The following is a 71425-nucleotide window of genomic DNA, read 5'->3' as shown; positions in this document are numbered from 1 at the left end:
GCCTTAGATTCTTTTCTGTCTGGGGCCTTTTGTATTGTTTTGCATAATCCTGTTGAGGAGTTCAAGAGATTAGATAAATGTGGAATAGGTTAATCACAAATACAAACACTCCATTTCCTACCATTTTTGGCTTTTATTTATAATAACAACATTATAAACATATACAAATCGGCTTTGCCGCTAGTGTATATATATCTTTATGTATATAAATCCGTCTGACGGGATAATATTCAAAGTACATATACAACTTGTTCTCCCTTATAATGGATCAATCATCTACCCTAATTCTACAGGGAATTTCATTTTCAGTTGAACAAAATATAATCTATTTTAAAAAGTTATAGTATGACGGTAAATGCTAATCACTTTTCAAAACACAATTATATCTCAAATCAATAAGTGTAATTTAAGCTCACCTGCAATACTTCAGTGCCATTCTTTTTTTTTTACATGGTATTTAATGGTATGAAATGAAATTTCAATCTACTCTTGATTAAACATACAAATACTATTATTATTACTCTGTGTATAGAACGTAACAACTGTAAGGAAACGTTAGCCTTCCATGCTATATATTAAAATTTAAAGTAACTAGGTACACTGTATAAGTCATTGGTAAGAGATTCAGAGCTACCAACAATATTAGTAAGCAGGTTTATAATTATATATTAAAAAGCTACAAGCTTTTTTGCTATTCGAGTGAGAAAAATATGGAATTCGCGTGTAGAGATAAAAGTACGTTTTTAAACTTTTTAAATCTGTTTAAGTTGGTTTCTGTTTATTTCGAAATACTTCCTCATAGCTGACCAATTGTCCCATGTCTTTAAACCCCCAGTTTTGTCAAGAAAAACGGGTCTCCTCGGATGTTGAGAATCCCATCGATTCCCGGCAGAAGGTGGTATCTTAAAGCAGCCAATGTCTATCTTATCCACAGTGACGTACTTCAGCTTCGCCACGACCCTGAGACAACCAGAAAAGGACGTGGAACTGACACTGAGGTTGTAAAATTGCAGACACACACTGGCGAGGTCCTTAAGACCCGGTATAGCGGCACACAGAGGAGGGGGGTTCCGGGCTAAACGTAGCATAAAACACAAACACTAAAGGTCAAAATGGACATCAATAGAAATTCCTTTGAAGGATATTCTTGAAAGTATAATCAAATTTATATTTATATTATGGTGAGAGATATTTATGTTGCTGTGGTTGTTGATGTTTTGTTCGTGGTTAAGATTGGAAATCCTACATTTAGCATTCATTACCCCTCCCTCCCCCACCCTCGGCTTGAAAAACGGGGGTACATGTACATGTATATAGTGATGGAGAGTCCGTACGTACATAGTTATTCTAGTGCCCATCTCTTAACCGCAACTCCTCCAATACCACTGAATTAAATTTAATGAGGCTTTTACAGAATCTTTATTACATTAATTGTACCATTGTCCTTCTCCTATTTTACATTTTGATGAAACACATACCGGGGTATTTGGGTTTCCCATGGAAAAACATGGACACTGCCATTCTTTCTATAATATGGGGATCTGCAACTCCTTCTGTATCACTGAATAAAATTTGATGAGACTTTCCCAGAATCTTTATTACAAAGTGCTATTGTGCGCCTCCTATTTGATATTTCGATCGGACAGATATTTGAGCTTTCCCATGGAAAAACATGGACTTTGCCATTATACTCATATGGGAGCGGGGGTATCATTTTGTGAGCTCCGTGTTCAAATTAAGTACCACTAGTTTTGTTTAGAAGAAACGAATTTCGATATCTTGAAGTCTACAACTAGCTTCCAAAATCGGTGATGGGATTTATTTGCTGAACCGAATAATTAACCGTTAAATACTTGTTTTTATACTTAACATGCTTAACATTCATTAAATATTGTAATTTTCTAAATCTATTTCCTTTGTCATATGGCGCCATGTTTGCGATTTACTGAAGTAAATTATAAGCTAATATATGGAAATCAGTGGCGGATTCAGGGGGGTTTGGGGGGGTTCGGGAAAACCCCCCCGCCCAATCCAAAAAAAATTTTTTAGAAGTGTCATTTTAACAATATCTTTCATAACTGAGACTCTATCCAAGCCCATTGTTTTACACAAAGACGTAAAGAGGTGAAATATACAGCCACCACAAGAAATCCCTTTCCGCTTGAGCGCACACAGTATATATACACAAGTAATCAACAGTACAGATATCATGATAGTCCGTGCAGCTAGTGATGACAGAAGGTCATGCACTAACAACCAAAACTGCACATAGTTATTACGGTATCGTATTCTTTCATGAATTTTCTTTCTTCGATAATTGAAAGTTACTTTATTGAACTACTTGAATAAACTGTGATTATTATTATTTAGAAAAAAATTAATTAATACAATCAGGGACGTACATTTTATAGTATAAACGTCCCTGATTCAATATTTTCATGACATAACTATACTGAAAATGTAGACCCTTCGAGACTTTCAAGACTTTTTTCAAACATTCGGCTAGTAAGTGGGTTAAAAAAAAAATTATAATTAAAGGGTGCATTTATGTTAAAAATTATAATTACCCCCCCCCCCCCCTCCATAAATAAGCAATAATTTCAGAATTTTCCCAAAATAATTTATATTTATTCTTCAATATGAAATATCATTATTTGTTTATATTGCAAATTATATGAATAGTATAGTCAAGTAGTTGAAAAGAGTAATTAGGGTTTCTACACAAAATCCAATTTTTCTAAGTGTTGGGAAATTGCACATCAGTTGTATTTTTATACTCAGAGCTTCACATGTGACACATTGGACGTGCATTTTAAAATAAAGAATGGGATATTATTTATCAAATGGCGATATTTTATCAGATTTTACATTTAATTTTTTTTTTAAAAAAGAAAAGTCTCATTTTTCATGTTTACATGGAAGTTAAAAATAATGCCAACATTTTAATTTTTTGTTCAAATTCTTGAACATTTGGGTAGGTCGGTCTTGAAAAACTAGAAGAAAAAAAAAGTGACCAATCACTAACTAATTCAATCTAAAATGCTGGAAAATGCACCATTTGGAGCCATTTTTCAAGAAAATTTCTCGGGGGAGGCCCCCCGAACCCCCACCTATGGGAGGGGGACACCCCCTCCTATGCCCTCCCCCTTCGGCCCTACGGGCCTCAAAACCCCCCCACATGAACTTCTGGATCCGCCACTGGGAAATAAGTATAAAATGGAAATGAAAACAATTTAACAACAGCACACCACATATTTGAATATTCATAAGGCTGTTAACTGTGCGATATAATTGTTGTATGTACCTGATACAGAAGCGTTGATGTAGACATGTCCGTCCACACTCAGTGTGACCTCCAGTCCGTAGTCCTTGTCCAGATACGTCACATTTATACACACTGTAAGCAAAACGCCATCATTAAATTTTATCAACAGAGAGTTCAATGTGTTTAAAAATGCAAGAAATTATGTAAGCTAAAGTTGGTCATATTCATGCAAGATACAGGTGATTTTCCAACATTTACTAGCACCAACCCCCCCCCCCCCCCCCCCGGTGTTTAATATGTTATTTCATGTCTCAATCGTTGAACTAGGTTTCACATCACACTTGCTTATTCTAAATTTTGATGTCCTTTTCATCTCTCAACATAAAAATCATGGTGCTTTTGTCAGAATTTGTCATTATGGCTTACAATTTGTTTTTAAAAATACTAACATCATAAGAAATTCTGTCCTACACTTTTTTTAAAAAAAATAGTTTCAGTGGATAAATATTTGAAAATTTTCATTTCACAACAAAGGGGACAGTCTAGGTCTTATTCTTCCATCCTTATGAATGCAAAAGGAGTAAAACTGATTGCATCTACCTTAGAATACTTCTCCTGACTTTAGGGAAACATATAAAACCTTTCAATAAATGATACCATTTCACCTGCTTTGTCCTTCCCCTTCCATATTTGAATAATATAGTGTCTGGTGAAAAATAATCAACAGTTCCATCCTTAATTCATACAAAAGAAAATTCCTACGAAAAACCAAACAATACAGTAGCCTATTGCATTTACAATACACATTTCATAGTTTTGAAGCAAAACCTTTTTTAAAAGAGTCAAGGCCATTTCACAATAATATTAAATATATATACCTTTTCACATACATGTATAGTCATTGGTGTATACTGACAATAAATTGAATGCTTGTAGAATCAATCCAAAGAGGGGACTTGCTGATTATTTTTATGTGGGTTTTTTTCCTTCAATATGTGGAAACATACAAACTTTAAGACACAATTTTCATGAACTTTGGGCTCTTGTTTTTTGTTTTTTTTTTCTTTTTTCTTCTTCTTCTTCAGAAAGTCATTGTAATTTACCTGTATCATTAAGGTGTATCTCATCCACTTCTAAATGCTGACAACAGCCACAGTTGTATCCTACACATTTACATCCTTCAACAGGTGTTTTCTGTGATGGCTGGGACTTTTGCTCGAACACTAAAGGAAGATGAAACAAACCAAATTAATACCCGGGTAATCAAATGAAAATGATACAATGTTCTAACTAAAATAGAATTTTTCTGTCACTAGGTTAGTTTTCTAAAAGAATGATGCAAATTTATTATATAGTTGCACTTCAGTATCTCGAACACTGATTTCTCAAATACCATATGGATATGTCGAAGAGAGTAGGACATCCCAACCAGTTTTTCTTCAAGTATATTAACTTAAAATCTCAAATCCTCAAATATCTTAAAAAATTAATGCTGTCCTATTGAAAGATAACGAAATCCAACAGTATAGCATATGGGGCAAAATTTAAGACAAATTATGTTGAAGATCAGAATCTATATATGTCAGGAAAGTCAGTTATAATATCCACATTCTGCTTTTAGACTCTATGATGATCAACTTCAGAATTACAGCTACTTGGGCCAAAGTTTTTTTTTCTTTTGGTTTACGATTCCGCCGACCCTAATTTTCACCAATCATGAAAATAAAAATAATGTCTTTTTCCGACATATTTTTCCGGATTTTTCTCAGCTGAACTGGTGGGTTTTAAATTTTAGAATGCATCTTCGTCAAATAAGCGCTTATAAATATATGAGACCTTTACAAACATTTAGGTGACCGTAAATAAACACATGTGCAAACCAAAAATGGCGGTTCTGTCATGTAACAAGGTAATTCCTCACTGAAAGCAATGACACACACTTAAAGAACTTTTTCTGCGAAAAAGTGAATAAAATCTTGGATGCATGATCCCTTTCTCTAATTGCGATGTCATAATTGGCTAAATTCATACCGTAATATTGGAGAGTGTATGCCCAACCCTGATCGACCTAGCAGACACGGATACACCTATAGATAACAGGGATTTATCAGTGCCTTCTCATGGGCCGAAATTCGGCCTTATTCCCAATTGAAAATGAGTTCAGTTTTTTCCAATTTGGCAGTATTTTTCCCAATTGGTGAACAATGCTTTTATTTTTAATTATCTCTGGAAAAAAGTAAAATTGTCAGATTGTCTGTAATTTTCATCTATTTAACTCATTTAGCAAAGCTACAGTCATAACACATGTTTAAAAACACTGAAAAAAACATCGCCAACTTTTAATCCGAATTTCCTCCGTTTTTCTAAAAATGATGATATTGTGTAATTATATAGATTTATTAAGTTATTTCCACCTACTCAATTGATCTGTGAGTGAATGGTAAGGACTTTAGGCATTATTTCAGATAGAAAAATATATTTTCATTGCATTAATATATATTTAAACAGGACTTTTAGAAAATGTGTAAACAGTATAATTTTTTGCAGGAGGTTTATAATCTCCAGAAACAGATACTATAATGACCTAAATTGAAATCTCATACACACATGTACATGTACTACCCTAACTCTAAGTTGTATAAATACTTTATATTCATTGAAGTCCATTTTACCTTTATAAGTCTATTATTCATAATTGATCTTGTATCATTGTATGATGAAGAGGGATCATATTTAATTGTCGTTTGGTTGCCCAAATTAGCGTTCATGCTGAAATGTTAAATGAATTACCCCTGAATACATGATTTAAGCAACATTTTTAAAAAATTTCCAATTTCATCAAATGGCCGATAATTTTTTCCCAATTCCCCAAAAATGGTGTTTCCCAAAATAGGCTGATAAATCCATGGATAATACTGAAGCCAATTTAGTGTTGAGAGATACATCTTAGTTGAAGTAAAGCTGACTGGTATTTCACTGGATAAATTCAAATGTGTATCAGGCCCGTAGGAAGCAATTTCAGTTGGGGGGGGGGGGGGGGCACAGCCAAACATTTTTCAGTTGACAATTGAGGGGGCACTACCAAAAAATTTTCTGACAAGCATTAAAAAAAAAAAAAAAAGGTCATCAGGCGGTTTTATTGAGGGGGCACAAGCTTATAGTATCTATGTTTACTATAGTAATCTACATATCGGCAAAATTATTGGGGGGGCACGGCCCCCCCGTGCCCCCCCGGTTCCTACGGCCATGTGTATAAAACATTTTGTTAATTTATAGAAGTAATTTTAATATACAAATCTTTGCAAATTTGATACTCAATTGAGATCAGAGCCCTCTGAATTACTAAGTAAATAATGAGCATTGCCTACTGTGCAGGTACATAACAAAATTTAAAGAAGGACTTGATTGAGAAATTATTTGAACATTAAATTTGATAGCTGCATGATCAAATTATTATAACCTTTATTTCAACGTCAATTACTTTCAATATTGTTAAACAGTTAAATTGTATTTTTCTTCAATCTAGTTTAACTTAAATTTGGATCCTTATTTTTAGTTTGTGGGGATACTGAGGTTTATAACACATCACATATCACTGAAGAGCACAAAAAGAAGTTGAACATCATGAACCAAGCACTGATTGATAAACAAAAATCAGAACTAAATGAAAATGAAAATGACATTCAGTCTAAAGTTAGAAATGAATTAAAATTAAATAAAAAGAGTTATGTGATCTAGACAATAAAACTTAAAAGTACTATTGACGTGTATTATTTTCATTAAAATAAACATTGCTGGTATTTTAAAATGAAATTGTTGAATCCTAAATTATTTTTATTTTTTATTTTTCGACCACCCAATGCATTTTTTTGAGACAGTAAATCGTAAACCAAAAAAAAATAAAAACTTTGGCCTTGGCAATAAAACATTACTTCATATCTTAATGCTATGGTTAAACTACCTATTGTCTCTAGATCATTATGTACAGTCTAAAATTAGCTCGCAATATCATGTATTACCACAATGTGCTGTGCTATAAAAAAAATTGTTCATTTACATCTTGTCAATCAAATGAGTAACAAGAGGCCCATGGGCCACAACGCTCACCTGAGTAATGTTGGACCTGCTATTCTTCATCAGATTTCCTCCCTTGTAATACTAATTGTGGCCCCACCCTACCCCTGGGGGTTATGATTTGAACAATTTAGAATCTACACTTTCTCAGGAAGCTTCTACATAAATTTCAGCTTTTCTTGTGTAGTGGTTTATGAGAAGTACTAGTAGATTTTTAAAGATTTTTCCTATACATTTCAATGTAAAACTTTGATTCCCTATTGTGGTCCCACCCTACCCCTGGGGTCATGATTTGAACAATTTAGAATCTACACTCTCTCAGAAAGCTTCTACATAAGTTTCAGCTTTTCTGGTCTGGTGATTTTTGTGAAGAAGATTTTTAAAGATTTTTTCCAATATACAGTTGAACTTCAGTATCTCGAACACTATGGATATGTCAAAGTGATTAGAAGTCCAAACAACTTATTCTTTTAAGCACAGTCAAACCTCTATTTCTCAAACTTCAAGGGACCAAGAAAATACTTCGAGATATCCACGGATTCGAGATATCCAGGGTAAAATACTTAAGAAATAAGCGCTTGGGACTTCAAAATCACTTCAACATATCCGTGGTATTCGAGATATCCGTGTTTGAGATACTGAAGTTCAACTGTATTTTACCCTCGATATCTCGAAGTTTTTTCTTGGTTCCTTCGAGTTCGAGATAACGAGGTTTGACTGTATTACAATGTAAAACTTTGATTCCCCACCCTACTCTCAAGGGCCATTATTTAAACAATTTAGAATCTACACTACCTCTGGATGCTTCTGCATAAGTTTCAGCTTTCCTGGCCCAGTGGTTCTTAAAAAGAAGATTTTTAAAGATTTTTCCTATATATTTCAAATGTAAAACTTTGATTCCCTATTGTGGCCCCATCCTACCTCCAGGGGGCCATGATTTGAACAATTATATATACAGTCGAACACTGATATCTCGAATACCATGGATATGTCGAAGTGAGTTGGAAGTCCCAACCACTTATTCTTTAAGTATTTTACCCTCGTTATCTCGAATCATCAGATACCTCGAAGTTTTTTGTTGGTCCCATTGAGTTCGAGATAACGAGGTTGGACTGTATTATATAAATAAAATCTATACTACCTCAGGATGCTTCCACATAAATTTTCAGCTTTTATAGTCCACTGGTTCTTGAGAAGAAGATTTTTTAATTACCGAATACCCACCCTATTTTTGCCTTTTCTTGATTATCTCCCCTTGGAAGAGTACTTGGCCCTTCATTTTAACAATTTAGAATCCCTTTCACCCAGAGATGCTTTGTACCAACTTTGGTTAAAATTGGCCCTGTGGTTCTTGAGAAGAAGTTGAAAATGTGAAACGTTTACAGATGGACAGACAGATAAATGGACGGATGCCAGACACCAGGTGATCAGAAAAGCTCACTTGAGCTTTCAGCTCAGGTGAGCTCAAAAAACACAAAAATTCTGTGTTTTTGAAAAGTTATCATTTTTCCTACAATAAAAAAAGTGTATCCTTGTCAAAGTACAATAACAGACATGAATAGTTCAATATATATATATTTTTTATATTGATGGAGTAAAAAATTCAAGGCTATATATTGTGGCACATTTGTTGATTTGAAATTTAGTAATAAAAATTATCATTGTATAATGATTTTTTGTCAATATTCCTTAGCTTTTTTAATTAGCAATATACAGTATTTTTACCTAGTTGCAGTGTTTACAAATACAGTATTTGGGTAAAAAAAATTAAATGTATGGGGTAGTAACAATCAGGAACCTGTATACTAACTTAGTAGTATAGGTCCCTGGTAACAATTATATTAATTATAATTACTGTATGTCGAAATCATTGTTGATTAATGACAAAAAATAAAGATAAAAATAAAAAAAATAAAGATGATGGAATCGATGACAAACTATTCATTCGCATCAAATCTGTGTTATCCAAAATCGCACTTGTGTCTTTATAACAAAAAAAATAGGGATAAACGTTGGTACTCTCTTGTTTCGGTGCGTCTGTAGTTACTTTCAATTTAGATGCAAGTGCAGCGTACACATCTTTTCATTAAACAGTTACAAAAAGGAAGTCTGTTTACCTCTCACACTTGGCACACAGGAATTGCGAACAATGCTTATTGCAAAAATTAACAGAAGTAAAATGTAGTTCTGCATTTCGAAGTAACTTTAAGATACTTTCTATGCTTCTCAAAAATTCACGATGATTATTTACATCGGATGTTATTATAAAAGGTCCATAAATAACGAGACGCACACCATGGAATAAATTTATCCGGATCTTTACTAGATGAGGTTACTGAATTCATATTAATGATGCATCGAAAAGAGTGTCTCATTCTGTTTTGTAACACTGTCTTAAAATATGCATGTTCACTCAGTACATGACCAACTCAGCCGTGGGGCCTGATCAAGACAGTGACTGGAATAAATAATGATGAATGATGATGACACTAGACACGCGGGGCGCATTCAGTAATTTTAAGATTTTGATAAAGGTGTAAGTATATACTCATTGTTATCATATAACCAGTTTGTCTACGTATTACATGCATCAATATATGACCAATATGAACGTACGAAAGAGGAACCGTGGATTTTGCTATTTTAAAGGGTGAAATACTATTGTTATCATGCAAACCATTTTCCTGCTAGATGCCCGTAAGTAAAGAAGAAGTTCCAAAAATAATACATTTCATTATATGACCAACTTAGACCCAGCCTGGGCCAGGGGGACATGAATTTTTACAATTTTGGAAGAGTTCTCAGTGTTAATCATAAACTAGTTAAACTAGTAGTTTTCTGCTATATAGTATAGATGAAGAAGATTTCAAAGATGTGATGCATAATCAACATCTGACTAATCGCCCCACTTTGGGGCCTGACCGCTGTAATTTTCAATTTTGGTAAACGGCTCATCGCTGATTATAATCATGTTTATAGTTTATCTGCTAGATGTCCATAGAGTAATATATTTTCAATATACATATGTCCACTTAGCTCACCTATGGGCCGGGGGAGGGCAAGAATTTCATATAAGTCAGTGATTATTATTATATATAATAATAATCATGTAGTATCTTCTCGGAGAAATAGACAGTTTTATGGTATTAATTTTATATAGAGTAATAAGAGGTATAATAATGGCATTTAAATCATATTTGTGATATGACTGTTGCCTAAATGGACTTGAGTATTTCTCAGAAAGATGCGAATGTTGCGTCAAGAAAGTGTATTTTGAAGGTACAGTGGGTCTTAGATCCATGTTTTTGTTAACCAAAGTATGTTTGAGGATAAACTTTCAAAAAAATATCGAAAATTTGTGTCATAGTATGAGAAAATGATCCTTTTTGCCCTCTTTAGTGTGTTTATGCTATTTCATAGGCAAATAATTTCAAACTTTGTGAGATTTTTGCAAATTATGGAGATTTTACATAAAGTATATTTTAATGTTAGATAAAATATCGAAGAGAATTTTGTTATTATTGAGATTTAATTTTTCACCTTCATTTTTTCGCAATATAGGCATTTCGCTTCCCTTGTTTGCCCATCTTCTTGGTTGAAATTGTTTCAGCCGTTCCTGAGAAGAAACTAAAGATACTCAAAATTTAAGTAACTGATAATACACTGACAAATGTTGATTATCCGACAATAACAGATTGCAGTTGGTCAGCTGAGTGATTCGATGACGTTATAATACAAAATGACTTTAGATTTCAATCAAAACAATATGAAAATCTTGTATAATCACATTTTAGAATAGCATGTCCAGGAATTATTGATCATATTACAATTTGCCACATTCGGGAGCATAAAAATGTATAAATTGCGCTTTAAATGTTTGTTCTCGTGTTACTAAAAAATCTACGCTCTAAATCTAGTTCAGTTCATCTAAAAATGAAGATATGGAAAAAAAATTCTTTCCTGACTGGAAACAATTTAATATGCTTGTAACAGGATCCAATGGATAAAAGAAAAGATTCGTGCGATTTCGGCAAATGTAACTTGTCTTGCTATAAAATGGTTTAGAAATAAACGCGACTATTTCAAAGTTTTGAAAAGATGAAAACTATACAAACACAGCCATATCAAAACTTAAAAAAACATGGAAACTATACACGAACACGGTCATTTCAAAAATATGAAAAGTTAATTTAAAAAAAAAAAGAAGAAGAAGAAACTATACGAACACGGCCACGATAGATATATTCGTATAATTTTCATCAAAACTTTAACGAACACATCCATTTTAAAAGTTTGAAAAAAACCATACGAACACAGCCAGTTTAAAAATTTGAACAGAAAAAGACTAAACGAACAAGCCACCTTGTCCAGTCTTAACACTGGTGAATGTAAAGTAAGGTACTCAAGCTATACAGTATGCAGTCAAGTGAATATTGCCTATAAGTGTATGTACCAATTAACCTGTGAATATTGTAAAGGGAAGAAAGAGAGTGAGTTTTACCTTCGCTTATTCCTCCACACGTGGACAGTTTATCTTACACCTGGAATTGTAATCTGTGACGATTGTCTCATGATTATATGGGTCATCTTCTGATCTCTATATTTAGAGCAATGACGTCATGACCTTAATTCTCCCACCACAGGTCAGTAGTTCAATTTTAATAATATAATAAATCAAAAGGAATACTTGCTAATTAATACACCACTACTGTCTTGTAAAACTGCTGCGACAAGAAATTTAATAACAAGATTTCTAGACTGAATATTTCATATGACATGTCTTTATAGAATAAAATGAATCGGTAAAGATTACAAGAAAACTGTCTGGGTTCTGTATGTATATTTACTCTTACATAATGGAATCATTTAGTTTTTGTTATGATAAAATGTTTGAATTCTGGAATTGGAATTCTTTTGTAAAAAAGCCTTATAGAGTTAAATTAATAGTACTAAGATAAAAAAAAAAGTAAGAAAGAGAGTCGTTATTACGACTTAAGATAGTCGTTCTTACCACATAAAAATCGAAATAACTACTTTTTAAAAAAATTTTGTGATTACTTTTTTTCTCAATATTAAGACTATGTCCTTGGGATTAAAGTGGGGCCACAACATGGGGTCACAATTTTTCACGTGTACAAGGACTGAAATATCTTTATACAATCTTCATCTTAAGAAAAGCACGGACAATGTTACTGAGCTGAGCTTGATGTATGGCTTTTCAGCGTTCGCTTCGCGTTCACACCAGTATTGTAATGTACTTAACGATATGTCTAAATAATTATCGCTAACAAATATTTCATAAATAGTCATATACCCGATCGTCTTTAAAAATATCTTGGTCTGTATGCAGTCCTAGATTTAAGAAGCTAATTCAGGGAAATTGAGTCCCTCGCTTAAAAAAAAGAAGAAAATGTTGGGAAACCTAAAAAAGTGCAGATGGAAAACGGGGAAAAAAGTCGACCTTGACACCTTCCAGCTTTTGGCCTTAAAGTCAACAGGGGTCTAAAAACTACATATGAATGCAATATATGAATATGAATTTCTGACCTTGTTCTTTGACCTCAAAATCGAGTCATACTGAGAACAGATATAAATTTCTTCGCAAAATCTTAAAGAAAACTAAAGTTATTATCAAGAAACCATTTTATGCAAGATATATTTTTTATCTTGACCCTTTTACCTAAAAATCAGTAGGGGTCTTCTTTAAGTCTTTAAAAGTTATGATATAAAATTTCATTTAAAATTTAAAAAGCTCAAAGAAAACTAAAGTTATTATCTTGAAACCATTTTGTAATGTATGAATTTCTGACCCTGACCTTTAACTTTTTGACTTCGAAATCTTTAGGGGTCTTCTTAAAGTCGCTGGGAGTTATGATATAAGATTTCATTGAAAAAGCTCAAAGAAAGCTAAAGCTATCATCTGAAAACCATTTTTGTAATATATTAATTTCTGACCTTGACCTTTGTCCGCAAAATCAAAAGACGTCTTCTTTAGGCCATAGGGAATAGTGATATAAATTTCATTGCAAGTTTTAATGCTTTTTTTGAGATATCGTCCGGAAACGAAAGTGTTACACACAGACAGATTGACAAACGGAAGCATTAGACCCCCACTTTCAGTGAAAGCGGGGGTCAAGAAATTTTGGGCAGTTGGGTTGATAGCCAGATAGTTTTTTTCATGCTAAGGGAAAAAGAATCCTCAGAAAAATACATAAATTGAAAAGTTTTGGTTAATGTTGATTTTTACCAATAAACCCTAACCTATTATCTGACATATTATGACTTTTTCTCTGATAAAGTTTTAAAATTGCAGGTTTAAACAAAATCCTAAATCATGTTTCAAAAAAAAAAAAAAAAATAGAAGAAAAGGTATGTATTCCATGTACGACAGTCAACCGCTTACCACAACTGCTCACTGCAGTTGGGTTTCGTGTAAAGGGGGCGTGATGCGTTGGTTGATTTATTTTTAAAGTCCATTCGGAGAAGGCATACTAAAAATATATCATTCTAGACTGCGAAGTGTGTTGTAACCCTTTTTCTTATAGATTTACGATTAGAATGCAGGAAATAGATTGGTACTACACTTACTATGAGTTCACCCTTTGCTTTCTGTTTCCTTTCGAACTCCGCTCGTTTTGCGCTCGCCATACTAGTAGCTCCATGTATGCCACGCATCCATCGTTCGCTTCGTTTAGTTTCATTCGCAATAGCATTGAAGTTGGTACGGGAACGTTCCTTAGACTATATATGTTATATACTTTTAAAATTGTATTACGTAAACAAAGCGACTATTTGTTTTATAAAAAGTTAAGGTCTATATGTATCATCAAGTTTTATTCAGATTATGCAGCGATGCAGCTTTTGTTTATCAGTATCTTATTTTCAATGTTTGATACTGCGTTTTAGTGATTACATTTTATAATTTTCTAACAGGAGCCCAGTATCAGAAATGTAACACCATGTGCGTCATTGGGGTTATCAACGGTCCTTATATAGAACAATTACCAAGACCATCCCCAGTTTAAGGAGTTGACCGACATTAAGTGAATAAGGGTTCCAACATTCAGCATCTGAAAGGTACTGTATTTTTTTTCTTCAAAATCAATCATTTGTAAATTCGTAATAGACAATTGAAATTAGAATAGTTCTTAATGTTCAATGCCTTAATTTTTTTTCAGGAAAAAAAAAATATCATTTTTGCGTTAAAACATGAACAATTTTACCTAATGATATACATCCCTTGACAAGGAACGAAACCTTTAAATTCTTTTGTATGAAAAGGAACTAAGAATTAAAATCTTTTTGCTCAAGATTTTTTTTATTCTATGTTTTTTAAAATGATTTGCCATATTTTTCATGAAGTGTTATGATACTCAAAATTTTCATATCTGCTCCTCAGACAAGACAATTGACGGTGTGCAATGTATCCTATACATGTACATGTGTGTATATATATCAATGTTTATTTAGACATTATCTGTGAGTGAGGTGCGATACATGTAAAGATGCTAAATGCATTTTACAAAACTTAATGTGAAACTCAAATTTTTGTCATTGAACTAAGCATCCAAACTGAAGAGATTTTTTTTAATTTTTTTTTTACATTGTATCTAATTATTTCTTCATTTTCAGAGCTTACACGAAACTATGAGATACACCACTCTATTGGTCTGCCTGGTGACAACCTGCTTACAGGTTCAGTCCGCGGCCATCACTAAGAAGAAGTCATTTTTATCTACACGTAGGTGTTACAAATTTTTAAGGTTTTGTGTCATCATATGTATCAGGGGGAGTCAGATGCCCGCCTACTTTTTGACAACTGTTGCTTCTAATTTAGTATGGAAATTTTCATTAGAAAGCCACCCCCTTCCCCATTCTTTTATGTTCAATCTCTATAACTTAAATTAACTTTTTAGAGTTTGAAAGATCTTCCTTTTAGCTCACCTAAGCCTAAGAGCTTTTCTGATAGAAGGGTGTCCGCCGTCCGTCTGTCGTGTGTTGTCTGTAAACTTTTCACATGTTCGACTTCTCAAGAACTACGGGACAAATTTCAACCAAACCTGCCACAAAGCATTCTTGGGATTCAAATTTGTTCTAAGAAAGGGCCACGCCCTCTTTCAAGGGGAGATAATTAAAAATTAGTGAAAATTTAAAGGCATCTTCTTCTCAAGATCTAAACTGGATCTAAAACTTTTCTGGGCCAGAAAAGTTGAAACTTAAGTGAAGGCTTCATTACGTAGTGTAAATTCAAGTTTCTTCAAATCATGACCTCCGGGGCTAGGGCGCAGCAACAATAGGCGATCACAGTTTTAGAAATGAATATATTGGAAAATTCTTTGAAAATATTCTACTCAAGAACAGAAAAGCCATGATTAGTCATATTAATAAAGACGCATCCTCAGGTATTGAGATTCAAGTTTGTTCAAATCATGACCCCCGGGGTTAGGGTGAGGCCACAAAAGGGAATCAAAGGTACAGATACGAATACATGTATATAGGAAATAGCTGTCAAAATCTTCTCAGAAACAGCAAAGCCATGATTAGTCATAATAATACAGATGCATCCACAGGTTAGTGTAGATTCAAGTTTGTTCATATCATGACCCCAGGGTAGAGTGAATCGAAGTTATACATAGGATTTTATAGGAAACATCTTTAAAAATCTTCTCAAGAACAGCAAACGCATGATTATTAGTCATATTAATATGGAAGCATTCTCAAGGTAGTGTAGATTCAAGTTTGATCATATCATGACCCCCAGGGTAGAGTGAGGCCACAACAAGGAATCGAAGTTATACATAGGATTTTATAGGAAACATCTTTAAAAATCTTCTCAAGACCAGCAAACTCATGATAATTAGTCACATTAATATGGAAGCATTCTCAAAGTAGTTTAGATTTAAGTTTGTTCAAATCATGACCCACGGGGTACGGCGGGGCCACAATAAGAGATCAAACTTTTACAAAGGAATATATAGGAAAAAAATCTTTATAAATCATCTTCTCAAGGACAGCAAAGCTACGATTAATCATATCGATATCGAAGTATTCTCGGGTAGTGTTCAAGTTTGTTCAAATCATCACTCATGGGGTAGGGCGGGACCACAATAGAATATCGAACTTTTACATAGGAATATATAGGTAATCTTCTGAAGCCATGATAAGTCTTATAAATATCAATTATCCTCAGTTAGTGTAAATTCAAGTTTGTTCAAACCATGCCCCTCCATGTTTCAATACTGACTGATTTCTGTTTTTCTCTAGCCATAGTGCTCAGGTCAGCGATGTGGCCATGAGCCTTTTGTTTATTTTGCTTGTCAGAGTTTTTTTCCGGGTATCTTGTCAATCTACTTTTCTCCCCCCCCCCCCACCTCACCTTTAAAAATGCGATGCTACATGTTGGTGCATGACGGATTCATTGAAAAGTCTAAACAAGGAATCAAGACAGATAGAAAAAACAAATTAAAGTCAGTACATAGTTCATGTTATGATTCATGAAGTACAAAATATGGACGGAAATTCTTTGCAGTTTTGAAAGACAGAGCTACAATGGAAGTCTCCCCCCCCTTTCAGAAGTGGGTCACAAAGATTTTTTTTATGCCCCCTCCCAATTTTTGACAAATGTTTTACCAAAATTACTGTGGAGTAAATAAAATCGAATGTCAGTTTAGATATATGTATATTTCAAAACTATTTCTCAACCCCCACTAAATAATTAACCCCCCCCCCCCCCCCCGGAGTCTTTATTTTGTATAGACATGAGAGAAAACGAGCCTTCCAGGATCCTCCACACAATTTTATTCTTGCCTGTCCAATTCTCTTTTGTACTTGACAAGGATATCGGCATTGGCTTTTATATTTTCTCTACATTTTACTGAGAGATGAAGGGGGTTATTTTTCTAGTCTCCGCGTGTATCATATTTTGTCGTTTTGTATTTGAATTGCGAAGGATATTGGATACTAATTTTCAATTGAGATAGAGTCTGTACTGAAGATACCCTTGCCTTCTGAACATATATACAACTTGTACATGTAATTATGTGAACCATATATAGTATGCATTTGTACTGTGTCAATACGGTGACCCATTCCAGTGGAAGAAGTACTTGTGGACAGTACCGTGCTTCTACGTTCTACGATGCAACAATCTCCCTCCACTTTAATGATTTATATGCCCCCGTATCGAATATTTGGGGGTAAGTTTTTGCCTTGTCCGTCCGTCTGTCTGTTTGTTCAGTAAAAACTTGCCCGTAACTTTTGATTGGTTGGAGCTATGTCTTTCATTTTCACATGTGTATTCCTTGTGACAAGACCTTGCTTTGGGTACCAACATATTTAACCTTGGAGTTTGACTTACTTTTGCAAAAAAAAATTACCCAACTTTAACCTTGGCCATTTGAACAATTGGTGCTAGGGCTTTCATATTTCACAAGTGTATTTAGTGTGACAAGACCTGTCCATGGGTGTAAATATTTTGATCTTATGAATTTGACCTTAGAGTTTGACCGACTTTAATAAAAAAAATTTTTAACCTTGGCCATAACTTTTGAACAGTTAGTACCAGGGCTTTCAAATTTCAGAGGTATACTCCTTTTGACAAGACTTTCGTTTGGATACAAACAATTTTGACCTTTTGACCTTGGAGTTTGACCTACTTTGGAAAAACTTTAAAGGGGCTTGGACACATACTTGAAGTTAAAATTTTCTCAAATTTTCTGTATATTATCATGACTTACATGTTGCTAAAGCACTTCACACGGAAATATAACAAAAGCGTGCTCAGAAACTTCTTTTATCTAGAAATTATTAAAACTATGAATTTCGGGACGCTTTGACAAAATTCCTTGCTCTTCACAAAGTAAACTTTATCCTTAATAAGAAAAGTAGAAATTTTGTTGTGTATTACATGTGTAATAAAAAATATTAAAACTATAATCCAGAAAATTCAGAGGAGAAATGTGAGAAAGCAAATCCAACTCACCAGTATTGTCAGTCCGTGCTCAGTGAAGTGTGCAGAGTTAAACAAATTGAACACACCCGGAAAAACGTAAACATTAACAATAACAGAGCTCGTGCCCTGTTTACAAAAACAGATGTTAATTTGACGTGATGTAAAAAAAAAAAAAAAAAAAAAAAAAAAAAAAAAAAAAAGAATGTCATTGTCATTGAATTCTAAGAATATTCATGTAAGTTCAATTCATTTGACTGGTTTTATTTTTTGAATAATCAAAGAAATTTAAAATGTAAACAATGCAAGTGTGTCAAGGCCTCTTTAACCTTCGCCATAACCTTTGAAGAGTTGTGCTAAAGCTTTTATATTTTGCATGTGTATTTCTATGACAAGGTCTTCCCCTGTGTAACATTAATATTGACCCTCTGACCTTGGAGTTTGACCTACTATTAGAAAACATTAACCTTGACCATATCTTTTGAATGGTTGGTGCTTGGGATTTCATATTTACCAAGTATATCCATTGATACAAGTTCTTTCTTTGGGTAACAACATTTTTGATCTCTTGACCTTGACCTAGACGTTGGAGTTTGACTTGCATCTGAGAAACTTTAACCTTCGCCATAAGCTGCCAAACGGGGCATCAGTGTTTCACAAACACATCTTGTTTATCATTTGTTTTTAAATGCATGTATTTTTAAATATTTTACCTCTTCATCCACATGTTCCTGTTTAAAAATCACATAAAAAAATTTATTTAAAAAATCATTAAAGGGGAGGGTGGGTTGCATCGTAGAAGCACTCTCATGTATCCAGTGGCACGTATCTCAACTCTTCCTCCAAACTTTTCAATTTCCCCACCCCATCAGATCTAGTAAGTTACTAAATTTATAAATATTTCGTTTTCAGTTGAGAACACGGTGAAATCAACATTGGAAACACAACTGCTCAATGAACTGACAAAGGAAATAACATGGAAAAATACACCACAGTAAGAATATGAAAATAAGGAAAATATGTGATGTACACATACTTTAGTCTACTGATTTTATCTTACAACTATATACAATGTATTTCCATTCTTGTAATATGTAGGTTTTATGGGGAGATTGTGGAGCTGATCAAAGAGACGGAAGATAAAATGCTGGGAGATGTAATGAGAATGGTCCTAGAAACATCTAACGGCACAGGTGTATGTATAATAATAAAACACTATTAGTATGATGATTCCTATGTATCAATATGCAAAAAAATTACATATACGTAAGGAGATCTAACAAAAGTATTATTGTTTACCTATTGACATTGATTTTGAGATTCTTCTTTATTAAGTTGTACCCAGTATACATGTATGTGAACAGTACTATTTCAGCGGCATACATATTGTTGCGCTACAAAGTGACGTACATGTATCTTGTGAGCCCCGAAAAGTACAATGAATGCACATTATCATATGATAATTATTTATGAAAATGATTTACGTTTCCTACGGCAACATTGATTATAATTACAGAGGGGTCAAGGTTACATTAAAATACGCAAAAATAAGTAGTAAAAACAAACCTAAAAATGGGGAGGGGGCTGTATGGAATTCCATGTACCATAGCCAACCGTTGTAACCTGCTTACTGCCACAGCTTATACATACGCGGATCTAGAAGGGGGGGGGGGGAGTTATTAAATGTATATACTAAAGCAACTTAAAGTGACCTTGGAACCCCCCACCTCCACCCCTAGAAAACGCGGACCCCTGTTAACTTGGTAGGAAAAGTCATACATATGAAGCTTAAGAAGTGAAGTGGAGATATTTTACCCTAGGCAAAATAAAAAAAAAAACAAACAAAATAAGCAATATCATCTAAAATCGGTGGCAGTGAGCAGTTGGTAGTAAGCATTTGGCAGAGGCTGTACTATATCGAATTCCACAGTACTGTGTTTTTCTTATATTACACATAGATTAACATTTGTCCAAACATGCTATGTTTTAGCTCATTAAAGAAAGCTTGTATTTCTAACTTCTACAGGCAATATCACTGAAGACAATTGAAGATGTAGTGTCTACCTTCCTGAAGAAAAAAGCCAACCATAAAAGAGATGAAGATGATCACATGCCGAATTATCTCAACATCAAATTCGGTGGCTTTGGTAAGTTTGAACAAAAACATTTTTATTTCAAAGAAAGCATATTAAACACACTTCCAACATATAAATAAATGTAACAAAAACTTCCTTTTTGTGTTTTGTAATGTCCACAATTTCGGTTTCTTTTCTTACAGGCAAATAACTTGCAGAAAGTGCACCACATGTTATAACTCAAATTCTGCAATAAATTACGTGGGAAAGGCAGCTACTTTTGTATATATGTACATATAATGAACTCTATTTATTGTAATAAAGTACTAATATTGGTATACATGTATTAAGATAACGGACCAAGTTAGTGTGCTGGTGTGTATTGAATTCAAAAAACATTGCAGATATGGATATTCCAATTTCTAATAAAATTATTAAAAAAATACAAAAACCTAAAAAGTCGCCCACGTGGCGCAGTGGTTAGAGCGTCTGCTCTAGAGTTGTGAAGTAAGGAGTTGATCCTTACGTCGCGGGTTCGAATCCCACTGTGGGACGTGGAGACCGGTCCTTCGGATGAGACCGTATAAACTGAGGTCCCGTGTCGCAGTAGGTGCTGGCACGAAAAAGATCCCTCAATTGCCGTAAGTGCCGAGTATAGGACAAAATTTGCAGCTCTCCACCGGCAAGTGGTGGCGTCTCCACATGAGTGAAAAATTCTCGAGAGGGACATTAAACAACATACATACAAACAAAAACCTAAAAACAAAACAAACCAAAAAAGAGAGATTTTCTAATGTTCTAGTCCTTTCTAAACAATGTGAATTCAAAATGGAACTGAAGTCAAACCTCGTTTACTCGAACTCTATGGGATCGAGAAAAAACTTCGAGATATCCGAGGATTCGAGATATCAGTGGTAAAATACTAAAAGAACAAGTGGTTGGGACTTCTAAATCACTTCCACATATCCATGGTATTCGAGATAATCAGTTTTTGAGATACCGAAGTTTAATTGTATCTTCCTTTGATTTTCTGTTATTTACCTATAAATCAGAATAATGTTCATTCATGTTAGCCGGAACCACCTATGACCTCTAAATATATTTTTTTTAAAAAATGAAGTACAGAGAATCTTGAACAAAAGTTCTTTTATTTCTTCAGGGGGCTTGTATGTGAATGTAATTACATGATTAAACATAACATACACAGCATGCAGTCACTCGTACTCTTATCCTGAAAGACATGGTGCTTTATGAACACTTCTGGGACCATCCACTGGTTAAATTGGCTGTTAATATCACAGTCAAAATATTAGCCTTTCAGTACTAACGGTACTGTTTTTCACTACACTCAGTATGAAAATACAACACCTGTCCACTCTGAAATAGAAGACAGGCTGTGAATTTTAAACCTTAGAACACATGACCTGATTCAAAGTTGGTTGAGGTATTTCTGAGGAATCAGCACCATCGGTGAATTTTAAGGTTTTTCTCTGTCAGTGCAGCTAGATATGCTTGCTGGTTGATTGTCATGGCACAAGTATCCACCACGATCCCACCAGCTGGCAACCGCTGAACAAGCTGACCAGACGATGTGTCCCAAATGTGGACCTAAAAACAGAAATCAAAAATAGTTCTTCAGAAATATACATGTACACATACACACTTTTTTTCATTTTAGATCTTATTCTAAAAATAATTAATATTTTTTTGCAATTTTCCATTGACATGTAGCAATACTACAAATAAGAGAGATGAATAACTTTGGGATTCAGCCTGAACTCAAAAACTGTGAAAAAAAATTAGACACCTCTAGAAATCACCCTTTTTACAGTATGTAGCCAGAGATCTTATCCAGGTATCAATATTTACCCCTGAGGTTGTTTCCACTCCAGCACAGATTAACATTCGACTGTCATCTGCTGGGTGAGTCATTAGAAGTGCTCGTGTCAGTACTGTCTGTGTCTGGCTGCCATGGAATGTCTGAATGACATGACAACTACAGCCGTTGTCAATAACAGCAGGGTCAGCACTTAGGTTCACACAGGTCATCTCACATAGCTACCAATAAAAAGGTCATGGTTAAAATTATTTGGAATTAAAATAAAAAGAAAAACAAAACCTACAGTAGAAAATTTTTAAATGACAACTAGTTACACAATAATGAAAAAAAATTATTTTACAAAGAACCATAGCTCCCTTCTGACAACACGGCCTACTCAAGAATTTAAAAGGAAATCACCCGTTTCTATTTATAGATCAAGATCAACCAAACTCTAATTTTGAAATAAAAGGCTTAGAAAATCAGTAAAAATATAACAAGTAGCCATGAATCTGCAAAATTACATGAAATTGTTTACAACTGTCTTTTCCCGGGATATTTTTGAAAGTGCAACATTTATATTAAAACTTTATGGAATTATGTTTATTATAAAAAAAAAAAAATGAAGAAAATGTAGAAAAGATACATAAAGAAAATTTTTAAAAAAAAAGGCATAAATGGAAAATGTTGGGCTCGAACTTGGAATAACCACATCTATGTTCCAGCAGTCATACCACTATGCCATAAGAGATCATTGATATTGGAAGGATAAATTAAAGACAGATAACCAAAACTTAGAATAATATGAGAATGAAAAGTTAATATTTATTTTCATCATTTTTCAATATGAAGACCACCTTCAACCAAAATTATCTAAATGTAATGAAGTGCAATCATACCCATATAAAGTTATTCTGGTTAAGGGTGGTCTTTGTCAACATTATGTCATTGTTTAATAGATAGATACCTCAATATTTACTATAAACTCCATATAAACTCGGTAAGTTTTATGTTTATCACATAGGGGAACAATCAACATTTATGTATCATTATTGTGTAATTACATGTGTTCAAACTAAGATTGTATGACAAACTTTTGATTATTTTGTTTAAGAAATCACTACTAGAGTAGGTGAAAATGCCTATCAAATGCACTATGGCTCTTTGATACTTATGTTTACTAATGAGCGTGTCTACAGTAAAAGCACGTCTGACTGTGGGGTGTTTCGATGTTAGTTACTTGATGTCTAATCATTGGGTGTTTGGATGCTAGTTACCTGGTGTCTAACTGTGGGGTGTTTGGATGCTAGTTACCTGGTGTCTAACTGTGGGGTGTTTGGATGCTAGTTACCTGGTGTCTAACTGTGGGGTGTTTGGATGCTAGTTACCTGGTGTCTAACTGTGGGGTGTTTGGATGCTATTTACCTGGTGTCTAACTGTGGGATGTTTGGATGTTACTTACCTGGTGTCTAACTGTGGGGTGTTTGGATGCTAGTTACCTGGTGTCTAACTGTGAGGTGTTTGGATGCTAGTTACCTGGTGTCTAACTGTGGGGTGTTTGGATGCTATTTACCTGGTGTCTAACTGTGAGGTGTTTGGATGTTACTTACCTGGTGTCTAACTGTGGGGTGTTTGGATGCTAGTTACCTGGTGTCTAACTGTGGGGTGTTTGGATGTTACTTACCTGGTGTCTAACTGTGGGGTGTTTGGATGCTAGTTACCTGGTGTCTAACTGTGAGGTATTTGGATGTTACTTACCTGGTGTCTAACTGTGGGGTGTTTGGATGTTGGTCTGAAACTGGCCAACAGGTGCCTTGTGTGATTCTCAAAACACAGACTTGTCAAGTTACCTGAAAACAAATTGCACTATAGCTTGCTACAAACAAAATTAGCAAAATTTGTTGCTTTTGTATAGTTTTCTTTAACTGAAACATATAATTTGTATTCACTTTGACTTTCCAAAATTTCCACACAATATATAAGTCCTGATTAAAGGATACAACATCAGGTACAATACATAAAAAAAAGTTAATCAATTTCATGTGAGTAAAATTTAAAACTAGCCACCCCCCTTTCCTACTATTCCTGCTCATACTGTATCTATTTTGTACTACTGGAGATATCTTACCCTCTAATGGTAGCATATGTAGTCTGTACTGGTTGTCTGGTTTCTTCTCATAGAAACTTATCTTGTTCAGCTGCCCCACCACTAAACCACCAGGTCTGAGAGAGGAATTATATATATATATATATATATATATATATATATATACATATTAGGGATGTCAACGAATAGTCGACTATTCGACCATCAGTCGAAAGGACCGACGATCGAATAACAAAACGACATTCGAATAATTAAATTCAATAAAAGAGTGATAAAGAGATGGAATTCTCAACCTCGATAAGATAATTTTCCTCATTAAAAACTGCTGACTTTACATGTAGAAAGTACAGTGATTAGAAATGCTTCACTTCCGCGAGAATTATTTGTCAATTAATGTGTTGTTTTTGTAATAAAATTATCTTGCTATACTGCGCTTTCTTTGTAAAATTATTAATTGGACTTGATCTCATACTATGGGAACAAACCATACCATGTACCCATTATAGCCGTGACATGTTTGGACACTACGATAATTATTATAAAATTAATATTCTTTTACATATGTTAAAGACATTTTGATAGTTGGTATAAAACGTATATATTCAAATATTTAACATTACAATGTATCACAAACACCGTGTGTGCCCCCCCCCCCCCCCCATCATTTTAATAAGCTTTAAAAAGATATATCGCACAGTCAATTTTTTATGCTTCCTAAAAAACCGACTTTACAGACCGATTTATGAACATGATTGACGGAGAAATCATGCATTTTGGAGAAATTAGCGGTCTATATTAAGTAAATAAAAACACGCTATCCACATTTTAGGTCCATGTGAACATCTGTGTGTAACATTTGATGTAACTTTTTAATAAATTAAAAAAAAAGGGGGGGATTTGGTGTTAAATATGTGATGTACCAGTGAAGTTTGAAATAAAATTTTAGTTTCGAATATATTCGACTATCGTTCGAATAATGCAATCGACTATTCGACTAAAGAATATAAATATTTTGACATCCCTAATATATATATATATATATATATATATATATATATATATATATATATATATATATATATATTACAAAAATGCCACACCACAATGAATGATAAAAGAACAAGCCATTTGTTGCATCATTTCAACAAAATGCTAAACCATCAGGTCTGAGAAAGAATTAATCAGTTTCTTGTGTCAATTCAAGCAGGCTATTCTATTTTAATTCATACAAAGTTTGAAGTCAGTAAATTTTGTTTAATGAGCAGTTCAGCACTGATATCAAATCCAATTGTTTACTGAAAATCACTTTTTATTCGTGAGAACTTCATTTTCATGTAAAAAAGTGAGGATATCTGCTCACAAAAATTTAAATCTCTCATAAAATAGTATTAATAAAGAATATATAAAACAGTTTAATAAAGAATATATAAAACAGTAACTAGTAACTGCGAAAATTTTGTCTCGATTATAAATACAACTTTCTCGCGAAAATAACGTGTTGCAATAATTTGGTGAATTACACTTTACAGTATCACTGATGCTAATGACTCTAATAGATTCAAACAAATCTTTCTCCTAGGAATCTTGAAGCATACAGAATTGTACACGATAATCAAATATCCAAAAGTTTGCAAACTACCTGAAGCTAGCTTGGATGTCTTTTGGAATGTACTGTAAGGAGACTACAGGTGACCTCATACCCTCAGTGTTTAGTTCCTGGACATGTTCAGAGGTGTTCCGAATGTCAAACTCCATCACATTCCCATTAGCTTGTCCAGCATAGAAAAAGTTTCTATCATCTGTGTTCCATACACAGCTCCAAACAGGATTGGGAAGATCATATCTATACAACAATGGTGTTATAAGCAGAGGTATTTTTCTCTTAATATTCTGTTCTTTATATTATAACTTTATCTTGAATTCAGTTCCTTTACATTGCTTCTATTAGAAATACATGTAAATGTACATGTTACGCTTACATATGCACACCTGTACATATTATCTATGAATGTCAAAAAAAACCAGAAAACATTCTTTAAGGTTCATAAACTCTCTGTTCACTCATACAAAATGTTACTTTAATTCTTATCATTTTCCAAAAATGTTATTTTATAAGTAAAGTACAGACAAGTTTAGTATAGCTTGTGGGGCAAAACTTGCCAAAATATTTCAATTTGACAAATTTATAAAGGAATAATCGACATTTATCTCATTAAGAATTATCTCTTTTATCAGAGTATCTGAACCTTAAAGCATATAAATAACCCTTTCTATCTCCCCCCTCCAAAAAGACTTTTTACAGATAATAATCTGGTTGATCAGTTCTTACGTCTGGACAACCGTGTTGCTGATGACACTCGTCATTTTAGCTGTCTTATCTAATCCACAGCTCAGCAAGATTCCATCATCCACAAACGGATGAAAGCAACAGTCTCGGATTGCCTTATTGTGTATAGTCAGGTACTGTGAGGTCTTAAAATCCATACTGCTGATCTGTGAATCAATTAAATACAATATAAATTTAGTACAAGCCAGCCCTCTGCATATCTTACAACTGACTGGCCAAAATAGAGAGAAATCTTGCCTTTTTGAAGCCAAATCCAGGAAATAAGGGACTGGATGATGGTTGGGAGACAACAAGTGTGGCCAGGGAGGGGGTGTATGACATCACACGGCAGTTACCAGCCTTCAAGACAGCTCAATATTTAAATTTTTTTTAAACCCATTCAACCATTATAATGACAGAATAAGACAAGCATTTTGCCAAAACAACAGAGCAAAATGTTTAACAATAGGTGTTTACATTATATGAGTATATCGTTATCTCACCTCCCAAATTTTGATGGTTTTGTCTGGCACAAAGTGGCCACTGATGTCTCTTGATTGAGACTGAGACTGTGCTGCACCTGAGGAAGAATCGGACCTACAAAATATTTATAATGTTAATCTAAAATAGTGTGTTCCTAAAATAACAAAACTAAAATATGAATACATTGTCAATCACTGTTTGATTTGATAGATACCTCAATCACTCTGAAATCAGGATTGATGAAATGGTCAAAATACATTTTACCTTTATATCATACAGCTACAATCATTGAGATTCTATCATTTTATATAACATTTCCAATATTTGATCATGTCAAACTTTATTTTACTCAAATTATCTTCTAGTATGCAATAACTGTTAATCTGTTACATTCCTCTATGACGTACCTTGTACTCTGTAACTGACGTTTGAGTTTATCTATCTCAGCCTTCAGTCTGTTACATTCCTCTATGACTTACCTTGTACTCTGTAACTGACATTTGAGTTTATCTATCTCAGCCTTCAGTCTGTTACATTCCTCTATGACGTACCTTGTACTCTGTAACTGACATCTTATCTCTCTCAGCCTTCAGTCTGTTACATTCCTCTATGACGTACCTTGTACACTGTAACTGACGTTTGAGTTTATCTATCTCAGCCTTCAGTCTGTTACATTCCTCTATGACTTACCTTGTACTCTGTAACTGACATCTGAGCTTATCTAACTCAGCCTTCAGTCTGTTACATTCCTCTATGACGTACCTTGTACACTGTAACTGACGTTTGAGTTTATCTATCTCAGCCTTCAGTCTGTTACATTCCTCTATGACTTACCTTGTACTCTGTAAATGATGTTTGAGTTTAACTATCTCGGCCTTCAGTCTGTTACATTCCTCTATGACTTACTTTGTAGACTGTAATTGACGTTTGAGTTTATCTATCTCGGCTTTCAGTCTGTTACATTCTTCAATAGCCATCTGGTACTGCAGGCGACACTGAGCAGCCTCCATTTCTACTTTCCGACGGACTTCTTTTTCTTTTTCTAGCTCTTGTAGTGCCCTGTCACGCTCTGTCGTATCTACAGCCTGCCAGGACAAAATCACAGCAACAATCATTCCACAAAGTCACACAACATAAACACATTAAATGAAATATATATACTTCAATAATAACCTTCAATAACAAGAGGCCCATGGGCCACATCGCTCACCTAAGCACACTGGCAAGGCAGAAGCACAAATCAGTTCAGTATTGAAAAGATTACGGGGGGAAGGGGGGGGGGCTTGAATTTTAAACTACCTGATGATGCTTCCATGTCAATATAACAAATGGCTTTGTTGTACTTGAGATGATTTTTAAAAAATTTTCCCATATATTCCTTTGTAAAAATTTGATCCCCCATTGTGGCTCCTCCCTATCCCAGGGGCCATCATTTGAACAAACTTGAATCTACACTACCTGAGGATGCTTCCATATCAATATGACTAAACATAGCTTTTCTGTTCTTGAGAAGAAATTTTTTTCTATATGTTCTTATGTAAAACTTTTGATCCCCCTATTGGGCCCCACCCTACCCTCGGGGGTCATCATTTGAACAAAACTGAATTTACACTACCTGAGGATGCTTCCATATCAAAATGACTAAACATGATTTTCAGTTCTTGAGAAGAAGATATTTTCCTATATGTTCCTATGCAAAATTTTCGATCCCCCATTATAGCCCATCCCTATCCCCTGGGGTCATCATTTTAACAAACTTGAATCTACACTACCTGAGGATGCTTCCATATCAAAATGACTAATCATGGCTTTGCAGTTCTTCATCAGAAGATATCTTCCTATACATTTCTATTTCAGACTTTTATCCTCCATTGTGGCCCCACCCTAACCCAGGGGGTTATGATTTGAACAAACTTGAATCTACACTACCTGAGGATACTTCCACATAAATATGATCAATCAGGGCTTTGCTGTTCCTGAGAAGAAGATTTTTAAAGATTTTTCCTATATATTTCTATGTAAAACTTTGATCCTCCATTGTGGCCCCGCCCTAACCCCAGGGGGTCAGGATTTGAACAAACTTGAATCTACACTACCTGAGGATACTTCCACATAAATATGATCAATCAGGGCTTTGCTGTTCCTGAGAAGAAGATTTTTAAAGATTTTTCCTATATATTTCTATGTAAAACTTTGATCCTCCATTGTGGCCCCGCCCTACCCCCGGGGGGTCAGGATTTGAACAAACTTGAATCTACACTACCTGAGGATGCTTTCATATAAATATGACCAATTAGGGCTTTGCTGTTATTGAGATGAAGATTTTTAAAGATTTTTCCTATATATTTCTATGTAAAACTCTGATCCACCATTGTGGCCCCGCCCTACCCCCGGGGGGTCAGGATTTGAACAAACTTGAATCTACACTACCTGAGGATGCTTCCATATAAATATGACTCATCATGGCTCTGCTGTTATTGAGAAGAAGATTTTTAAAGATTTTTCCTATATATTTCTATGTAAAACTTAGATCCTCCACTGTGGCACGCCCTACCCCCGGGGGTCATGATTTGAACAAACTTGAATCTACACTACCTGAGGATGCTTCCATATAAATATGACTCATCATGGCTTTGCTGTTCTTGAGAAGAAGATTTTTAAAGGTTTTTCCTATATATTTCTATGTAAAACTTTGATCCTCCACTGTGGCCCCGCCCTACCCCCAGGGGTTATGATTTGAACAAACTTGAATCTACACTACCTGAGGATGCTTCCATATAAATATGACTCATCATGGCTTTGCTGTTCTTGAGAAGAAGATTTTAAAGGTTTTTCCTATATATTTCTATGTAAAACTTTGATCCTCCACTGTGGCCCCGCCCTACCCCCGGGGGTCATGATTTGAACAAACTTGAATCTAAACTACCTGAGGATGCTTCCACATGAGTTTCATCTTCCCTGGCTTTGTGGTTCTTGAGAAGAAGATTTTTAAAAGATGCTATTAATTTTTCACTAATTCTTTATTATCTCCCCTTGAAAGAGGGCATGGCCCTTCATTTGAACAAACTTGAATCCCCTTCACTCAAGGATACTTTGTGGCAAGTTTGGTTGAAATTGGCCCAGTGGTTCTTGAGAAGAAGTCGAAAATGTGAAAAGTTTACAGATGGACGGACGGACAGACAGACAGACAGACAGACGGACAGACGGACTACAGACAAAATGTGATCAGAAAAGCTCACTTGAGCCTTCGGCTCAGGTGAGCTAAAAATGGTTACTGAACACACTAATTATCTTATTCTAAGAACTCTTCATTCAGTTCTTACAATGCAATGTAATATACAGAAACACAGAATATTTAGAAATACCTTTAGTGACTTGGCATAGAGGACTCTTATGTCTTGCCTTTTGGCTTTACAGTTACATTGGGGACATTTTCCACCTTGTCCTTTCAGCCATTTCTCTATGCAGCTAAAATAAACCAGAATCAAATCATCCCTTTTATATAAATATATTATACAACTGATGAGAAAAAGCATTTGCTCACAATTTTCAGTTTAAATTTTATTTGTTGAGTACCATGCTTATTTATAACATATGCACTGTTTATTTTCACTAAAAGAATTATGATATGTAGATCTTTTCTACTTTCTTTTCAGGAATTTTTGTTGGAGTTTTTTTTTTGTATCAACAGATTTCATTTCATGTGTGTGTATAAAGAAAGGGGGGAGGAGTCTAAGGGGCATGGGTTGAGTATGGTAATCTACAGAAAAGTCACCTTTGTCCAAACAAGTGACCACATTTCAAAGATGCTAGTCTGTGAGATCCTGAAGTTGACCACTCTTCAAAGCAGATAGGGCAACACTAAAATATATGAACAACTACTAGAAATATTTTCTCTTGCACCTTTCAAGACCAGAGAAAAATCAATTGTATCAGTCTCTTATAGACGAACATTTTACAGGTAAATATAATTTTTAACTTGTATGGCATTAAATGCAAATAAATAAAGGCGAGCATTTCCTTTGACTATAACATGTATAAGAAACCTGAAAATTTCTACAAAATAAGCATGCAAGTATACCGGAGTTCTTCAGACAGTGTATAAGGATCAATTTTCTACACTATATAATCCTCTCACATTTCCATCCTCGCTATCATCTTCTGGTCCACCTGTGGCTCCCCCTGGTTTTTCTGGGGTTGACATTACCCTCCTTCGTTTTGGAGTTCTGAAATCTGAAGGGGAGTTGGTGGTGACATGCACTGACAGAACATTAGCTGCTGGGACTGGAGCCAAGGTTTGTTGGCCCTGGGAAGATGGTTGTAAAGTGTCCTGGGCACCAGATGTTGCCTCTGGTTCATGATTTTCTACTGATGGAAGATTTTCTTGGGATGAATTGGAATTTTCCTCGTCAGGGTTAGAAAGAATTTCCTTAAAATTGAAAATGTATGTATATTTTTGCAAATAGATATAACAGCTTATTCTTTTCCTTTTAACAGTTTCCTTTCCTTAGAAGGATCTGTAATTGTTGTATAAATATGAAAAGAACTTCAGATCAGAACCTTGTTGCAGATTGGCAGCAAATAATTCTTTTTAAAAAATATCTCTTAAGGACATACGTAACTTACCTTACCTACTGATAATTTTTCAAGATATTCTTAATTTAAATTATAGACCCATCAGATGTTCGTAGACAAAAAATCAGCATGCATTACCAGGGGTTATGAAAAGATATCGATGAAAATTCTTGTATAATTCAAAGAAAATATACAAAAATTACTGAACATATATTCTAGATGTTTTGTTTATCCAAACTTGTTTTAGAAGAAGTGTACAAAAGCATATATAGAATTAAAATGTAGCACACAGTTCCTTTAAGTATTGGAACTCTTCAACTCCAGGGGAAAAGACAATAAAGTACAAAGTACATTGCTTATGTCCTTAAATAAAAGAAAATAACACCTCATTTCATCATTAAAATTATAACAGTCATTTGACCAGTTCCGAATTTTGATCAGTTCTGAATAATTAATAATTTAAGAGCTGATAACTAATAAATTCAAAAGTGTAAACACGAATTCATACATATGGTATGAAGGCTTATCTATGAGTGTTAGAATTATGTGAAGTTTTGATTCTTTGCCGTCAGTTTGTGTTCTCTATTGTACTTGAAACAGGTGACGTGCTTTTACAATGCAACAAATTTGAATCGCTGCGACACGTTTGTCTGCAGAAAAACATCTGTAAAGACGTCAATTTTTCACATAAAACATTTCAACTATCAAAAGTAAGTTTCATATGTATTTTAACAAATACCAAAAGTTTGCAAAAAATAATTAGACCACTGGAAGATATCAGAATATTTCGTGTTGTCATTTTACTAGTTCCGAATACCCATTATAAACACTATATAATACGTTAGTTTTCTGTTATTTCTTCATTGTAAATGTGACTGTTATTTCTCTTTATCCTTTGGAAATACCACTTTACTTACTGGTAAGCATTTTAACTTTTCCTAGGCATGTCAATTGATAATGTGTGAGATGGATATTTTTAATTTAGGGTCAAATTGCATGGGAACCGCTAAGGTATTCAGAACTCGTCAGCTTATTCTTAATTAGTTAAAATGAGTACCCATTTTAACTTGCTAAAATAATTTTTTTTTTTTGAAAGGCCGAACTTTTATGAAACAACATTTAATTCTGCAAGTCACTGAACTACTTTGACAAATGAATTAGATTTTGAAATAATGCTGTCATATATTTACAGCACCGGCTAATTGGTTCCCTATTTGCAACTGGTCAAACGACTGTAGAATAGCTCATATATGCAGGCTGAGGCATAAGTAGTTTTGTACCACATCTTGGTTCGAAGATCTTGAATCTTCCTCTTCACTAGAAATAACTTCGGGTGATCTGTCCCTAATATTGTTCACATTTTCCCCTCCAATACCAGGAACCTAAATCAATAAAAAAAAATCCTTATCGCTGGCTTTTCACTTCAGTATAATTAAAGAGTATATATATTTTTCGTCTTTTGCAATAAACTTTATCATGCAAACAAGAATCAAAATTTCTCAAATATTTTATGTATATTTTCATATATGGCCTCAATTATTTGAATTACATGTATCTAGCAATGTTTTTTTTCCCTTTTTTTATCACTTTGTGACTGTTGGTACTTTTTCTGGACAACCATTCTGCTTTATATATGTACACATAGCTGCAGATCTGTAGCTTGCTGGTCTTAAAAAATTAGGATTGACAACTGGAGGGCTACAGTACCACCCATAGCAAAAAGAAGAGTACATTTATTGCACACAAAAATGTGTGCTATTTTCTTGATTTATTTTTGTTTACATGTATATTTAAGCCGCCATATCAAAATATTACTAACGGTATATTCCTAACAAACAACAAAACATTCCACAAAACCATTGTTCATGGCCTACCTGGGCATGAAATTAAGACCATCGAAAATTTCACCTATTTATACTGCCATTTCGGGTGACATGACAATTTGTCCAAAGCACTTCGTGAATGAGTTTTACATGCAGTTTTGTTGTGGAAGTAGTAAAAAAAATATGTTAGGAACACATGGTTGGTAATATATTTTGAAATATACAGGGAAACAAATTAAGAAACAGGGTACTTTTTTGCATGTCAGAAATATACACTTTTTTTCAATGGGTAGCACTGTAGCTCTCTGGTCGTCCATCCCCATTTTTTAAAACCAGCAAGCTACAGATCTGCAGCTAATGTACACATTGCTTACCACTGCCCTTGGTAAAATTGCATCTTCAGGTATACTGAACACGGGTAAAGGAGGGGCAGAACTTAGGTTAACTGAGGGCATATCATCACCTCCTCCACTTCGTCGCCTCCCGATGAAGAAACCCTCCAGTGTCTGTTGATTTCTTGAGTGAGAGGGGGATCTGTAGACTGTATTCTGTTGTGAAACCCCGATACGAGGAGGCGAATATGGCACCAAATTCGACGTGATCTGGGGGAGTAATGGTGTGTTGGAATCTCTGTGCATATCTTGATCGCTCCCATCGCTAGCAGCAGACATGGGTGAGTTTCTGATGGTTCCTTGACGTTCACTTAACACATCATGTTCCGTTACTGCACCTTGACCTTACCTCTTTTGCTAATGCTACATTTTAACTAAACCAAAGTCAACATATATCACGATTACCTGTTGAATAGCACTTACTATTTCATGTTATTTCACTATTTTTGTATCTCTAACTAGCAATTTATCGCACAGGATTTCTTTCTTTCAAATTGTCAAATTTTGCGCCAACTTGGGCATCCATTTTGCATTTGGTAAAAGTAGACACACTATTTAACACTTTAGAGTTAAACTTATTTCACACGGATCTGCTAAATTTTTGTTTTGTTTTTGCAATTAATTAATAATGCATAAAAGAAACAGGTTGATAAAGTAAACCAAATAAGTAAAGTAAAGGTGAAATTGAGAAAATGAAAAAAAAATTAAATAAATAATAAAAAGTCGGACTAACGAGATTTTAAAAATCGTTATTACACGTAGAGAAATAACGAGACAAAATGTCGTAATAACGAGATAAAAAGTCGTTTTGTAGAAAAGTCGTTATTACGAGATAAAACTGAATGCCGATCATTAATTTGTAATGACGAGATTAAAAAAATCGTTACTACGAGTGAAGTTAAAAAAGTCGTAATTACGAGATAAAAAAAATTATTAGGACTTTTAAAAACCTGTATTACGAAACAACAAGAGGCCCATAAGGATATCAATTAACATTCCCCTTTTGAAGTTTTCGCAAGTTTTATGGTCGATACAATTAATTAATGACCTTGTCAGCAAATACAACCTATCATTGAGTCAAATGCTAACGGACGTTTTTCATACTTATTGTTAGGCCATTATTTACATACTGAATTGTCTACAGATTTTTCCATTTTTCCCGATCTTGACAAGGAGCACACGGCGCATGTGACTGGTCGGCAGGGGAAGCTCACTCCTCCATGACACCTGATCCCACCTCTCAGTGAAGTTTTAGGAGGTCCATGTTTGATCTGCTCCCGATTTGTATTCATTTGTTTAAATGGACTTTTAGTTTCGAATACTGTTAGTTATCTCCATATTTTATATATTCTTGAACGCTCACCTAAGTATCATCTGTTTCTCGAGCTATTCAGGTACTTACACCCCCCCCCCCCTTTTCCCCGAACTTGACGCATGTGACAAGCCTCACCCTGAGACCTGTCTCGTAGACCCTATGACATGAATTCTAGCATTATTTGAAAGAGATAGCTGTTCATCATAATCTTACAAACGTCATTTGCCAGATTAATGTTCAAAATTACATGTAAGTTAAGATTTTCAAAGATATATATGTACAAATTGTACATGTAATGTACTTTGAAAATATGACTGACTTAGCTCTACCCTGAGCAAGAGACAAATTTTAGAAGAGGGCAAAAATGATTGTTATCATCATGCAATCACTTTGACAGTTTTTCGTAAATTTCGGGAATTATGGTAAATGTAAACACCCCCCCCCCCCTAAATACACGTTATTTAGTACACCTCATAACTCGTCTTTCCTCGGTCAGGGATTGTTGCACAGTAGGTACACTTTAAAAGCATCTTATTAAATTGAAACTGATTTGGAGATTTCTTCTATGAAGGATAGAATCCTGAAGAAAATCTCCAAGCTCACAAAGTCTTAAAAAAAATTACCTCGGCATAAATTATAAAGTCCAAGTCAACCACTAAAGGATCAGTACCGAGGGCATGGTATATTTGTGAACAAACATAGGTAACCAGAGATTACAGAGCTCACCTCAACAAATGTTGTCTTTAAATAAGGCAAAGTCCTACACTAAACTAATAATCTAGTAGTATGCATCCCTAGATGTAACATTTATGCAATTTTGGTATGATAGGGTTTGTATAATTACTTGGGAATGGGCTTACCTAAAACTTTAAACTAGTCACTCATCCAGAAAATGTAAGTCAAATCCAGTATCTGAAGCAAGTTTGAGAGTATTCATCCCGTGATGCATCATCCATGCAAGTTTGCTTCAGATAGGCCTAGTAGTTTCTTGGTAATGGACCTTCATGCTCCAAAAACATTAACTTGGTCACTCATCTGGAAATTGTAGGTAAACTCCAGCATCCAAAGGAAGTCCAGTAGTGTGCATCCTTAGATGTATCATCCATGCAAGTGTGGTACATAGGCCATAAAGTTACTTTAGAATAAACCTGCTCCAAAAACTTTATCCTGGTCATTCATCCGAAAAATGTAGGTCAGATCCAGCATCTGAAGCAAGCCTGGAGGGTGCATCCCTAGATGCATGATCCATGCAAGTTTGGTCAATTTAGGACTTAAAGTTATTTGGAAATGAGACCTGCTCCAAAAACTTTAACCTGGTCACTCTTCTGGAAAATGTAGGTCAGATTCAGCATCTGAAGCAAGCATGGAAGTGTGCGTTCTTAGATGTATCATTCAGTCCCGTAGGAAGCAAATTCAGTTGGGGGGGGGGGGGGCACAGCCATACATTTTCAGTTGACAGTTGAGGGGGCACTACCAAAATTTTCCTGATAAGCAAAAAAAGAACATCAGACGTTTTTATTGAGGTTGAGGGGGCACAAGCATATAGTATCTATGTTTACTATAGTAATCTATATATCGACAAAATTATTGGGGGGCGGGGGGCACGAAACTTTATAAACCACATAGTTTTGGAGCTATTGTAAAAATAAATTTTTAGACATCTTGACCTTTGACAAAACCTTAAAACACACGAGTTTTGCCAATCTCCTATGCAGAGTTGTCGTTCGTTCTTCTCTCAGACACCTCTGCAATGGGCTCGCGTCAAGATTCTTGACGTAACGTAAAAAACATAACATTTCAATTAAACTAAGAATTTTATATTTATTTAGTAAATATCTATCTTTAAGGACTATCATTAGTTCAGACATTTAATTATAATGAATTAAAACAAACGCACTATTTCTCGTGCTTATCACTGTGATATACGCGAGCCAACGACAGACGTGAATGTATGAGCCGATGGTAGATTTTGCTTGTTTGTTTGTTGTTTAACGTCCCTCTCGAGAATTTTTCACTCATGTGGAGACGCCACCACTTGCCGGTGGAGAGCTGCAAATCTTGTCCTATGCTCGGCACTTACGGCCATTGAGCAGTGAGGGATCTTTTTCGTGCCAACACCTACTGCGACACGGGACCTCGGTTTATACGGTCTCATCCGAAAGACCGGTCTCCACGTCCCACAGTGGGATTCGAACCCGCGACGTAAGGATCAACTCCTTACCTCGCGACTCTAGAGCAGACGCTCTAACCACTGCGCCACGCAGGCGACGCCGATGGTAGAGAGTGGAATTTTGCATTATATATATAACGCGCGTTGGCCTAGTATAATGACACACAATACGCGTTTTTGTTTTTTGCAATGAAACATTTTTTCTTATGGAGCTCAAAGGGATTTTCTAATTTTAAGACATTTTTAAAACGCCTCTCAGAACATAGAATCGTGTACGACATAGTCCAATTTTGCAACCTGGTGTACAATTTTGTAATTTCAGCAAAGACACGCCCAATTTTGTTTTTTTTTTTTTTTTTTTTTTTTTTTTTTTTTTTTTAGTAATTAGAACATTTTTTTCCAGGTTTAACGATTATTTTTAATTGGGAGCGTTGAAAAGATGAAATGCATCCATTTTCTGAACCGAATTTTCGACAATAATTCTTTCTTAATCCCTTATATAAATTGAAAGAAAATATTACATCTGATATAATAAACTATCGTACAGAACGATATTTCGGGACCTTGAGTTTCGGCACATCTTCACTACTTTTACCCTATTCTCAAGAGTTATGGATGCCGAATCCGATTATATTGACATTGATAATTACATAAAATCTTTTTTTCTTTTCTACCTGACTGCATTTTCGAAGTAAATATTTGAAAAAAAATATTGAACAACTTCTTTTAATGGTTTTTCGAAATTTAAAACAAGATATGGCTAACAAAATAGGCATTTTAAAAGCATAATATTACAAAACACAATTGGCTCATTCAACATGTTCTCAGTCACTGCATCAACTAAATATTAAAATAATGGTGGTTGAGTGATCCTACAATCCCTGTCTTCGTTCCTAGCGTGTTCCTTCAACATGTCCATTATTTCACTTTGATATTCCTCTGGCGTGGGCTTATTTCCCGTTGCCCAATAATAAATTTCCCAGTCATTACTTGGTTTGTTTATTAGTGTGTCGTATAACTCAACCTGGCGCTCTGTCATATCACTTAGATATTTTGAAGCAAATGTACTAAGAAGAAGACCATTCTCAAGCATTCCTCTCTTTCTGCTCTGGTAAAGTAGTCGAGCTTTCCTCACTTCCATATTTTCTCCATGTCGCTCTGCATATTCTGGAACAGGTATAAATTCTGGTTGATCACCGTTTCCAGACGTTGAACTTGAATATCTTGGAAAATTTCTGTAACATCTTGCGACAGTAGATAATCTAAGGAGTCGAGGTAGATTCGACATTTTGCTCAAAATGAAGTTACGTAAAGTAAACAACTTACGAAAGACAAATCCGAGGAGTTCCGAGAATTTTACCAGTCTTGGTTTTCTCTTTTATCCTGCATACAAAGTTTCCTATTTGATTTCGACAGAAAAAATTGTTCAACATAGCAAATATCAATGTATATTGTGTGGAAATGTAAGTTTTAACTATCAATGCTTACGAGGTGTTAATATAATACCCAATTTCTATTTTAAAAAACTTTCATCACTATTAAAAAAAATACATTACAATTCTATTCAAAATGTCAATGATCACAAGTTTCAAAAAAAAAAAAAAAAAAAAAAAAAAAAAAAAAAAAAAAAAAAAAAAAAAAAACTACAAAAAAAAAACAAAAAACTTACGATCTGTCTTAAAACTTTTTTTACGATAAATCTTAAGTCAGTTTCATGAAAGTACAACCTCTACAATAAATGTGATGTTGCAGAATTGCTCTAGCTGTTAGAAAGAATATCTTTTCACAGGTGTCTTGGTTCCTTGTTGATATGTAAAAAAGAGAACTCTTTATACATATTGAAAAGGTATACATAATTACAAACCAAAACTCAAATATCTGTAGTCTTTTGTATGTCCCTATCCTTCAAGGACATTGTTAACTGTTGGAATGTCGGCATCCAAGGTTATAGTTTTAGGAGCAGATTTTCTTTCAAGTACTCATATGCCCTATATTGATCAGAGATGCATGGATGATGCTTTTAGTATGTTTCTTTGTACCAGTCCGTCTTTCAGTTGCTGCATTTTCAGCCAAAGAATGACCAGGTTAATGTTTTTGGAACAGGTTAAATATTTTGGATCAGGTCTCAATTCCAAGTAACTATAAGCCCTAGATTGACCAGACTTGCAGGGATGATACAACTAAGGATGTATACTTCCAGACTTGCTGTGGATGCTGGATCTGACCCACATTTTCTGAATGAACAAGGTTTTAGTCTTTTGAGAAGGTTAATTCTAAAGTATCTATAAACCCTATATTGACAAAACGTGCATGGATGATATATCTAAGGATGCACATTACCAAGCTTGCTCGAGATGCTGGATTTGATGTACATTTTCCAGATGCATGACCAGGTTAAAGTTTTTGCAGCAAGTTCTTTGCAGTGTAACTTCAAGTCCTCCCTAGACCAAAGTTGCATGGTTGATGCATCAAGAGATGAACATTCTCAGACTTGCTTCAGATGCTGGATCTGATCTACATTTTCTAGATGAATGACCGGGTGAAATTTTTTGGAGCAGGCTCATTCCAGTGTAACTTCAATCCCTATCTTGACCAAGCTTACATGGATTTTGCGTATAGTGATGCACACTATCATACTTTCTTCAGATGCCGGAATTGACCTACATTATCGTGGTGCATGACCAGCTTAATGTTTATGCAGCATGTTTATAATTCCAGTTTAAATTCAAGCCCTACCTTGACCAAACTTTGATGGATGATGTATTAAGACTTGCTTTGGATGCTGGATTTGACCTGTATTTCTTAATGAGTGACCAAGTTTAAGGTTTTGGAGCAGGTTCATTCCAGTTTGATTTAAAGTCCTTCATAGAGCAAACTTGCATTGATGATACATCTAGGGATGCATGCTACCAGACTTACTGGTTCTTTGGATGTTGGATGCAGGACTCGACATTAAATTTTTTTCCTACTTGTCAATTCGGACAAGTAACCAAGACATTTACTTGTCCGAATTTCAACTTCACTTGTCCGAACATTTTTCAATAAAGATCTAATGCTGTCGACTGGAAAACTAAAATAAAGTCCATTACATGTGCGTGATGTTATTTTTAAATACAACAAACACATTAAACAAAATTTTATCTAGACTTTCTGTCCTGACAACATAAATACTGCCAAACTTCGTAAATTCCATGCCTTTGTAGTAGTATGCAATTAGTGAACTTCGATCCCGATCGAGTGTGAACTGGATTACATAGCGATCCATATCGGGATCGAAGTTGGGTTTTTATGTACTGTTTCCGTCTTTAAAGTACTGGTAAACTTTCAACAGTTGTTCTTTTTATTATTTAGTGACTTCTTTACATAAAAATGCACTTGTCCAATCGGACAAGTGCCCAGCAATATTTACTTGTCCATATTTTTTTTCCACTGGTACCGGACAAGCGGACAAGCGTTAATGTCGAGCCCTGTCCAGGATGTGAAATTTGCTTTTTAGAATTGACCAGGTTAAAGCTTCTAGAGCAGGTCCATTCCCAATTGAAGCTTCTAGAGCAGGTCCATTCCCAATTGACGATAAGGCTGACCTGGACCAAACTTGTATTGATGGTGCATCAAGGGTTGCACATTAACAGACTTACTTTGTATGCTAGATCTGACCTGCATTTTCTGGATGAATGACCGGTTTAAGTTTTTTTTAGGACAAGCTCATTCCCAATTAAAGGCAAGCTGTACATGGACAAAAATTGCATAAATGTTGTATCTAGGGATGCACAGTGACACTACTATATTATTAGTTTAGTATGGGACTTTGCCTTACCTAAAGATAACATTCTTTGAGGTGAGCTCTGTAAGCTTTCAGATTACCTATGTTTAGTTTTAAAATTTTTGCTAAAAAATTGAGTAGTGCAGACGCTCAACTCCTTGAGTGATAGAAAATTGTATATTTTCAAGCATTTATATCATGCTGAGTAGTTGCCTATTTATTCAGGACATACATAAATATTGAGACTGAAATTGGCAAACATTTCTACAGGAAGTAACTCAGTACTTGGCCCAGCAACTGATTGGAAAAAAACTGTATGCCACATCAGCATTTCAAATGTTAATATATTCTTCACTTGTGTTCTGAATTTCCTTGCAAATTTGCAATCATTCTTATCAAGCATAAGTTTTTATTATGTGTATGGGGTTGCAACCACAATACATTCCCATGTAAGAGTGTATTCATAAGAATGGAATATTTTACGTTTCTTTTTTGTTCTAAATTATCTTCAGGTGTATGATTGTTTTTTATCTATTGAAAATATTTCATCTTTGTTCTCCAGGATTTGTTTAATGTACAAGTCAAAATGATGGACTTTGATGGGATATTGGCCTAAATTTTTTGCCTTTAAAGAAGACCGATTTATATTATGTCAGATGAGAGAAATTTCCGTACTTACTATTATGACAAATTTGGGATCGGTGGAGTGGAGGAGAGGAAATCATTAGAGACTCTTCTAAAAGAAAAACCAATAAGTGTGGAAAAATTAAAGCAGTTTTGTCTGCGATTTGCTATGCCAGCAATGTATCGAAATTATGTCTGGAAACTAGTCTTAGGTGAGTTCTTTACTATGATTGAATTACAAAAAATGATACTTGATGAATGATAGTAGTTGTTATATTATGTACATATACCAGAAAATTTTTCCAAAAAATGATTTATCATCACTCATCAGTTACACGTATAAACAAATATATACACTGTACTAGCCTCCTTTGTGCTTTTTCTCATTTTAGATGTTTTGTGTGCAAATTCAGACTCCCATGAATTTCTGATGCAGCAAAGGAAACAAAAATACAATGACTTAAATCATGCTGTAAAGTTGTTACGATATGTTGATGAAAACACACCCATAGGAAAAGTCTTCCTCAAAATGTACCTTGTGGAGTCTGGCCAGATCAAGTTTGAGCAATACAAGGTATATTATTATTATTTGAGCAGAGAATTTGACAGTAATTTAAAATTACTGATTGTATATGAACATGTGTATGAGCTTTTACAAGAATAATTCATTTAATATTATTAGAACAGTTGCACATAAGACTTGAATCCATTTTGTACCAGCTCCCATGTCTAATATATAGTTTCATATATCATATAGTATAACAATAATAAAATCTAGGTCATTTTCTTGTACACCTGAGATAAAGACTGTTTATATGATTGGATTTTTGTACTCTAATCAGATTTCAACATAAATTATAGGATAAGAATATGTCATTTTTTTAATGTGCAGTTTGTTTTTTTATTCAGTATGATTCGGAGTTTGAGGATTTCGTTTCAATAGCAGCAACAATGGCAAATATATGTGAGGATCTGACAGATGCCTACCTCATTTCTGTTGAATTTTACAAAATGTACAAAAAATCCAAAGATAGCAATTCAAATCTGGTAAGTTTTTTTCCCGCTATTTACATATATTAAAAAAGAGGGTGATTCTGGAAAACTGCAAGTGCATGTACATTTATTACCTTATGGATGAATTTGAACTTGATAAAAATAATCTTACGTGATTTCATAAATTCACAAAATGATTAAAATTTCAAAAAGGTTCAGAAAACAACACAGAGCCTCAAAACTGAAGATGGAGATGGAAAATTGTTTGACCATTTCCAAAAACACTCCCTATGGAATTCTCTTCCCTTAACAGTGTGGTTTGATAGCTGTTTTGCTGAAGTGCTACCTGAAACATGCCTTGAAAGGTAATAAAAACCAAGTATGACAGTCACATCTACTTACTAATATTTCCTTAATCAAATTGAGATAAACATACATTATCACTAATATAAGAGATACAGTTTATATACACATGTATTAAAAATCAACAAGTTTAAAGGAAGAATGAGAACATTTTGTATAGCGTTTCTCCTCAAACGGATGGTGTATGGTTTTAAAGCATGTAAACCAATTGATTCCTGGTCATGTCAATATTAGAGAAACTTTCTGTCTTTCTCAGCATGAAGATGCTTTTGTCATTTTTTTTCCCTTAATTATACTGTAAAAATTTGTATTTCTTCATTTTGGAATGTCAATCAAGTGCTGGCAAAATTTAAAAAATTACATAGTCAATTTAAAAATCAAAAATGCATTCTAGACTAGTATTTAGGAAATTCTATTTTGTAGAAAATGAATTTTTAACTTTTATTATCTTAGCTTTAAAATATGACTCTTGTAAGATTGCAGACCAATTTTAGTTACATGCACAATTGAATAGTGAATTCAATTCAAATTGAAGTCCATGTTCACTAACCCTAGGGTTAGTGAAAAGTGGAATAGAAAAGAAACATTTGGCTAGCAAATGGTGACTGCAGTCTTAATAAGTAAAGATTTAAGCAGTAATTGGTATCACATGGTTAACCAATTTTTTAAGAATGTAGTTATTTATTTTTTAGTAATTTAGTAAGTAATAATTTTATAACTTTAAACTTGTGTAGATAAATGCACCAACAAAAAGAGTAGAAGTATATTAAACATCAGATGGTATATGCAAGAACTATTGTGCAATGACCATTATTCTCAATTCAATTTATTCTCATATTGTGTAAAACATTATAAGCATGATTTGTTATACAGTTAAAAATTTGTACTTTTATAAATCTACATTAAAAAAAGTCTAACATTTCCAATGTTTTACTGAGTGGTCATGGAAAAATCCATGTTTGACCAGAGTGAGATATTGGACCTGTCAGTGAGAAATTGAACCACTTACGTCACACAATGGGTGGTATCATGAAAATCTTATTTGCATTCAATGGGGTTACAGTGACGTAATTGACCGAGTTTAACCTCAGTGCTGGTAAAGGAAATTTACATCTCGGAAACCAGCACAAGATACATGTATGTCAAAAAAAGGTATACAAAAAAACATTTATTGACTGTTCTCAGGCAAAATGCATTTTGTTGACCCCTAGAACCAAACTGTTTGCTGGAGGCCTAACCGGCCTCAGGCAAACAGTTCGGTTCTTGGGTGTGACAAAACGCATGCTGCCCTCAAACCCGGTCAACAAATGTATAATATTGTTGTTACATGTAAGTGTGAACTAATTTGAAGTACCCCCTGGTATTTATCACTGATTTAGTTATGGATGATTTATCTCTCTGCCAGAATCTGGGACAAAGTCATAGGAGGTGCCCATGGCATTGTAGTGTTTGTAGCAGTAGCTGTTTTTCTGACCTTCAAGCGACCACTTCTGAGCATGAAGAGCAAAACAGATATGATTCAATATTTAATGGAGGTTTGTTCCATCATATTTATCAGAGCAATTCTCTGTAAAAATCAAATGACCCAGAGCTAATATATCTGGAATTTTGATGAAAATCATGATATTTACATGCATGTATTCTGGTGTCACATTTTTTATTTATACCATTAAATGTGATTTTTTCCCCCTCAGCATCCCCCTCCCTTGAAACCCTTATTTATACCCTAGGCTTGATTATGATTAAGTTATAGGTACCCAGTAATTTAGTTTTACCTTTGATGTCTGGTGGTAGGGCAAGCATCCTACTGGTTTGATGATAACGAATGAATTTCACAGTTGGGTAGCAAATCTTATGAGAAAAATTCCTATTATTTTTTAAGGTCAGAAGTCAAGGGTACCATGACAATTTTTCCATGTTATTATTACCTGACCTCAGCCCCAAAGTGATGTATTTTGCCTTGTTTACAATGCTTTGTTATTTGCAAGTGATCTTAAACATTTTGAAAGGGATTAAATTTTCCCATATCATAAAGTACTGTGACAACATATTTGGGTATAACTGCAGAACTGTAGCTTTATGGTTTTATATTTTAGTCTTTGACCATAACGCTACAGATCCCATAATGTAAATAAAGTGGAATTTATGGTGCAAGATTTTCTGCACACTTTGGGGATGTATTTTGCCACTTTCCAGCATTGGTCAATCAACGACCTTTTATCCCCTAATTTTAGACATATTCTATAACCAGCCTGTATATTTTATCCACCTCCTAACCGTTTATAGTCGTCTCTACAGACAGTTTATTGGTCTGTAGAGATGACTATAAACGGTTAGGAGGTGGATAAAGTATACAGGCTGGTTATAGAATACATGTTTGTCTAAAATTAGGGGATGAAAGGTCATTGATTGACCAATGCTGAAAAGTGGCGAAAATGGTCAAAGACTAAAATATAAAACCATAGTGCTACAATTCTACAGCTAATTTGGGTATTATCTACACCACTATACATTTTCCATCTTTGCTTTCCTGGCTGACCCCTGGCCAGCTCAGAATGGCCAACTTGAGGAAAATGAAGAAAATTCAATTCTGAGATTCCTTCGATATCTGACACCACACACATGATAGTGGATTAAGACTAATCGTGACAATTGCAGAAGTAGATATGGTTTGTAGTAGGAATTAATCCTTATCCCATTGTGCTGTGCGAGACAATAAACTGAGGAAAATTTCAAAAGTGAGTTTTGTTCATTTTCCCTGAAGCCCATTTTAGGTGGAGGGGCTAGTCAGGGAAGTAAAGATGGAAAAATGAAGATGGCTTAGATGACACTGACACATGTTGTTACTTCAAAATATAAGAAAATTTAGCCCCTTTGAAATCTGAAGGTAGAATGCAATAGAAATTGAAGGGAAACAAGGGGTTTTCAAGATGAAAGAGGAGGACTGAAAGACAGCATCGCCTTTAATGGTAAAAAAAGAAAAAAATATTACAAACAGGGAAAAAATAATGCAATCTGTTTCCTTATATTTTATGTGTGTTAAGTTAATACATTTGTAACTCATTGTTTTGGAAAATGAATATTCTGTGGAATAAATAAAAATCATGAATTCATTGAAATTTAGGTTGTTTTCCATTACTTACTTAAGACATAGGTTGTTAAATAAATAATTTATTTACTGAACAAAATGAAAATTAACTTCCAGTATGTTTATACATTGGTTTGTACAAATTTATTCAGGAAACAAAATGATTTTTTTTTTTACATCTATGGCTGAGGGGAAATGGGAATATTGATTTTCAAAATCAAATTATGAAATGTTAAAAAAAAAATCCTGTTACATAGAAATGTACATGTAGTAGTATATAAATAATGAGCAAGAATAGAGATGCAGGAATGAGGTTCATACTTTTCACCATGTTAGAGTTATGAATTATTATTTTGATACAAGTATTATGTAGCTGATTGAGTCTAATATTTTTCAGCTCCCAGAAGATTGTGGGGATATCATTGTGACTATGGCTATAGACTTGTGGAGCAAACAACACTCTTAACAAAGAGAGAGACCAGAGAAAAGTCAATTAAGGGTTTTAGAAAGTTATTATCTCGATTTTGTTAGGTGCAGTGTTGTATAGATAAAGTAACTGAACATGGAGAAGTTAAGCTCTGTTGAATACTTGAATTGCTAATGACACTTTTTACAAGAATTAATATAGGTACACTAGACAAAATTGCTCAATGCATTACCAAAGGAAATTAATATTTTACATTTCAAAATTTGTCTATGATGTACATTGTATCTGATATAAAATTATGTTACTTAAGTAAAAATTGATAAGCATTTAAATGTCTTAACTGATAAATAACTACAATGTAAATGAAAAATCATGCACCTGCTTTTTTTGGAGGAATATATTTCTATTTTTTTTCTTTGTGTTTGTGTTCTTTATGTTTGTATCAATTAACTAGAGTGTTCCAATGAACACTTGTGTCGCCTGCTTTATAGCATCATTAAAGATGCAAATAAGATAGGAGTGCTAATAGCATTATACCGTAGTTCATGCATTTACCTTAAAAGAAAAAAAATCCATGAATAATATGACTGTGATGTAATTAGAAATATGATTCCCCACCCTCAATGCTAAAATGAATAATGAAATTGAAATGATTAGAAATAATTATTTATCATTTTAAGATAATTTAATTTTGATTGTAACGCGTCATTGATTGGATAAAAAAAAATTAGTTTATAACTTTATATCCTATAACCTGTGTTGCCTACGTCACAATGACTTACGTCAAAAACGTATCAATCCGCTTGACGTTACTTTTAAAATATGTTCAATTTGAAGGCACTTTTGAAGGATAAATTGTTTTATTTTCTACACTTAATATGGAAAATTAAATTATAAGGAATGAATTTAATAGCTACCCAAGTTATACTGGTATAACCTGGGCTAGAACAGTTTACGCCTTTTTAATTACAGCTTCGCGGTTTATAAAGCGTTAAACTGCCCCAACCCAGGTTGTATAGTATAATTTGGGTAGCTATTAAATTCATTCCTTAAACGATCCTCTAAAAGAGATTTCAGTCTGTCTTCAGACTTTCTGCATTTTGTCAGTCTAAAACCATCCATTTTTACCGATCCCGATTTATTTTCATAATATTTAAATTTCAGTTTGTGTGGTAACTGTATATTATACAGTTTCAAAGTACAGTGGCATAAGCTCATAAACATGTGATATAAATGATAATTATCAAAACCCTCTTCTAAAAATATAAAACATGTAAGTTAAATTAAACGTCTAGAGTATTTTTGCAAAGTTGGTCAAAGGCCAAGGTCAAGTGATCTGTAACGTTGGTATTTTTGGAAAGTATTTTATGATAAACTTTGCACATGCTAAATAGCTCAAACTTACCTCTAAAACGTCAAAAATATGATGTATATCGGCACTATGAACTATTTTGTAAAGTAGATCAAAGGTCAAGTTCAAAGGTCATGAGGTCGGTAACCATGGTAATTTACAAAAGCTATAGTGCCAAGCAAAATATGTACAAAATATCAAACCCATACCTCTTGCAATTCTCAAGATATAAGGTGTGACAGACGGACAGACAGACAGACGCCGGGTAAAGTGATCCCTAAGTGTCGCTCTGCTCTGCAGGCGACACAAAAAACTCGGAAAAAATTACCGTATTTGGCATTTGACCCTAGAAGAGCATGATAAAGCAGTTAATATTGTGTGTGCAGGGGGCTATGGGGAAATTTGTTTTTAAAAAATGTTTAAAACAAAAATTAAAACATTATTCATTCCTCAGTGAAAAATTGCTGCAAATAGATAAAAATGTTAACTTCAAATAGCCACGGCATTAAGTAAGCACCACACGACAATTTCAAGATTGTTCCACAAAATTGGGGTAACCGGAAGTTGGGTGGACTGGGTATGGACACCAAGGCACTGGATCAGTGGATGACTACTAGGTGATATGATGGTCAATAGCTGTATATTGTTTGATTTTTAACTGGAAGACTGCTTCTGTTGCAACCTTATGGACCACCATCTGTAATCACCGACTTCAAATCTGAGCATTGCCAAAAACTATGCACAGTGCACGTAGAGAAATTGGTTTTCGGGCAAGAAGGTCATTTCAGGGTCTTTGCGTGACACCAAGACATTTTGCAAATGTTCAATTCACAAATAAGAATAACAAGTGGTACGTTAGCAATTTTGTCTATTGTATATTAAACTAGTTTATATTTTAAAAATTTCCTGTTGGATAAGCATGCAGATTAATACTGGATATCAAAAACACCGGCCCTTGATTTAATAGTCAATTTCTCTAATGTGTCAGGAAATTATTTAGACTAAAAGTGTTGGTTTACAGATATGTAGTATAATTAATACATTATGACAAATACACTACTCAAAAAGGTGTAGAATTGGCTTAATGTAGAAAGAATTCCCTTATTCAGAACAGAATTTTATTAATTAAGGAAATGAATAACACAATTGTATTATCATTATAACAATGAAATCTAAAGTTCAGACCTCACTTTTCATCATGTAAACAACTGTTAAGTGATGGTTGGGGGGGGGGGGGTTAAGATGGATTTAACCTTTTCGAAAAAAAAGTTTTAGAAAAGGCTTCTAATTTTATATGTGATTTGTAAACAGTTACAGGGGTTTCTATCGTGTGCAGTGAAGTTTAAAGAAAACAAAGCTTAAAAAAGTAATGAACAAGGACAAAGCTGTCAATGTGATAGCAAAACAGGTTTTGTTTTGTGTGAACAGTATGCTTAGGCCATCTGTCGACCGTGAACATTTGAAATATACACATTATTTAAATCTGCAATTTTTGACATTCGGTTGAAGTTACGTGGCCTTTTTGTTTTGAATGTTCATAGAAAAAACAACAGAGATGAAGATGACAATCAAGCTCATCCCTACGCTTGTCAAGGTTGTATAATAATTGGACATATCTGGAAAAATAAGTTGGAAATTTTTAGGCAATATTAATAAATCCTATGTACATCTTAGTTCAACAACTGGTATTAAATGATCAAAAATGAAAACAAAGTAAAATGTACATCTCTGATATATGTTTATATTAATACTTCATATCTCGAAAACTGTAGCATGAGTTATTCGAACATATATTGTACCCTAAAAACAATATTTTGCATAAAAATGACTAAGCTAAGAACTGGTATTTTTCTCATTAATTTTCAACAACAAAAATCCAGGTACCATGAACATCTCTAATATACATGTATGTTTAATTAATCTGCATAATAAAAATTTCCTTTCTTGTACACTAGGAGGAGTTTTCCGGACAAATCATATACCCTATAAACAATACTTTGCATAAAAATGAATTAGTACAAGAACTGGTATATTTCTCATTAATTTTCAAGAAATTAAATCGAAGAACCATCATCCTTAATATATGTTTAATTAAACTGCAAAAAAACTTCCTATCTTGAAAACTGTAGGAAGAGTTATCCGGACAAATGTTGTATCCTATGAACAACTCGTTCGCCGCGCCGCCTCAAACCTAAGACGTAAACATAGGTAGTGACTGTTCCCTCGTCAAGCGCCCGGCACTGGAAGTGAAAGTCAAGGGTCTTTCGGATGAGATCTTAAAAATCGAGGTCCCGTGTCACGGTAGGCGTTGGCACGATAAAGAAACCTCACTGCTCAATAGCCCTAAGTGCCGAGTGTAGGTCTAAATTTGAAGCCTTTCACCGGCATACGGTGACGTCCCTATATATGAGTGAAAAATTCTCGAATGGGACGTTAAACAATATATATACAATCAAACAATCAATCCTATGAACAATATTTTGCATAAAAATGACTAAGTTCAAGATTAATTTTCCACGAAAAAAAAATCTAAGTAACATGCACATCTCTGATACATACATGTATAAATGATCTGCAAAATAAAAAAAAAATTCCTATGTTGAAAATTTAAGGAGGAGTTTTCCGGACAAATGATTTACCCTGTTAGCAGGAGCCCGCCATTTCCTATTTATCCGATGGAACCCGGTTAAAAATCTAACACACGTAACAATAGTTAAGCATTAGTAAACGACATTCATTGTCACCTACAGAAAGAGCGCGAGCAATAGGGATACTTGGAGTAGGTTCACCCACGAATAAGATAGTGGTGTGGTTCGAAGCACGATATCTAATAAAATGAGATACAGACCAATTCAGTAAATGATAGATCTAGGTCAGGACGCCCCTAAAAGACATCGACAAGACAGACTCCTTCCTTCTTGCCCTAAGGATTCTAGTTCCTCTGCAAGAATTGATGCTCTAGAGTGAGTTTAGAAATGCAGCAGAATTAAATGTCCCATCAACCAGACAACCAACTTTGAGATCATCTTGTCCACGAGTGTACTCAAGACCACTGACGTTGTGAGGATGCAGGGGGCTCAAAAGACTGGTTAGCACCGTTCTCAGTTGCTCTATACAATCTGATTTGAATACACGCCGGTTTGACTGTTAGAATTGATTTTTAAATAAATTACGATAAACTTGATCCATAAAAATTCCATCTGAAAATAAAAATTCCAAGCAAAAAATTACTCTTTTGACGTACATTGTGTCATAACACGTATACCGTACGTATACTGTGCTGATATATTGAATAACGCACGCTTTGGGTAAAATATATTTCTTACACATCTTATATCATCTTCACATTAATTGTCAAGGTTATTTCATTCATCAGTCCGTCCGTCCGATTTCATTTGTCCGGAGCATATGTTCTCTCCCTATGGGTAGAGGAGAAGCAGTGACCCTGAACCCATCAAGATAAGAAAATATCTTAGCATGAAAAATTATTTGGAGAATATTTTCTCTCCCTTTAGCTCTTTGAGGCTCAAACTTCACCCATAGAGTGCCCGTGGGTATCGGGTGTGCAGCGACCTTAAACCAATTTTCCAAAAGGTCAAGGTAGAAAAATCTCCGTGTGTAAAATCCTTGTTCGTAACATAATTATTTTCTCTACCCTTGGCTCAGTAGAACTTGTACTTCACAAATAGAGTGCCAATTGGTAGAGGGTGTGCTTTGATCTTGAACAAATATTCTAGATGAAAGGTCAAGGTCAGAAAACCTCTGTGAAAAATCCTTGTCCGGGGCATATTTTCTCTCTTCTTGGCCCTACCTGGCCCAAAGTTCACTATTAATTAACGTACCCGTAAGTAGACAGCCCGTAGGAAGCAATTTCACTTTGAGGGGGCACAACAATACATTTTCAGTGGGGGGCACTATCAACTACCAAAATTCCTTGACAAGTCAAAGAAAAAAGGTCATCAGAAGTTATTATTGAGGGGGCACAAGCATATAGTACCTATGTTTTCTAGAGTATCTTATATATCGGCAAATTTATTGGGGGGGGGGGGCACGCCCCCCCTCCCGGTTCCTACGGTTTAAGGTGGATAAAAATCAAGCTCTCAAAACCTCTCCGTGTAAAATCCTTGTCCAGAGCATACTATCACTCCCCTTGGCCTAATCAGACTCAAACTTCGCTTATAGAGTAGAGGGACTGCAGTGACCTTGAACCAATTTCCTAGATCAAAGGTCAAGTTCGAAAAAGCTCTCTGTAAAATCATTGCCCGGAGCATTTTTTCTCTCCCTTTGCCCAATTGGGTTTGGCTCATACATGTACGTCACCCATAGAAGGCCCGCATGTAGAGGGTGTCCATGACCTTGAACCAAGTTTTATAGATGAAAGGTCAAGGTCAGATGACTTCCTTATGTAAAATTCTGTCCAGAACATATTTTCTCTCCCCTTGGTCCTACCTGGCTTAAACTTCACCCATAAGAGTGCCCATGGATAGTGGGTGAGCCAAGTTTTAGTTTAGTGGTCAACCTATAGCTGTAGGGATTTTAGAAAGAATTTTACAAATTTACTATAAATCCTATAGAAAATCTGTAAAATTCTTTTCTTGAGCATTTTTTCTCTCATTGGCCTCATATATTTTAAACTTCACCCAAAGAGTGCCTTTAGGTATAGGTTCTTTTATCCTAATGCCCTTTGCTAATAGTGGGACTCTTTCAGATGGTCGCCATCTCAACGATGTCTATTACATATTTCACACTGGTTTTTACACCTAAGGCGAAACTTCGGGGATCACCTCTGTGGCTACTGAACTACTCGCTTTCATAGGGGATCTGACTGGAACAAATCAAAAGTCCGTAATTAAAATTTAAAGATTAAGTTTATTCGTAGAAAGCAGAGACAGAAAGTGCAAACAAAATCAATAAGAAATCAATATAACAAGATATGTAAATCTCATAGTTATGGATTTACGGTGGTACATTTAGGGCACGTAATTAATTTTTTTGAAGTATCTTAAAAAATTAATTACGTATCCTAAATGTACCACCGTATGAATTTCTTAAATTGCAAAACTTTAATGTAACATATATATATATAGTTTTCTCATTGCAGTTTATAAAGTTGTGATGTCTTGTTGCACTGTTACTTCCTATCGGTTATAGTAGAGATATGAAAATGTGAAATGAATTTCTTTCAAAGAATCGTGAAGAGAAGTCACATCTTTTGTAAATATGTTTCAATATTGTATCCACTGAATATGTTCTCTTTTAATTCTTATGAAAACCATATTTCTGTTAACTAGAAGAAAAAAATGATGTCTAAATTTTAACCTTTTCAAAGCCCTCTGTAACTCAAAATATTGATCGAGAAGTGTTAAAGGTAAACTCTTCATGGTTTCCGAGAAGATATAGGTAATTTAAACGATAAATTTTATTTCTGCGTTGTGTTTTACTAACAAGGTTTGTGTATTTTCTTTTTCTGTAATCTTGCAACAATATCAACAAATGAAACTTTTTTTTTTATTGTTTTAACCAATGGACCATTTCATTCAACATGCTCAGCCAGTCGAATAATTAGTAATATTTAAATATCGCATGAAAGAAAACCCACCCAAGCGAGCACCTATTACACAACTTGTCCTGATTTGCGTATTTTGTCATATCACGATTCGATAAAACTCTCGAGCTTAGCACCAAGGAAGTAAAAAAAAAATCGACGGCGAATAATGTCGTCCAACACCAACGATTCACAGTTTCTCGTGGACAAAGTTGAGTATTCACCCAAAGCTTTTTATGACAGCTTCAGTAATCACTTGCCCAGGTTAGTGCAGGTTACGCGAGGTTATTATGGCGAGGAGCAAGTGGAAACTTATGAAAGAGGACAGGTGAGTTTGGTCCGGGGAAGTACTTATTTCGTTCTGCAATGTCCATGTGACTTAAATAGTAATGCGTCGTAATTATTATTTTCTCTCAGTGCATGTAAACAAAAGAAAAGAAAGGTTTGATGTGTGTAACACTTATCTAAAAGGTCCCATGTACTCTGTTCAGAAATTTTTATTTTTTTTCTCCTTTAGAAATGACTTAGTATTCATCATCCACCTTGCACACCGCCCTTATTAAATAGCAAATTCATCAAATAATTGGTTTTTATAGTAAAATTTAATAATTTTTAATTTACCTCAAATGTATTTCGTGTTGGTCACCATATATGGTGATCCTTGATGTATATTAATAATTAGTATCAATTTATCTTTTTTTTTTATTGACAATACATGTAATGTTGTATTTTGATTTGAAAGAGTCCCAACTCGTTCTAGAGAATAGAATATTCGTCGTGGTTGTAGAGTAACATTTATCGATAAGAAATGTATAGAATTTTCAGTTTTGAAAGCAGGAAAAATATGCTTAGTTACTTGAAAAGTGAACTTTTAAAAGTGAAATACGATATTTTTGTTATATTCCATTCATTTATTTTCATTAAAATGCACAGAAATTGACAAGCTGTGTATATGTACATTTCCTCATGTTGAATAGCTTAAAATAGTGTCTTATGACTGCAATATTACTATTCATCAGTTTTAGTTCACGAGGATATAAACTATTTCCATACAAAGGAATTATATTTGAGAAATCACGTTACAAATAAAAGTACGTGTACCGTTGTAACCTTGGAGGGAGGGGTGTCCAATAATTTTGCATATATATAGCATTCTAAAGAAAATAAAGGTACTCTAAGAATGTGCCTAGTCAATATAATTTACGTCAGATGACCTGATAACTTTTCTTTCTTTCCTTTCTTTTTTTTCTTTTTTTTTTCTTTTGGCTTGGTAGTGCACCTCATCCAAACTGAAAATGTTTGGTATGTGTGTGTACACCTCACAAAAATTTAGATATCGATCTTTATCGTTATGAACACTATTGACAATTAATGCATTAACTTCTTCTATTGCTCAGAGTTTGTCAAACATCTAATCGAGTGTAGTTGATTTATGCGAGTTTGGTGATCTGACTACATGGTACACGTATTGACAGCTGTTTAATTTCTGTATATTACAAATATTTCGGTGTTTATATATATGTTTATATATTTTAACAATAAAATGTTAGTTTGTTCAATCATACAAGAATGAATGGATGCAACATTGCAGAAAACTTACATAACCCCTTAAGCGGGTTTTGTAATTTTTTGGAACAAATAATATTGTTTTACTATATATAGAGAGTTGGATAGGAATGTTTATAAAATGTTTGTATGAAGTAAATTTTCGAAATGATGATATGGATTAAATTGCAAATATGCCATAAAAAGATAATTTATTTAAAATGTTGAGAAGGTCCGCGGTGTATATTGGGGGGGGGGGGGGAGTTTCTGTCCTTGGGTACATTTATTTGTTCAGAAACATTCTGGAATCCCTCCATTTTACTGATTTTTATTTTTATTTTAATGGACAACAAGGAAAAACTACAGAGATGAGGTTGTGAAAAATGCTTTCCATAGGTACATGTAGTTCTATATAAGAAACCAATCCCTCTACAAGAAAGTATTCCCAAACATGCTCTCGCAGTCTACTGATAATTCTTTATTTGTTTTCACAAGAGAGTATATTTGTTTGATTGTCCCTTCACATGTGGAAGGAATTTACAGTAGTCTTGTCCAGAAATTATAGCGAATCAAACAAATGATTTCCATGGTAACCTATCGATCCTCGATATGTTAATGATTAAGACATATAACTTCAAAGGAATAACTAGCTTATTTTTTGGATTCATGATGTGATCAATCGAGTGGCTTGCGTGATAATTTGCATAAACGCCGAAGGCGTTTATGCATAAAATTATCACGCAAGCCAATCGACTGATCATCGTCATGAATCCAAAAAATCTGACAGTTATTCCTTATATTTACATGCTCCTGATTCTGCAAATTCCCGTGCTAATAGCCCCGCTTCTGTCTCTATTTGTCCCGCCCCGCACGTGATTTTTTTTAACCGCGCCTATAGATGAACCAGTAGATTTATGTAGAAATAAGTATTTTTACAATTTGTAATTTTATCTCGGACAAAGACATTGGAAATGTAATAAATACATGTATATGTAGTTGTGCTTATTTGGCACTCGAGTTGCTTCATACCGGATTTCAATGAGAATGTCCGATTTTTTTAAATGAGTCCCTATAAATATATTCAATATCTTCAAAGAAGCAAAATGAAACAAAGTAATTGAAATGAGAGTGATTCGATGTTCCTAAGATTCTCCAACCTTCTGGTAGGAGAAATGACTCACTGAGACAAATGATTATCATGGTTCCTTTGTCAGTTAAAAAGACACTTCCTGGCAAATTTTGCCCGGCAAGGTATGCTGAAATTGTGTGCATATATATTCAGATTTCTTTTGGGAAATCTTTAGCGTTAAAGCAAAATTTTCCACGAGTGAACAGAGGGATGTTGGACTTTAAATAATACATGTATATCCACCATAAACTGATAAAGCGACCTGTCTATGATCAGAGAAAGGTGGAGGCAATTAATGGACAAGTCAACGGTCTTATTAGTCCCCTACCGGTGAAACCGGAGGGGACTATAGGTTTCCTCTGATTCTGTCCGTCCGTCTGTCTGTCTAGCTGTCCGTCTGTCTGTCAGTCTGTCCCACTTGGTTTTCTACCTTTTTTTTCTAAACCCTTGCAGATATTGAGCTGATTTTTGGTATGTGAGTGTATCTTGATGAGTTACAGATCAAGTTTGCATTTCGTTCCGCTTCATCGATTTTGAGGGAATTACGACCTTTTCAATTTTTAACGGGAACCAGATTACACTTGCCGATAGGGGACTAGTATTGCTAATGTAATACTCTCAGAATACTTGTTTTTATTAAAGACTCTTGTAAGTTATCAGATTATGATATATTTTAAAAAAGCAGTTACAAACTTCTAAATAAAAATGGGCTCCAAAGAATCGAACATTCTCTCTAATATCCAACATCTGACAATGTCGTGTCGTCAGTTATAAAAAATGCTGCGGAACTGCCTGAACAAGTGCGACATCGGTATACCGGTTAAATATACACAGGCTGTGCACAAAAGAATAAGACAGCATTGGATCTGAAAGCCATTTTCATGATTGAGAACGCGATCATGTCAGGGCCGTCAGTGCCAGGTTTCTGGAATTGGGGGTGGGGGTTCCGTCTGGGAGGGGTACCCCTTCCCCTAAGACAGAATGTTTCTTAATAAAAGGGTGGTCGGTTTTGGTCTACTCTAAAAGTAATTTATTTCTAATATTACATTAAGTAAATATAAACAGCATTACATTAAACTGAAGAATGAACTTAATTGATATCTGGGAGTTTTTTTTAATTGTACCCAAGGCACTCCCTTCACGAAGCCTTCCATGACTTTCAAGTATGGAATACTGTACATGAATATCACAAATTATTCTTTTGTCAAGAGGACGCGGAGCTCAAAAGTCTCGTGTAATCATGCAGCTTTTCCAAGTTCAAAGTTAACGTTTTCCGTATCATAAGGCGATGTTCACCACTTTATTTATCACATTGATGAGTATATCTTAGCACTGATTATATTATTATATATAAACGAGATTTTCCTTTAGTAATTTAAGTATTGATCATTACGGAATGCGGATTGTCTAATCAGTGACTCTGGCATCTTTGTAGGGAATTATGATTAAGCCAATTTGTTTTCGCGAGAAACAGAAGTGGCTTGATTCAAGGTCGTATCTTAAAGTCTGCGCATGTCACTGTGGGATAACAGTATGAACAAAGTGTCCGAACATACCCTGGAATCCTAGAGTTTTTTCGTGGCAAAGGCTTAAAAAATATGTCAACATATTGATTAAACTAAAGGTCCTATCACGTAGGTTAAGGTCAAAGTGAGATAAGATACTGAAATCATTTCAAGGGCATTGATTGGAATAAATCAAACTTAAATTTATATGTAGTTCAAGGACTCTCAGGACGTTGAATCTAGGTTCCAACCAAGGCCATGTAGTGACGGACAGACTGAGGTATAGCTGGGAAATGAGGGAGACGGCTGATTTTGTCCAAAAAGGAACATAATTTAGTCTTGGTTTAGTTCTGATACAGATTGTGTTGATTTCAGAAACTGTTCATCCGAAGGTTCGGTTCCCAAGAGAGGATAGTGGCTACGGTGCTGAAGGGACCCCGATCTCTGACTCAAAAAAAGATCAGCATACCAGTAGACTATAACGCTACCTTCTGTCTATTTTCCAACAAGAAAGGTAAAATTTAATAAAGGCAATATTTCTCCTGCACTTTCCGTTCAAACGAAACTGTTAAAGAGTTTATATGAAATGAGAGGTCCAAGGGCCTTAACGGTCACCTGAGTATAATACAAAAATTTAGAGGATTCATAGAGTATAAAATAAACTGATAGATGAAACTTTGTTCCCAAGAGCAAGAGAAATAGGATGTTCAGGATCAACGAAATAATTAGTCTAGTATTCAGTAACAACTCGTCTCATAAATTAAGTTATAATCTGGTCGCCCTTGTGGCGCAGTGGTTAGAGCGTTTGCTCTAGAGTCGCGGTGTAAGGAGTTGATCCTTAAGTCGCGGGTTCGAATCCCACTGTGGGACGTGCAGACCGGTCCTTCGGATGAGACCGTATAAACCGAGGTCCCGTGTCGCAGTAGGCGCTGGCACGGAAAAGATCCCTCACTGCTCAATGGCCTTGAGTGCCAAGTATATAGGTCTAATTTGCAGCCCTCCACCGGCAACTGGTGACAGATTCAACACAGCCCTAACACCAGGACCCAGGGTCGTAAAATTCACAAATTTGGAAGAGGTGCCCTCATCATCATAACTATACACTTAGTTGAATTAACACATTTTCACTATATTATAAATAGAGCTCCCCCCTCGAGAAACACCAGATCCCCTGGCCCAGGGACCACAAGTTTTAAAAATTTTATAAGAAGCACCCTTGTTCATCACAACTATGCACTTTGTACTTTGTTTATCTGCTCAACACTAAGGAGCAGACAGGATTATTTACTAGAACTAATACATTTTCACTATATATTCAATAGAACCCCACCCTTACACTAGAACATCTGACCCAGGGCCATGAAACTCATAATTCTGGAAGAAGCACTGATGCTCATCATAACTATACACTTAGTTTCTTTGCTTTATAACCATGAGCAGAAAAGAATATTTTTAAAGAAATTATGCTTTTTCACTATTTAATCAAAAGATTCCCCCCCCCCCACTTTCACCGGAACCGCCGATCCTGGGGTCATAAATTTCGCAATTTTGGAAGAGGCTTCCTTGCTTATCATAACCATGCACTTAGTTTATTTAAATAATACCCAATTACCCAGAAACAGAAATGAAGATTTTCAAAGAATTAATGCATTTTCACTATATAATCAATAGAGCCCGTCATAACACCAGAAACCCTGACCCAGGGACTATGAAATTCACAATTCTAGAAGAGGCACCTTTGCCCATCATAAGTATGTACTCAGTTAGTTTGTTTAATACCAAGGAGAAGAGAAGATTTTCAAAGAAATAATGCACTTTCACTATATTATCTATACATGTATAGCCCCGCCCTAGCACCAGAACCCCTGACCCTGGGGCCATGATATTCACAATTTTGGAAGTGGCACCCTTGCCCATGATAACTATATACTCATGTAGTTTGTTTAATACCCAGGAGAATAGAAGAAGATTTTCAAAGAAATAATGCACTTTCACTATATTATCTATATAGCCCCGCCCTAGGATCCTGGTGCCATGAATTTCACAATTTCGGGAGAGGGCTCAATGCTCATTACAATCATGCCAACAGTTTGACTGCTTGATGTCCAGGAGTAAAGAAGAAGATTTTTAAGGATTGCATTACTTTATGTGGTTTTAGCCCCACCCCACCAGGTCCCACCAGGCCCAAGGGGGACAGGGACCATGAAATTTACATTTTTGTTTCCCTTCAGCCATAAATGATATATGCCAAAATTGGTTGAAATTGGTTTAGCGGTTTCAGAGAAGAAGTTGAAAATGTTCAAATGTTAACGCACGACGGACGACGCACGACGACAGACAAAAACGGGTAGTAGTATATAGGTCACCTGAATGACTCAGGTGACCTAAAAAGGGGGAGGCTATCATATGCGTGTATATACTAGTATGTACATGTCCATGCCATTATACTTTTTATCAAGACTTGACAAGTACCAATTTGTTTCAGGTGGGACATGTAAGAAATACAAATTGCACAGAGTACTGTCTAAGAATAACGATAAACTGCCCATTGACGTCCTTTTTATTCCGGATATGTCACCAGAACTTACTGGATCTAATTGGTTGACGAGCACCACGGAACAACTGGTCCTGCGTCTAACTCGACGATATCGGGATACTTTTCTGCTTGGCCATGATTTAAGAGGAGGTGCATTTAAGAATAATGGCATACGATACGACTGCACTGCAATTACATGCAATTTAAAATGAAACAGTATTTTTAGAGAGTTTTCTCTATATATTAGATTCTGTTGTCAGAGTATATATGAAACAGGTACAAAATCAGAACCTTCCATGACAAAAGTACCAAAATCAGTCCATCTTTGAACTTTTGCCCTCTCCCGACTCAGGATAAAACAAAAATTGGGTCGGTAGATTTTTTATCCAGAAATTGTTGATCCAGAAAATTTCAACATTTCTTGTTGACGAGATGAAAAAATTCTGGGGAAAAATATTATCGTTTTCTGCAGGCTTAAAAAACTTTGAGTCGGGCCATTTTTAGCCAGTCGGTCGGGAGAGGACAAGCAATCATTTTTTTTAAAGATGGCCTCAGTTAATATTCTTTTACAGATAGAGTAACGTCCATAATCCAGAAGCTCCCCCTGTACCTTACAGAAATGAGGATATCGTTGGTGGTGGGGAGAACGGGTTATGAGAAACAGGAATGGGACAGTTATATCCACAACTTAAGTGAAATTTGTGACACACAAATAAATTGCGACAGTTATTTTGGAAACCCAGGTACTTTTTGGCTTACTATATATATCAGCCTTAATTGAAACCAAATTTATGTAAAAATTAAATTTTCAAAAAAATTAAATAACAAAATGTGTTTGTGAAACACTGATGCCCCCGCATGGCAGCTTATGGCGAAGGTTAAAGTTTCTCAAATGCAAGTCAAAATCCAGGCCAAAAGATAAAAAAACGTTGGTACGCAAAGAAAGGTCTTGTCTGGAGAAATATACCTGTGAAATTTGAAAGACCTAGCTGCAAATGTTCAAAAGTTAGGGCGAAGGTTATAGTTTTTTTTAAAAGTAAGTAAAACGTCAAGGTCAAAGTGGTTGGTATCCAAAGGAAGGTCTTGTCACAAGGATAACATATGTGAAGTATGGCCAAAATTAAAGTTTTTCAAAAGTAGGTCAAACTCTTATGTCAAGGTCAAAGGGTCAAAGTGGTTGGTATCCAAAGGAAGGTTATGTAACAAGGATTACATATGTGAAGTATGAAAGCCCTAGCATCAACCATTCAAAAGTTATGGCCAAGGTTAAAGTTTTTCAAAAGTAGGTCAAACTCCTAGGTCAAGGTCAAAAGGTCAAAGTGGTTGGTATCCAAAGGAAGGTCTTGTCACAAGGATTATATATGTGAAGTATGATTGCCCTAGCTCCAACCATTCAAAAGTCATGGTCAAGGTTAAAGTTTTTCAAAAGTAGGTCAAACTCCTATGTCAAGGTCAAAGGGTCAAAGTGGTTGGTATCCGAAGGAAGGTTATGTCCCAAGGATTACATATGTGAAGTAACAAAGCCCTAGCATCAACCATTCAAAAGTTATAGCCAAGGTTAAAGTTTTTCAAAATTAGGTCAAACTCCTAGGTCAAGGTCAAAAGGTCAAAGTGGTTGGTATCCAAAGGAAGGTCTTGTCACAAGAATTACATATGTGAAGTATGATTGCCCTAGCTCCAACCATTCAAAAGTTATGGCCAAGGTTAAAGTTTTTCAAAAGTAAGTCAAACTCCAAGGCCAAGGTCAAAAGGTCAAAGTTGTTGGTATCCAAAGGAAGGCCTTGTCACAAAAAATATACATGTGAAGTTTGAAACCCCAAGCACCAACTGTTCAGAAGTTATGGCCAAAGTTAAAGTCTCATAAAATTTTGCAAAAGTGGGTCAAACTCCAAGGTCAAGGTCAAAAGGTGAAATATGATGGTACCCAAAGAAAGGTCTTGTCACAAGGAATACACATGTGAAATATGAAAGTCATAGCTCCAACTAATCAAAAGTTATGGGCAAGGTTAAAGTTGACAACAGACTGACAGACAAACAGAAAAACAGGACAAAAACAATATACCCCCGGGATCTTTCGATCCCGAGGCATAAAAATACTTACGTAATTGTGATAATGCTCATAACAGAAACTAGCAAACTAATACTTTTACTTACGTCTAGACATAGCTCTTTATGACAACGACTCAGAAGACTTCGATGCAACTGTTCGAGTACCAAACGTATATTGTACGTTATATGACTGCCTTAGTGAAACCAATGTGTACCAAACTCTTCACGGCTTAAAACCCGATTCCAGTCGAACTGAGGAAAAATGCGACACCTATGATGTTATATCTAACTGTGTCAGAGAAAAGGTACCACCAGTAATACCACCCAAACCTAACATAAAGAAACCTTTGCCAAGTTCAAAAGAGCAAACTGCTCAAAAAACAGTTGCAAACGTCTCAAATGAAGATGACGTCAAACCATTTGTTCCTCAACGAAGCGACACAGCAAGCAAGGGAAAAGTGAAACGACATACTTCTACTTCGACGAAAGTTAAAAGCACCACCCACCTTCATGACGTCATTGAAGAAGAGGTTGGAACCACTCCGAAATCAGAAGAAACTACAACTCCAAAATTACCTCCTAGAGGTGGTGACGGTATAGGAAACAATGTCCGAAGCAATCTTTGTGTAGAAAATGCAAGAAAAAATGTGAATGAGATGGACATTAAAGAAGTAGGCGATATGTTAAAGAAATTAGGACTTGAAAAATACGTTCCCATATTTAAGGAAAAGTGGATAGATGGTGCAATATTGAGTGAACTTAGTATAGATATTTTACATAAGGAATGCAGTATGAGCAAAATTGAAGCTGTAAGACTAATGTCATATGTGCAGAAAGGTCATGTACCAAGGTAGAAATGTAACGAACGTATTTTGTTTATACAGAAAAGCTAATATTTAAAATCTGCTCTAGGAAAAATTTGTATAAAATATGTTTGTTCCATAAATAAGGCAAAATTGGAATACTATGATCACTTAATGTACAATTTTGGAAAACAACTGGTTCTTCCTGGTAATTATTACATTAGGAAATGAGAACGAGTCAAACACATTATTAAGTGCAGTTCCGAAAGTTCCTGTATATGTTAACATTCATCCCCTTAACTTTTCATGTTTAGTCATATATTCCATTTTTTCTTATTTCCCATTCTACTGTGGGATTCTCGTCATATAAATTAATCAAAGTTACTTTTAATAAATCACTTTGTGAGTGGTACATGTGCATGATTTATACACGTTTGAATTAGTTAGGTGAACGTCTATAGTATACTAGTATTATATATTGACATTGTTTTCTCTGTAATAACTCTTTGAAAGTTAGGTGAGTTGTTTCTAGATTAAACCTGAATGTAAATTTCCCCAAGTGAAAGGTCAGGCGACCGTTTCACTAACAGGTCGTAGCTCGTAAACGTAGACGTAAGCTTGAGCGTAGCACGTAAGAGCTAAAAGTTACGATTTGCGAGTTACGATTGAAGTTGATCTGGAAGAAATTCCTGGATCAGCGCCTGTAGTGAATTAAATTTTTACAAAAGATTTGTTGAATTCGTTATAACGAATTGAAGTTAAAGCATAATAGATTAAATTTGTTTAACGAATTCCAATTTTTTTTTTTAAATAACGAATTAAATTAACAAATTCGACAGTTTCATTATATCGAAATAATTCAATTCTGGTTGTAACGCCGTATTTGATTAGATAAAAAATTTACTTATTATTTATATCGTATAAATTGGGTTGCCTACGTCAAAATGACTTGCGTCAAAAACGTATCGATCCGCCTGATGTTACATTCAAATTCTGTACAAATTGTAGTCATTTTCAAGAGCAGTCCTCTTTTTTTTTTTTTAACACTAAATGAATGAAAATTAAATTAAACAATACTGTGCATTAAAAACTCCGATGTCATGTCTATAAATACATAAAATATTGTTACGACTGTATTCTAACAGTAAAAGAAATATATTTGCCGACTACGAAAAAATTATCCTAGACTTATAAAATTATTTCCCTTAATTAATACGTATCAAGACAAGTTAAAAAATTATCGTCCGGAGAAATGAACCAAAATATAACGTAAAAATTCATTTCGTGGTGAAAAAAGACCGTCCGGATACGGAACGCGGAATTCCGGTTAAACGAGACAAAATAACGTTAAAAAATTCCATTCCCATGAAAAATCGTCCGGAAACTGAAGCGTCCGGATATCTGAAGGTCCACTGTATAAGGAATGAAATTAATAGCTTCGCGGTTTATAAAGCGTAAACTGTCCCAAACCAGTTTAAAATGGGTAGCTATTAAATTCATTCCTTAATACAAAAATATTTTTAGATAGATGATATATGGGCTTCCGCGCTTATGGCAAGTGAAACTTAAATTCATCAAGGTTCTGTTTCTCTCTCTATCTATCTATTTGTCTTCTTTTTTTCTTTCTCTTTCTTTCTTCATTCGACAAACCTCTGCTGATTCCGTCACCTTCATCAAAGATGAGGTACGAATCGGCCGAGGTGTGCCGAGTGTTTCTTTATTTATCCTAAATGTTCCCCTTTCGCATTTTGCAAAGTGATCACAGAATGGTGTGTTTCGGACACTAGGGTCTTATAATTCATTGTTTTAGTATGTACACGAATACATTGTATGTACACTAACGGCATTAATTTCCCCGTTTGTCTGACATTGTATTCTATTGCATGTCGGACAAATGGCACAGTATATAACGTTTTCCGATTTACAGTTCATTGATGAGTTTGTTCTAGTTTCCATTCCTGTTTTATGCTGGATTCTATTTCCCTCTTCTAAACATATACATATAAGTTCCGCATCGCAGATCGCAGCGTTTTTTTTTTAATGGTTGGAATTTCCTCCTGTGTTGTAAAGCGAGCTTTGGTTAACATTTTTTTTAAGATTAGGTGCTTGTCGTCGACTGTTGATAATATCATTTGGTTGTATTAAACTTTTTATATTTTCCAATTGTTCTATAATTAGGTAAAATCTTTTAGCGTCTATAAAGATATTTCTGTTCCGTTGAATATGGTTCAATCATACAAAGGTTATTTTTGTCTTTGGTGTCAGTTTTCTAAGCGTTCTACTACATGTAATTGGAAATTTGGATGCCTTTTCTATTCCAGATTTCAGTTGATTAAATCAATCGAACAGTATTGTCGTCTTAAATATATTTTTAATTCCTCCAAACATTTAGAACGTACGGTTCTATCTTTTCTAATTATACAAATTCTTCGTGCTAAATTAACGATTTGTGTTGGAAGGGAGCACGACCTAAAATCCAAATACTTGTGTGTTCATATGTTTACAGTATAAATCTGCGGTTATACAGGATCCATTCTTTTTAATAAAAGGATCTAAAAATGGAAGTTCCTGTATAAAATCATAAAGATTGTTAAAAGTGAATGAAAGGATGGCTACACTTAAGGACAAGCAAAATTTGCGACAAAATAAACTTTCAAAACAAGCATTTTTCTTTTAATTGCAAGAATGGTCAAAATCCAACCTATAACTTAACGTACTTAGGAATTAATCTGTTTTCAAAGGCAGGGGTTTCACAATTTCTTGAATCTCCGTATGATAATGGGAACGCTGTTTTAGCTCACCTGAGCTCAAGTGAGCTTTTCTGATCACTCATTGTCCGTCTGTCCGTCCGTCTGTAAACTTTTCACATTTTCAACTTCTTTTCAAGAACCACTGGGTCAATTTTAACCAAAATTAGCACAAAGCATCCATGGTAAAGGGGAGTTTAAATTCTTAAAATGAAGGGCCAAACCCCCTTACAAGGGGAGTTAATCAAGAAATGACAAAAATAGGGTGGGGCCATTAAAAAATCTTCTCAAGAACCACGAGGCCAGAAAAGCTTAAACTTAGGTAGAAGCATCTTGGGGTAGTTAAATTGTAGTCTAAATTGTTAAAATCATGACCCCCGGGGGTAGGGCGGGGCCACAATAGGGAATCAAAGATTTACATTGAAATATATAGAAAAAATCTTTTAAAATCTTCTCAAGAACCACTGGACCAGAAAAGCTGAAACTAATGTGGAAGCATCTTGGGGTAGTGTAGATTCTAATTGTAAAAATCATTACCCCCGGGGGTAGGGCGGGGCCACAATAGGGAATCCAAGTTTTACATTGAAATATATAGATAAAATCTTTTAAAATCTTCTTCTCAAGAACCACTGGGCCAGAAAAGCTAAAACTAATGTGGAAGCAAAATCATGACCCCCGGGGGTAGGGCGGGGCCACAATAGGGAATCCAAGTTTTACATTGAAATATATAGAAAAAAATCTTTTAAAATCTTCTTCTCAAGAACCACTGGACCAGAAAAGCTGAAACTAATGTGGAAGCATCCTTTTGGTAGTGTGAATTCTAAATTGTTAAAATCATGACCCCCGGGGGTAGGGCGGGGCCACAATAGGGAATCCAAGTTTTACATTGAAATATATAGAAAAATCTTCTTCTCAAGAACCAATGGACCAGAAAAACTGAAACTTATGTGGAAGCATCCTTGGGTAGTGTACATTCTAAATTGTTAAAATCATTACCCCCGGGGGTAGGGCGGAGCCACAATAGGGAATCAAAGTTTTACATTGAAATATACAGAAAAAATCTTTAAAAGTCTTCTTCTCAAGAACCACTGGGCCAGAAAAACTGAAACTTATGTGAAAGCATCCTTGGCTAGTGTAGATTCTAAATTGTTAAAATCTTGACCCCGGGGATAGGGCGGGGCCACAATAGGGAATCCAAGTTTTACATTGAAATTCATTAGGAAAAATCTCAAAATCTTCTTAAGAACCAATGGGCCAGAAATGCTGAAATTATGTATTCTTGGGTAGTGTAATTTCTAAATTCTTTAAATCATGACCCCCGGGGGTAGGGTGGGGCCACAAAAGGTATTACAAGGGGGCAAAGTCTAGTGAAAACCGCAGGGCCAAAGATACTCAGGTGAGCGTTGTGGCCCATGGGCCTCTTGTTTTACCGACTAGTCAGCGCATGGTTGTCTTTTGTTCTCCGTTTAACAGTATATGTAGTTGTATATTTGCTGTATTAATTTTGTGTCAAAAGGATATTAACAGACAAATACTAAATATGCGCTCATGGTTTAAAAGAAATAAAAATTTTCTTCTTACAATCGCTCTCTCTGCTGAACCAATTAAGAAACCTCTCTACACTAAATGGAATTTTTTTTAACATTGAGAAAATTGTATTGTATAAAGTTGTTAATGTTTAGCGTATTTATATCATTTTCAACATACATGTAGCGTGCCTGGCTTTTACCCCCAGGAAAAATGTACAAATTCAACAAAGTATTGATGAATAGAAATCACTGTTGTTTACCTAAGTCACCCCTACTAATGTTATTGTGAAAAATTCAAGACACGTGGTGTAGGTTGACCCATTCTAAGGTTATAGGGTAGAACCGGATTTATAAATAAAATTGGGAGTAAACAGGAAATTGCTATAATCTGTTTCTTTTAAACACATGTCCTGTCATAAAAATGTGTTTCCAGAATTTTCTGAAAGATTTTTAAGATTTTAAACAGAAATGAGTGGGATTTAAAAAAATCACAATCTACTTAATTAATCTTCCTTTTTGTGATAATTTACGGCGAAAATTGGAGCTTTACGGGTAATGTCACGTGTGAAGGACTTAGTGTGAGCTTATCTCACTAAACAAGTACTGCTAAGTAGTAATTGAAAAGCGTCTTTGATTGTTCAACAAAGTCATCGGCGCTTTGTTTGAGTCTCAAAATATTCACTCATTGGTCAAACAGCAAACTAGGCGTTGCGTAAAATAAACAGCAATGAAAAAAATTGTGGAAAAATCCTTGGACATTATTACTGCATTGTTAATTTAGATTCGTATGAAAGAGAACAATCATATAAGAAAATGTGAATGAAAATATTCCATCCAGTCTGTTTTTCAAAACTTTTTTTAAAAATAAAAATATGTTAGAAAATATGTTAATTTACACCTTATTTTCAATACCATAATGTAAAACAAAAATGGACTTCATTTTATTGATTGACATTGCATTGTAGTGCAGTGCAATAAAATGCAGTTAAATTCTTATTATGGTAAACAGTATAAATTCTCTTGCAAACAAAAAACTCCACTCGTCAGTCAAAAAGGAGTGTTTATTTCTTTTGGATCTTTCGCGCATACTTAAACTAGTCATTCGATAAAAAACAAAACAAAACCCAGTAACACGTAACTTTGCGAAAGTCCTTCGACTTAATTACTGATTGTTAATTTTGATTCATATCAAAGAAAACAAATATTTAAGAATATGAGAATAAAAGAAATGCTCTCTAGTCTGTTTTTGAAACCTTTTTTTTTTCAAAGCATAAAATGAAAAAAAGTGTGTGTATTCAATCAGTTTTTAAATTCAATTAAGAAAAAAGAAATTGACTAAGTTAATTTTGATTGGACAATTTGGCAGGCATCACAATGTATCGCATTGTATTGCAGCAGAGTGCAGTATGGTGCAATTCTACTTGTATTTAAACAAGCACAATTATTTTACTTGTCAATGTATTAGAAATATTCCCCCACCATCCACCCTCCAATGACAGCTATTATATACAATTTGTCCATGTGATTGAATGTTTATTTGGAAATTTGCATAATGTAAGTTTTGTGTCAAAGTTCGATAACTCAAATTATGTCCCTTTGAACAACGTAGACAAAACGATCATTGATTTCTGCTTTATATTATGTAAATGTTTAAGCAATGCTAACGAGTAACAGGCTTGTATACTATATATAAGACGTTAGAGAGACATTCACAAATGACCATGTGTTAAAGTCAGAGTAAATAACGGTTACTGGTAATGTCGCGTGTAAAGGACTTAGTGTGAGCTTATCTCACTAAACAAGTACTGCTAAGCAGTATTGAAAAGCGTCTTTGATTGTTCAACAAAGTCATCGGCGCTTTGTTTGAGTCTCGGAATATTCACTCATCAGTCAAACAGGGAAGTTTATATTTCTTTCAATGTTTTGCCTAATAATAAAAATTGACCAAGTATGTTTTAATTAGACAGTACATTACTATTAAGCATTACAATGCAATGTATTGTAGGACAGTTATATTTTTATTTAAAAGCAAAATTAATTAGCTTGCAATTAAAGAACTTCACTCGACACTCCAATTTTCCTCGGCATGTTTCGCATATATCCATATCAGTCTTTCAATAAAAAAAAATCAGCAAAAGTAACTGTTCTTTAATGAGAACTTAGCTCTAAGTACTGTTATCAGAATATATTCTGTTTATCCTTCCTGGTGCTTATCTGCATCACTCTCAAAATTTACACTCATCAGTCAAACACGAGATTTCCCTCTTTTTCAATCTTTCTTAACCCCAAACTAGGCGTTGCGTAAAATAAACAGCAATGAAAAAAATTGTGGAAAAATCCTTGGACATTATTACTGCATTGTTAATTTAGATTCGTATGAAAGAGAACAATCATATAAGAAAATGTGAATGAAAATATTCCATCCAGTCTGTTTTTCAAAACTTTTTTTAAAAATAAAAATATGTTAGAAAATATGTTAATTTACACCTTATTTTCAATACCATAATGTAAAACAAAAATGGACTTCATTTTATTGATTGACATTGCATTGTAGTGCAGTGCAATAAAATGCAGTTAAATTCTTATTATGGTAAACAGTATAAATTCTCTTGCAAACAAAAAACTCCACTCGTCAGTCAAAAAGGAGTGTTTATTTCTTTTGGATCTTTCGCGCATACTTAAACTAGTCATTCGATAAAAAACAAAACAAAACCCAGTAACACGTAACTTTGCGAAAGTCCTTCGACTTAATTACTGATTGTTAATTTTGATTCATATCAAAGAAAACAAATATTTAAGAATATGAGAATAAAAGAAATGCTCTCTAGTCTGTTTTTGAAACCTTTTTTTTTTCAAAGCATAAAATGAAAAAAAGTGTGTGTATTCAATCAGTTTTTAAATTCAATTAAGAAAAAAGAAATTGACTAAGTTAATTTTGATTGGACAATTTGGCAGGCATCACAATGTATCGCATTGTATTGCAGCAGAGTGCAGTATGGTGCAATTCTACTTGTATTTAAACAAGCACAATTATTTTACTTGTCAATGTATTAGAAATATTCCCCCACCATCCACCCTCCAATGACAGCTATTATATACAATTTGTCCATGTGATTGAATGTTTATTTGGAAATTTGCATAATGTAAGTTTTGTGTCAAAGTTCGATAACTCAAATTATGTCCCTTTGAACAACGTAGACAAAACGATCATTGATTTCTGCTTTATATTATGTAAATGTTTAAGCAATGCTAACGAGTAACAGGCTTGTATACTATATATAAGACGTTAGAGAGACATTCACAAATGACCATGTGTTAAAGTCAGAGTAAATAACGGTTACTGGTAATGTCGCGTGTAAAGGACTTAGTGTGAGCTTATCTCACTAAACAAGTACTGCTAAGCAGTATTGAAAAGCGTCTTTGATTGTTCAACAAAGTCATCGGCGCTTTGTTTGAGTCTCGGAATATTCACTCATCAGTCAAACAGGGAAGTTTATATTTCTTTCAATGTTTTGCCTAATAATAAAAATTGACCAAGTATGTTTTAATTAGACAGTACATTACTATTAAGCATTACAATGCAATGTATTGTAGGACAGTTATATTTTTATTTAAAAGCAAAATTAATTAGCTTGCAATTAAAGAACTTCACTCGACACTCCAATTTTCCTCGGCATGTTTCGCATATATCCATATCAGTCTTTCAATAAAAAAAAATCAGCAAAAGTAACTGTTCTTTAATGAGAACTTAGCTCTAAGTACTGTTATCAGAATATATTCTGTTTATCCTTCCTGGTGCTTATCTGCATCACTCTCAAAATTTACACTCATCAGTCAAACACGAGATTTCCCTCTTTTTCAATCTTTCTTAACCCCAAACTAGGCGTTGCGTAAAATAAACAGCAATGAAAAAAATTGTGGAAAAATCCTTGGACATTATTACTGCATTGTTAATTTAGATTCGTATGAAAGAGAACAATCATATAAGAAAATGTGAATGAAAATATTCCATCCAGTCTGTTTTTCAAAACTTTTTTTAAAAATAAAAATATGTTA

General features: G+C 34.6%; 7 protein-coding genes across 8 annotated transcripts in view; 4 read left to right on the top strand and 3 right to left on the bottom strand.

Annotated features, from left to right (window-relative positions):
* LOC133188606 (uncharacterized) overlaps window positions 1-123 on the top strand; it is a 4807-nt gene extending 4684 nt beyond the window's left edge. For both annotated transcript variants that reach the window (XM_061324101.1, XM_061324110.1), the window contains exon 2: window positions 1-123. This exon is cut by the window's left edge and continues 777 nt beyond it. In XM_061324101.1, the coding sequence (XP_061180085.1) occupies window positions 1-7 (7 nt within the window). In that variant the 3' untranslated portion in view covers window positions 8-123.
* On the bottom strand, window positions 114-9575 carry LOC133188621 (uncharacterized). Its single transcript, XM_061324121.1, has 4 exons — window positions 9457-9575; window positions 4369-4488; window positions 3305-3397; window positions 114-1075 (listed from the first exon to the last, which is right to left on the bottom strand). The coding sequence occupies exons 1-4, from the start codon at window positions 9530-9532 to the stop codon at window positions 753-755; spliced, it is 612 nt and encodes a 203-aa protein (XP_061180105.1). The 5' UTR covers window positions 9533-9575; the 3' UTR covers window positions 114-752.
* A 4773-nt stretch (window positions 9576-14348) lies between these two features.
* LOC133173659 (uncharacterized) lies at window positions 14349-20675 on the top strand. Its single transcript, XM_061308683.1, has 6 exons — window positions 14349-14416; window positions 14972-15080; window positions 19200-19281; window positions 19386-19482; window positions 20314-20434; window positions 20566-20675. Exons 2-6 carry the CDS (start codon window positions 14987-14989, stop codon window positions 20571-20573), a joined length of 402 nt encoding a protein of 133 aa, XP_061164667.1. The 5' UTR covers window positions 14349-14416; window positions 14972-14986; the 3' UTR covers window positions 20574-20675.
* Window positions 20676-21491: 816 nt separating this feature from the next.
* Window positions 21492-34379, bottom strand: LOC133188598 (E3 ubiquitin-protein ligase RFWD3-like). The gene is made up of 14 exons (XM_061324090.1): window positions 33870-34379; window positions 32953-33054; window positions 31236-31526; window positions 30873-30958; window positions 30463-30565; window positions 28004-28182; window positions 27118-27211; window positions 26873-26974; window positions 26618-26781; window positions 25928-26131; window positions 24310-24404; window positions 23940-24031; window positions 22232-22420; window positions 21492-21970 (listed from the first exon to the last, which is right to left on the bottom strand). Exons 1-14 carry the CDS (start codon window positions 34164-34166, stop codon window positions 21821-21823), a joined length of 2148 nt encoding a protein of 715 aa, XP_061180074.1. The 5' UTR covers window positions 34167-34379; the 3' UTR covers window positions 21492-21820.
* A 3705-nt stretch (window positions 34380-38084) lies between these two features.
* On the bottom strand, window positions 38085-38692 carry LOC133173563 (succinate dehydrogenase assembly factor 2, mitochondrial-like). Its single transcript, XM_061308578.1, has one exon. It carries the CDS (start codon window positions 38658-38660, stop codon window positions 38220-38222), a length of 441 nt encoding a protein of 146 aa, XP_061164562.1. The 5' UTR covers window positions 38661-38692; the 3' UTR covers window positions 38085-38219.
* An 84-nt stretch (window positions 38693-38776) lies between these two features.
* On the top strand, window positions 38777-47011 carry LOC133173458 (TBC1 domain family member 7-like). The gene is made up of 7 exons (XM_061308479.1): window positions 38777-38835; window positions 41698-41971; window positions 42152-42333; window positions 42669-42806; window positions 42966-43117; window positions 44521-44650; window positions 46601-47011. Exons 2-7 carry the CDS (start codon window positions 41785-41787, stop codon window positions 46667-46669), a joined length of 858 nt encoding a protein of 285 aa, XP_061164463.1. The 5' UTR covers window positions 38777-38835; window positions 41698-41784; the 3' UTR covers window positions 46670-47011.
* A 6684-nt stretch (window positions 47012-53695) lies between these two features.
* On the top strand, window positions 53696-63499 carry LOC133196428 (uncharacterized). The gene is made up of 5 exons (XM_061332324.1): window positions 53696-53854; window positions 58081-58219; window positions 60191-60391; window positions 60814-60984; window positions 62402-63499. The coding sequence occupies exons 1-5, from the start codon at window positions 53696-53698 to the stop codon at window positions 63142-63144; spliced, it is 1413 nt and encodes a 470-aa protein (XP_061188308.1). The 3' UTR covers window positions 63145-63499.
* Window positions 63500-71425: the final 7926 nt, after the last annotated feature.

Source organism: Saccostrea echinata, unplaced genomic scaffold (genome assembly GCF_033153115.1).
Source record: "Saccostrea echinata isolate AGI-Se365-2 ecotype Australia unplaced genomic scaffold, CSIRO_AGI_Sech_v1 ptg000001l, whole genome shotgun sequence".
In the NCBI taxonomy this organism is placed as follows: Eukaryota; Metazoa; Mollusca; class Bivalvia; order Ostreida; family Ostreidae; genus Saccostrea; species Saccostrea echinata.
Note: the sequence above shows the minus strand (reverse complement) of the source record. Positions and strands in the feature narration are given on the sequence as shown.

What these genes read in the sequence shown, in the direction of transcription:
- LOC133188621 (XM_061324121.1), bottom strand. Translation starts at nt 9,532, where the DNA reads ATGCAGAACTACATTTTACTTCTGTTAATTTTTGCAATAAGCATTGTT. An exon ending in CTGTGTGCCAAGTGTGAGAG is followed by an intron (nt 4,489 to 9,456) that starts GTAAACAGACTT and finishes ATCTTCCTTTAG; the next exon opens with TGTTCGAGCAAAAGTCCCAG. An exon ending in CATCAACGCTTCTGTATCAG is followed by an intron (nt 1,076 to 3,304) that starts GTACATACAACA and finishes TGCTACGTTTAG; the next exon opens with CCCGGAACCCCCCTCCTCTG.
- LOC133173659 (XM_061308683.1), top strand. Translation starts at nt 14,987, where the DNA reads ATGAGATACACCACTCTATTGGTCTGCCTGGTGACAACCTGCTTACAG. An exon ending in GAAGTCATTTTTATCTACAC is followed by an intron (nt 15,081 to 19,199) that starts GTAGGTGTTACA and finishes TTTCGTTTTCAG; the next exon opens with TTGAGAACACGGTGAAATCA. An exon ending in AAACATCTAACGGCACAGGT is followed by an intron (nt 19,483 to 20,313) that starts GTATGTATAATA and finishes TAACTTCTACAG; the next exon opens with GCAATATCACTGAAGACAAT.
- LOC133188598 (XM_061324090.1), bottom strand. Translation starts at nt 34,166, where the DNA reads ATGTCTGCTGCTAGCGATGGGAGCGATCAAGATATGCACAGAGATTCC. An exon ending in GATCTTCGAACCAAGATGTG is followed by an intron (nt 31,527 to 32,952) that starts GTACAAAACTAC and finishes TTCAATTTTAAG; the next exon opens with GAAATTCTTTCTAACCCTGA. An exon ending in GACATCCAAGCTAGCTTCAG is followed by an intron (nt 24,405 to 25,927) that starts GTAGTTTGCAAA and finishes TTCCTCTCTCAG; the next exon opens with ACCTGGTGGTTTAGTGGTGG.
- LOC133173563 (XM_061308578.1), bottom strand. Translation starts at nt 38,660, where the DNA reads ATGTCGAATCTACCTCGACTCCTTAGATTATCTACTGTCGCAAGATGT.
- LOC133173458 (XM_061308479.1), top strand. Translation starts at nt 41,785, where the DNA reads ATGTCAGATGAGAGAAATTTCCGTACTTACTATTATGACAAATTTGGG. An exon ending in TGTCTGGAAACTAGTCTTAG is followed by an intron (nt 41,972 to 42,151) that starts GTGAGTTCTTTA and finishes TTCTCATTTTAG; the next exon opens with ATGTTTTGTGTGCAAATTCA. An exon ending in TGATTCAATATTTAATGGAG is followed by an intron (nt 44,651 to 46,600) that starts GTTTGTTCCATC and finishes AATATTTTTCAG; the next exon opens with CTCCCAGAAGATTGTGGGGA.
- LOC133196428 (XM_061332324.1), top strand. Translation starts at nt 53,696, where the DNA reads ATGTCGTCCAACACCAACGATTCACAGTTTCTCGTGGACAAAGTTGAG. An exon ending in AAACTTATGAAAGAGGACAG is followed by an intron (nt 53,855 to 58,080) that starts GTGAGTTTGGTC and finishes TGTTGATTTCAG; the next exon opens with AAACTGTTCATCCGAAGGTT. An exon ending in CAGTTATTTTGGAAACCCAG is followed by an intron (nt 60,985 to 62,401) that starts GTACTTTTTGGC and finishes ACTTACGTCTAG; the next exon opens with ACATAGCTCTTTATGACAAC.